The sequence below is a fragment of the Erithacus rubecula genome (assembly GCF_903797595.1).
Source record: "Erithacus rubecula genome assembly, chromosome: 10".
NCBI classification, from domain to species: Eukaryota; Metazoa; Chordata; class Aves; order Passeriformes; family Muscicapidae; genus Erithacus; species Erithacus rubecula.
Genome location: NC_136662.1, coordinates 10,355,755 through 10,427,843, shown reverse-complemented (window position 1 = coordinate 10,427,843; position 72,089 = coordinate 10,355,755). Strand labels below are relative to the sequence as shown.

General features: G+C 39.6%; 2 long non-coding RNA genes across 3 annotated transcripts; both read left to right on the top strand.

The window, feature by feature from the left end:
* The first annotated feature begins 9,725 nt into the window (after nucleotides 1–9,725).
* On the top strand, nucleotides 9,726–17,420 carry LOC306805504. Of its 2 annotated transcripts, none has more exons than XR_013775230.1 (5): nucleotides 9,726–10,074; nucleotides 11,036–11,106; nucleotides 13,485–13,597; nucleotides 16,164–16,242; nucleotides 17,176–17,420. It is a non-coding gene; the product is annotated as an uncharacterized lncRNA (long non-coding RNA). The 2 variants fall into 2 exon arrangements; XR_013775231.1 differs by having other exon boundaries at nucleotides 13,485–13,601.
* A 20,827-nt stretch (nucleotides 17,421–38,247) lies between these two features.
* Nucleotides 38,248–51,324, top strand: LOC306805907. Its single transcript, XR_013775329.1, has 3 exons — nucleotides 38,248–38,504; nucleotides 39,167–39,225; nucleotides 51,202–51,324. It is a non-coding gene; the product is annotated as an uncharacterized lncRNA (long non-coding RNA).
* Nucleotides 51,325–72,089: the final 20,765 nt, after the last annotated feature.

Genomic DNA, 72,089 nt, shown 5'->3' with positions numbered 1-72,089 from the left:
GGCCTTTTAGGGTGAATCTGGTCCCTCCCCTGCACTCTGTAGAGGCACTGATAACTTTAAGTGAGGCTTGCAGTGAGTTTGTACATTGGCAAATGACTTGAGCTGTCTGTGCCTTGGCTCTGATTGCATCCTCTGGCTGTTATTCACAGTGGCTGCTTCTTGTTTTCCCCCATTTTATTGTTTAAAATGAACTCTGGCTTTGAATACTGTAGCTTGATTTTTTTTTGTTGTTTTTGGTGTCACTCTTGCAAGGTTTTTTTTGAGGAATGAGGTGGATATGGTGTCTCCAGAGCACTCAGTAGCTGTTGTGTGCTGTTGATGAATTTCAGCCTCATTTGGTGGCATGGGATGTGTGGGGTCCTTCCCACCCATATATCCACTCGTGTCCCTGGGGTACCCCCACCTGCCTTGCTGATGTCTGTACTGGCAGAGCTAATCTTAGCACTCTCTTTCTTGATTGCACTTTAATGCAGTTAGTTAGGATTTCAAAGTTATTTTTGTTTTTTCTCAAATATCAGCTGTCAGCACACATAGGTCTCATGAAACAGGTGCAGTTTTTGAACTGATTTAAATGAAGAAGGAAGAGACATTTGGTAAATATTAATTGGCAGGCACTGTGAGTCAGGAGAGCAGACAAAACGGGACAAACTATGAATTTGAAAGTGCCCAACAAATGGAATTTTTGGGGACCTTTTTAGTTAGATGATGTAGATGTTTGATTCTGTGGAGCTCTTCACAAGGCTGTGCCCCTGACTCATTAATGGATAAGGGCATTTGCTAACTGATTGTGTGGCACCTCTCAGTCATGTTTTTCATCAGTGTTCTATTTTTGGATTCCTTCTGTCTTCTAATATTTCAAAGAAGCAAAAATGGTAACACAGAAAATAAACGTGGAGATTTTTTTGTCCAGCTGTATAAGTTGCACAAAGCTTACCTTGAAGCATTGAACATGAGGTGAATGCAGGAGTTCCAGCCCATTTTAAATGCCATCTTAGTTTTATGGCAACTGTATTACGAGTTTCTAATCTAAAGACCTACCTTACAGGAAATATTTGTATATAAAACTTCATGGATGGTGATAAAGTAAGGAAAATGTTCCTTTATTCTCTGATGACGCTGAAATCTTTAAAAAATATTATCTCCTACATAAAAAATATGGAAAAATGTTATTTATACTAGCTGGTGCATTTCTGCATATTATTCAGTGTGTTTTTTGTTTATTACTGACTGAAAGGAGAACTTTGACATTGGAAAGAATTAATTGTCTTCAGACAGCAAGGAGGCTATGGATTGCATCAGCCTCTCTTCCCCTTGTGACTTTTCTTCATTTGTGAACAAAATCCTCAGGTATTTGTGTGCTCAGAGTTTTCCATGGAGCACTTGAGCACAATGTGCCTGCTTGGAGGAATGGCACACTTTTAACAAGTGTCCTTGAGGCAGAGAACAACAGCAAGGCACATTGCCATGCATCATCCTTTATTTATGCACGTGGAGTGCAAGGTAACCCACGCTGGGGTCTGCTGGGGGAGAAGGCACAGCGGTGTCACAGAGCTCTGGAAGTTCAATAAAAGCACTGAAGGACGTGCAGCTTCTCTGTATCTGCTCTGCATAATGGCAGCTCTGGTTTTTACAGTGCTTGGACGCTTGGTTGTCCTGGGATTTAGTGAAGGACATGCAAAACCAGTGCATTTGCTGTGCATACTTCATGCTGATAGTTTGGAAATGGAGCAAGGCAGAGAGAAATGTAGCTTTTGGGATCATTAAAAATCCATTTTCATTAAAAGCTCTGTATTGCAGTGACATACTTACTTATACATTCATCCCCTGTCTGCCTATGTCTTACAGATAGAGTGAAAAAAGAGGCTTTTTGTAACAATTTTAAAGCCTAAATGAAAGAAAAGCATTCTATTTACCTTGAATTACTTACATGCTGCACTTGTTTGGTTTTTTTTCACGCTGTGTTGAATGGCAACTACTCTGCATTCTTTCTTTACCTCCAGTTCCTTTTGTTCCATCCATCATTTGTTTTTATCTATATCTTCCGACTATCTATTTCCTCTTTGTGCTTAGAGTTGGTTGCAAATTATATTTGTGAGGCAGGGAACTTACAATCTGACTGCCTTGATATTATTTTATGCAACCATGACTACCGTAAAAATTGGCTTTACTGCCTGTTTTGTGTTATTGATTCGAGCCCATTTCAGAATTAACTTGTTTGGAATGATCTGGCAATGTTATGTGCCCTAGGTTCTCTCAGGAAAAATTCATCTCTCATAACTAAATTCAATAAAATGTTCAAATATATCAAAACGCAGTTATAGTTTGAATTTAGATGAAAACCTTATGGAGTCAATCAGATATACAAGGCATGTGCAAGTTTTAGTTCTAGACTTACAAGTACTATGTTGCAGAGAAAAAGTATTCAGAGACCAGCTTTTTCCTAGAGATCTGTCCCTTATGTAGGCTTTATGAAATTCCTAATCACATCATTCATGTTTCTATCCTGAATTGGTTGGACATAATTTTGACATTTTGACTGTAGAACTGTATCTGTAATTTGAGATTATTGCCTAAATTCTTTTAGGGATTTAATGTTTCAGGTCTTGGTTTTACATTTGTCCTCACGGTTAGCTAGAAGTGTTTGTGTGCTGATAGTCAGTGCAAAGTGATCTGCAAAAATAAATCTCCCCTCCTTAATGGCTTGACTGGTCAAATTTGAACTTTCTCTTACAAATGGAGAAAATTAGATGCTGGTATAAGCAGGAAAATTTTGAACATGATTTTATTGCAATGTTAAAATATCCAGGTGTTAGAAACTGTTCACTGACATCAGATACTAGCCCTGACTATCTTTAACTGACTCATGAAACCAGTTAAAAAATAAAAAAGCTCGTCTCCAATCAGAGTTATTTTTCAGGTACACAAAAATGGGAAGTAAACTTCTAATGACCTAATAATTTTAGCTTTTGTGTGTTGCTGTTATCAAGCCTGCCTGGGTCAGAACTGCAGCTCCTGAGCTGCAGATTTCAGGTTTGCTGCTGACAGAAGCCCAGGAGCTGCAGGCACCTGCAGCCCTGCCCAAGGTGTCCCAGAGCAAACTGCTCTCTGGGGACAGGTTGGCTTTCCTTTGGCTAGAGGAAAAAAAACTGTATGGCAGCTGCCCTTTGAAATGTTTTGGTAGTCCTGGATCTGGAATACAAATTCTTCCTTTGTTTCCCTTCACAGTTTTTTTCCTGACTGGTGCATCTCAGTTTTTTACTTACCTTGCTCTTGTCTTTCAGAGTACAGAGCCTTTCTTGAGGGTGTCTTTTAAATGTGTGGAGAGGGAAAAACCTGCCCAGGTGAGTAAACAACAGATGCAAGTCTATCCTGAGAGGAGTGCAGTATGGATAAAGAACTATTAAAATTCCTCCCACATTCTTGTTTCCATCTACTTATGAGATATATACGTGTGCCTTGTTAGCAATGATGTTATAATGCAAAAGCTAAAGTTTTCATATCAGAGGAAACATATACTGTTAAATGAGCTGAGAACATTCTCCCAAGGGTTAGCATTTCTCCTGGATGTGTGAAATCCTACTGAAACAAATGGCCCTATTATTTTAATTGGATCTTTTGGTATTAGAACATTTTTCTTTGTACTGTAGCAAAGAACCTCCTTTTACATTTTTTCCTGAAAATAGGAAATGAACAAACGCAGTCGATGGATTTAAACATTTATGACTTCAGCAGTAGATTATATCAGTACAAATAGATGCAGATACACATATATGAATTAAATTCATATTTTATTATGCAGTCCTCCATTCTCTCTGAAAATCTAGAAACAGGGTTTGCATTTTTAAAATAAGTATAATTAAAATTTTGCCTTGTCCTTTTGATTGCTACCTTGTTTACAATGTTAATCATGACAGAGGCACTTAAAAAATCCAAACCAACCAAAAACTACAAAAAAAGTTACCGTTTTAAAGCAAAATAGGAAATTTTTTTAAAAAGGATTGTATCTGTTTAATAAGTTACTATTTGGGATGTGACACTCCTTACAGTTGTGAATAGATTCAGTTCTTGAGCTACTCTGTGCTTACTTTGCTTCTGTGAGTGAGGGATTATGCAATACAATAGGTTAAACTTCTACAGAAACACTCTAATTTTTGTAGAAGATCAGAGAAGGAAGGGAGGAACTCTGTTTATCATGTTGTGATTGAAAGCACAATACAGTAGAAATTTTCTGTGAACATAGCCTTGAAAACTAATTTGTTGTATGTTTTTTTTCCCTCTGTTTTCTGCAGCTGTTCAATTACAAACTGTTACTGCTGGTCAGAAAACCAAATATCTATTCTCTAGGGTAGCTACATTGTGCTCCAATGTTTGAAGATTTGGTTTCTGTTATAATTAGACTAAAATATTGATTTGTTTTTTAAAAGGAATTCTCCCACGCCTCCATCTGAATACAAGTTGAACATGCTGATGTATGTTTGCAACGTGTTTGATGTATCCATATAGTAAAAATATAAACCTGAAAACAAAAGTAATTGCATGTATGGAGGCAAAACCATTTTTAATCATACAGAAAAGATCAAGGAATGATTTTTTTAAGAGCAAAATGAAAAAGTCATTAGTTAGTATTAATTACATTTTCCCATATACTTTTTACCAAGTCTATACATATGTCCTTTATAAGAATAAATAGGCTTTGAGAGGAAAAACACTTGCAAACTGACTAGTAACCAAAAGGTGGGTAAACTTCCCTTTTAAAAGTTGCCAGTTTTTGCTGTGGATCCCTTCACTGAGGGGAGTCCTGGGGGCTGTGTGGGACCAGGGCTCTCAGCTCAGTGCCTTGGGCTGGGGCAGCCTCTCCCATGCACAGCTTGCACAGGGTTGGTGGCTCCAGCTGCTGTCTCACACACCTGGACAGAGTTCCATGGTCATCTGTTACCTCAGAGAAGAAACTACAGCTGCAGTGGCAAGCATGGAGTTGTCTCAGCTTGGTGGTTCTCCTGCAGCAGAAATGATGGATTTTGTTTTTCGTCCCTTCACACAGAATGATCTGTTATTTTGAGCAAATTACTGAGATAACTTGCTACTTACAAAGTAGGTCAGAGCTGCTGGAGTGTAAATGGCAGTAGGTTTTTGGGGATGAGTGCTGCTTTCCCTGTGCTTCCCCCTGGCAGGCTGTGCCAGGCTCCTGGAGGGTGCTGCAGGGCTCTGGGGGCACAGCAGCTGAGCCTTGGCACAGCCCCCGGGCAAACTGCACCCTGCAGCTCTTTCTGTGACACCACATGTGTTAGAAAATAAATATTTGCTCCACTCCCACAATTGTCCTTATGCTAAGAATTAATTGATGGTAGTGTTTGTTCCCCTCCTGCTTGAGAGCATTTTAGAAATAGCCTAGTAGAGTTTATGGGCCTGGTCAGCATTGGAGGCACGGGGCTGGCTGTGCCCTGCCATGGGCTGGGAGCAGGGGCTGATCACACCTCTGCTTTTGGCTACCAGGCAGGTCCTGCTCTGCCCTGCACAGCAGCTGTGCTGATGGGTCTGGGGGCACTATGGCCATTGGGCAGGATGGGGCTGTGGGATGGGCACAGCTTTAGCCAACATCCTCTGCCCACCCCATCTCTCAGATGTCCTCCAGATTCCACTGCCACCCCAACCAGCACAAAAATTCATTCCCAAGTGTGGATATGCACTGTGGTAGTCATGGAACTGTGAGTACAGTACTCTTGGCTGTATGTATGCAATTTTGGGCTATTGCAAAATAGATAATAATGGATAATTGTGTAAAACATGATTATTTCTTAATAGTAACTGCTCATTTCAATATTTAAGGCTATAAATTCTGATTTTAATAAAATCAGTTACTTAAAAAATACTTGCAATTCAATCGGTGTTACAAACATTCAGATTTATAAATATTTTTGGAATGTATTTATTTAGTTTTTGTAATAGAGGAAAGTTTTCTTGTAGCAGGAAATTTTTGGCTGCTTGCTACTGGTTTTCTTTTTAAGGTGTAAGCTGGTGTGAGTAAAGACTTGTAGAAAGCAGGCCAGAAGTTCTGCCATGGCAGCATCAGCAACTGTGGGAACTACTGTCATCCAGCATATTATTAGTTCAGCTGTAATTTCTTGTCCTATCTATTCTGCTAGCAGGATTTTGCCTGAAGCCAAAATGTGTTTTTTTTTCTGCTCTGTTTGAATTGTGTTATGCTGTTCTTACCAGTATGGCATCAGTGTGCCATAAACACCATGACCAGCAGCTGTTATTTGTTCATAAGAAGTGAAGCTGATGTTTGTCACCAATGTAAATCAGGGACCAAACACAATTACCAGCACAAGACCTTTTGACAGAGCAGGTGTTACTGCACCCCATCCAAAGCAGGGATTACTGAAGGATTTGAGTCCTTGTTTAACCATGGTTCATCTTTCAGCACTATGAAAAGCCTCTTGTCTGTTAATTCAGAGTGACACAGTACAAGAACAGCTCTAGAACAAAAGTTCAAGCCTAGAGGACCAGGAATAGTTGCACTGACTCTTGCTGCTGGATGGGCAGTGGTATTTTGTCTCTAGTTCAAGGGAAAGAAAACACAGAGAGAATTAGTGACAATAGAAAATTAGGCCCATTTTAAAGAACTTGGGCTTTACACTCCATGTGTGTTTATGTTGAATAGATGATTTATGTAAAGATCAAATTAAAAGGTTTTTTTCTCCCTTCCTCCTCCCTCCTTTTTTTTTTTTTTATTTTTTTATTTTTTCCAATTTTTATAGCTTGAAAGCACATTTAATGCTGAGGAAGAATTGAGGAGTTCTTACTGCAGGACTTTTTGTGGAAATGCTGTAGATCTTGTAAAAGAGAGAGGAATTTGTCAGGAGAAGAATAGCTCTCTTTGGTGTCCCACTGTTCATACTGTGCAAACTTTCTGAAGATGGTCTGAGGCATTCTTGTAATTTGATGTACACAATGAGCTGATTGAATACCTACCAGCTGAAGAAGGCAAATGAAAAGGGCAAAGATCTGTTTGATAGTTATTAATTTGCTTAATGTCACTGTTCTGCCTTTAAATTTGTTCCTAAAGAAATTTTCAATTACATTGGCATTGCTCAAGTAGTAGGTTTAGAGAAGTATTTGAATTCATGAACTGCCTAAAGTGCATCTTTTGCTCTTGTTTTTGCATATTGTATGTTTTATATAGGCTGAGCTGTAACTAACTTAACAACTGTGCTTGATCTGGGAGGCTTTTTCATATAAAGGTTAGAACAAGCCTGAAGAACACTACACAATTAGACTGGTAGATCAATATGTTGATATAATATAGTGAGATGACACAATGTTAATCTAGTTAGAACCCAAATGTGGCTTTTAACCACCTAATGGCTCTATCAGCAAAGGAGGTTTTTGTTTAATAATTAGTCAGCACAAATTCATTGTTTTCTGACTGTTTATGGCCAAGGAGTTCAGAGGCTGAGAAAGGCACAGGGTGGTGAGATATCCACCCTGGCAGCAGGACATCTGAGACCCACCTTACCAAAAACTGAAATGCAGGGAGAGGGAGCACTGCAGATTCATAGAATCTTCATCTCAAAATCTGGAGATTTATAAGCTAATTTTTTTCAAAATTTTGTTAAATATTGGACTGGATGAATTGATGAACTTTACATAAATATTTTAAAAAGAAATTGTTGAAACTTCTGCAGCAAATTCACAAGACACATTTGCCTTGTCTCTTTTACAGTGTTGCAGAGGTCAATTGTCCTGTTAGGGAATATCTGGTCTATATGTTTTCCTTTCATAGGAAAGGCTCTTCATTTGGCTTCTGATTTTTTAGTTCTGTCTGCTTGTTCATTGAATTTTGTTATTACTTTCATTTTTTTTCATCTAGTATCTGGATAGGCAACATTGTGAAGGAAGAAAACCAAAGAAAATGAAGTTGCTTAGGTGTATGTGTAAGGTGACCTAGAGTGGCAAATTTTGGAAACAAAAGAGAGCTTTACCCTTGCCTTAAAAGGGAGCAGGATGGAATTCTGAGCACAGCATTTTGACTAAGCTGAGCTGGTTGTGGTTCTCAACTGCTGAGGAAAAATGGGATCTCTGCTCTTCCAGGACTTCTCTGCACCCAGGGCTGACCCAGCAGCAACTTTCTATGTCCATGGGTGCAAAAATTCAGCAGATGATACAGATGCAGCTGAGAGGACTGTGAGGCTTGAGCAAGGCAGTTGTGCAGCAGATCCTGCTCTTTCTGCTCCACCTGGGATGCCATGGTCTGTCAAAGCACAGCAGCACTGCAGGGGAGGCAGATTCACTTTTATGTGGAAATAGATAAATCCTTACTTGCTTATTTTTTCTTTTTCTTTGCAGAGTTATGTGTTTAACTTAGCAGGGCTATGTGTTTAAGCTGTGTAGCCCATTTAGTTTTCCTTACTGCAAGTGCACACTAGCAAATTATTAAAGTCGCACCTCTCAGAGAAAGATTAGAAGAAACAAAGTAAACCCTTAAAAGCAAAACATTATTGACAATGGAATTTGAAATATGCATTAGATCTGCTTCTTTATAAATGAGTAAAGCAAATGTGAGTTTTGTGACTTCTTTTGGATCTACACTTTTTTTTTTGGTTTATTTTCCTTTTAACATACAAAATAATAGGTTCCTACTTTCAAATGGGAGCCTCTAAACAGTGGTACATTTAGAAGTGCCCAAGCTTACTCCAGAACATGGAATTTCTGTTCACTTTAGCTGATTCAAATTTCTGAATGCAGGATTCTCAGGCTTATACTTTAAATTTCCACTTAAAATCAAGCCCTCTGTGAAATAATCTTTTCATGCCTAGCATTTGTGCTTAAAAGCACATCCTAATCTGTCACAGATGTAATTAAGACAATAATTTCAGTTTAATGAGCCAGACATTCTCTCCCCCCACCCCCCCAGCAAAGCAGAAGGGTATTATCAACAGGTTTATATCTTATGATATGCATATGACTTGTTTTTAACTTGAAAGTGCCTACTTACAAAAATCCTGCATCTTATTCAGCAGCAATTTTATTCCATTGTGGAATGTCATTTTCCTTTTTCTTCCTTGTTTTGAACCCTTCCCCCTCTTCTTTCTTTTCTTTGTTCTACACCGTTTTTATATTTTGTACAGATTTCCCTCCCCTCTGACATTTTTATCATTCTGAGGCATAAAATAGGGTCTCTCTTCTCTGGCAGCTGCGACCCCATCCCCTGCTGTACCAAATTGACACTTCTGCAAGCAGCAGCTCTACTCAGTCACTCAAAGGCTGCTGCTTTCACAAGTGTTGATTTAGTGCAGCAGGGGATGATGTGCCAGCTGTAAAACTCAGACAATGATAATAATAATAATAATGCTTGTGAAAAGTCTTATAATAAGAGGGAAAAATCAAAGGGTGTGGGGAGAAAAGGTAGGAGGGGTCCAGGTGGAGGGAGGAAGGGGAGCAGTGGTCCCTGTGGGGTGGTGGGGTACTCAGCTGCCCAAGGGCAGTGGGATGAGTAGGAGAGTGGACCATGAGCTAATTCTTCTCCTCTTCCCCACTCTCTCTCCTTACAAGAAACTGCTGTGACTGGGAATGAAGGTGTTTTGTGTTTCTGTCAAAATGTGGAGTTATTTTGGGATAAAGTCCTGGTGCAAGTGGGTGAAGGACTTAAAATATGAGTGGGGGGCACCTATGCTGTAGAGTCACTTAATATTTGTAAATGCAAATTTTGGATGGCAATTTGATATTTTTATTTTTAAGGTGCATATTGAATATCCATGGATATAGAGAAGGGATTTTGTTTTATATATACAAATAGTGTATTGTTATTTAAAGCACATAAATGGAAACTTCCTTCTAAATCAGCCCTGATTTACCCTCAGTAATGTTCTTAGAGGAAATAGATTACAACTACTTTGTGTCTTGAGTGTTTAATAAGTTGTTAGCAAGACAAAGTTGAAAAATTATTGCAGGTTATGTTTACTGACCACTTCTTTCTTTATCTTCATTCTCAGCCACTAATTCAGCAATTCATTATTTCCATGGCTATATTTAACTAGTCATCAGTGACCTTGGAGCAGCAAATGAAACACAGTATGTGCTAAATGTTGATATTGGTAATGATATGCCAATAAGAATGAGCAGTTTCAGATGGACATGTAGAACATGTCAGTGAAGACTTGAAAGGTGTTCATATACATGTGTACCACATAGTACTGTTTGCTTAAATCTAGTTACTCATAGCATTTCCCAGATCTTTGTAGAGAGCATAAAATTTGTCAAAGGCTCTTGGGAAGCCTGTTTCTTTTAAATTCATTTCAGATATGAGTTTGTGTTTCTTTAAAGTGATGGGAAATAAGGACATACTTAAAACTAAGCATGTATTTGAAAGCTGGTGGATTGAGTTTATATTTGTCAGGTCTTGGGTAAAACCTTCCATTGTCTGAAAAGCATCTCCTTTTTAGTATTTAGAGAGATGCTTTATAATAGGCTTTCACAGTGATCACCTTTGCAATCTTGTTGTTCATCACATTAATTGAAGAAGCTCCTTTCTGATAACCTTTGGCTGTTCAAGATACGTTCCTAAAGCATCAAAGACTGAGGAAACTTAGAAAAGATATAACAGGTCATTCTGCCTGATTATTTTTTTTGCCAGTGTAGAATTATTTCATTGAGAACATATTTTTTTTTTTTTTTTTTTTTAAGTGCTTTGTCAACTTTAGTTTTTAAAATCCCTAGTGAAAGCTTCCATATCTCTCCTTGGGAGAGTATTTCACAGGCTAATACATCTTGCTGTCAGGAAGACTTTCCCAATACTCTGTTGAGCTTAAGCTTTTTCTTTCCATTATTTCTAGTTATGTCCTTTTTCCTTAATAGCTCTTACACATGTTAAATATTTATAGACTTTTTTTTCCCTTAAGAAAATTTCTTTTATTTATCAATATATTTTTGATTTTGAAAAACCCACTAAGACCTTCTAGGGCAAGAACTGCATTTACCTTCAAACCAGAGCCAGATGCTCACCACAGCATTTTCTTCATGTTCTCATTCTCAGGGTGCAAAGAACACAGGAAATTCCAGCTATGAGAAATCTGATAAGCAGGCTGTTTTTATCAGTGATTTGAGGTAAGTCCCTTTGCTTTCTTTCTAATTCTCAGTGCATAGCTCCTCTGGCTGTTGTGAGTGAGGATCCCCAGCTGCTTCTTGGTGGTTAATTTCTCACCTCTTGCTGCTGTGCTTGACAGAGAGCCTGCATACTGCTTAGTCGTTGTACTTCTGCAGCTTGCACACAATTCACTTCATTTTTGCCAGCTGTGACTGTTGAGGTCAGAAATCAGAATACTCCCCAAGAAACAGAAGGCAAGATAAAGGAGGGTGATGCTCTCCTTAAGTTTCAGGCCTTATTTGGAAGTTCTGGGTTGAATTTTAGCTCCTTATTCTGGAGAAATTGAAATATGTTCATACAGGGAAATACAGAGAGCTATAAAAAGTTTTCAGGGGGCTTACTAGTATGTGCCAGTCCCATGTTTGCAGAGTTCAGGGTTGCAGGAAGGGGTCCAGCCTGTGCTAGCTCAGAGCACAGCAAGTCAGTGATTCCTGGCTCTGAGAGACAGACTCTGCTTCTCTGCACATCCTTTCCCTCTGCAAGGAAGCAGCTGCAGTCTCCTGCTCTGTGCTGGTGGATACTGGTACTATATAGACCAAAAACTGCAGGCAGCTGGAAAAATTAGCTTTCTTTTTAATGCAACTTTTTTTGTTATTATTAGTTATGAGTGTTCTGGCTTGTAGGAAAGGGGGAAAAGCCAAAATGGCTTTTGGCTGTCATTTCTAGTTTGTTTTCTAAGGAAATGCTGTTTTTGTCTCAAACTTCACTAATTACTTTTGAACACAAGGAATGTTTACATAGCTGAGCTCTGTAGTGGTAGAGATCCCAATCCACAGTGGTGTTGTGTGGTGGCTTTGAAATCACCAGGGGCACTTTTGGGTGTCCTGGCTGACAAGGGTGGTGTGACCTCAGGGCATCATCACTGGGTAGCACTGGAGCAGCCCAGGAAGGTTTTGAGGAGACAATGTGGGGAAGGAGGGCATGGATGGGGAGTTGGTCACTTATGAGTGAGTCACAAAGTATTGGTTTTCTGCTCAAAGTACTTGAGCCTTTCCTGAGGAGTTTTCAGGCTGTTAGAGACTCAGTGCTTGTCTAATTGTTCACCCAGAATCAATAGTTAAACTTGTATTGATTTCTGCTGACTTCACGTGCTTAGGATTCCAGCTGTACTGTGGAACTTGAGATCTCAGTGTTTCATAGAGGCTTACCTGCCACAGCTAACACTTTCCCTGAAAAGTGTGCAGGGTGGCAACACCACTCCAGGTGCCCCTGTGGCCTTTGTAGGTGCTGCTCCTGCCAGGCTGCTGTTTGTCCATCCATTTTACAGAGAAATGTGCCTGGTGTGCTCATTCCCACTTATTCCCAGGTCTGCAACTCAGAATGGCCCCTTGCTGCTTTCCTCCTCATTTTGACTATTCCAAGGCATTTTTACTGGATATTTTAGCTGAGTTTTGCCTAAGATTATTTGCCAAAGAGAATTTTCTATTTTATTATTTTTTATGTGTCTGATTTCTAGGTGCTGCTATGTATATTTTCTTCTTTACTTATACTTGCAATATTTTCTAAACTCACATCTTTGACAGCTCTTGACAGCAAGACCTACTGCCTAATACATGTTAGTGCCTTTATTGCTATATTTAATTGTTAAGAGATTACCTTGAAATGTATTTCTGAAACAGGTATTAAGAGCAATGTTTATTGTTAAGTTTCCCTTAACTCCTTTTCATTGAGAAAAGGAGTAAAAAAAGAGTAATGCTATTGCCCTTCTGCTGACTACACTCCTTGACTGATTCACAGGGTATTTGCTCTTAACATGTTGTGGGAGTTAAAAAAAAAGTGTCAAACTTTTTTTTGGCACCCAGCTACAGTAGATCCTGTTAGAAGAAACATATGGCCTCACACTAACAGTGTTAGAGCACTGCTGAAGTACTGCATGCACGACATTGACAAATTTTCCCTAGGCTTTTTGTTTTCTGTGCTATTAAGCATTCAAAGTCCACTATTTCATTACCACTGATGATACAGAGAGCCTTATTGACATTCTATCCATCTGTTCATAACATGCATTATTAAATGTGAAGCAACTAGTAGGTAGGGGTGCACTTGCCAGCTGTACAATGAATTCTCAGTAGTTTGGTGCCCTCTATAAATTTTCTAGTATTCTGCCAGTTTCTCAGCATAACTTGCAATGGGGATTTTTTTTTTTTTAATGTTTCACATTGTACAGAGAAAAGTTGCTTCAAAAGAATTCTTTATTTTTTTATCCCTAATGTGAAAACTTTAGATACAGTTTCAAAAAGCCCAAGAGTCTTTTAACATACAAAGACTGTTTCTAATATCAGATCTCACTAACCACAGTTTCTGCTTTTTTTTTTCCTTTTTTTTTTTTTTTTTCTAGGAGCAAATCTGCTGCATTACCTATGAACAGGACAATGGGGCCCCAATGAGTCACCCTATTCATATATTTTTGGAACCCAGAGGAATTGGTTTGACTATTTACAGATTATAACAGTTGGTAGTTGAATGTTTTATTTTCATTCCCAGTTGGTACAATATGTTCACAGCTGATGCTAATGGCTTGCCCATTTGATATCACATATGGTCCACTATTTGGGTCTCCTAAAGCTTTCTTTTGTGGTCAAACTGCTTTAAAACTTGTGTATGTTTAGGTTTGTTCTGTCTGCTGAAAAGGTAAATATGAAACTCTGAAACTGGGCATCTTTAGAGTGACTCAGCAGTTCTGTTGATAAAGATTCAAATAATTTGAGCCTAAATGTCCCATAAAGAATATTTTTGGATAAATTTGGATAAAAGCAAATGTCTTATAACATAATGTGAAATTCTGAAAGAAATGTCCTTTCCTCTTTCTTTGTCTTTAAAGCTGTGATTGGAGTTACCTTCCAGTGTATGGATACCACTGAGCATCATCAGGACTGCTTTTGCTGTTCAGTTGTATTCGGAAACCAATTTATATATAATTTGTGTTGCTTAAAAAATAACTTGTATTTTTTTTATTTGAATATTACAGTTCTGATAGCATTTTGTGAAAAGATCTAAGGAATCAAATTATTTTTTCCTTTGGTCTCTAGAATAAGAGCGTAGGAAAAGTAAACTAAAGGAATATGGGTACAGAAATTAAAATTACAAACCTGTGCAAAGTCGTTCTCCTATGATACAAAGTGTTTATACCGACTCTGAAACACAACTGATAAAGCCACAATCTCATAAAAAGATTATTTCCAAAACTATTGCATTACCCTCTGAGAGCTAAAATTCTCATTTATTTGTAGGAGTAGATCATAATAGCTCTAATTCCCTGAGAAGTGGGCATTGTATGATAATTAAGCAGGGTAGTACATTAATTGTCCTCCACTTCACCTCTAGATGTTTAACTCCTTATCTAGTCAACCAGCAAACAATAATGCTCACTTATTTGTGCCTTCAAGTTCAAATAGTTTCTTTAACTAGGTAATTTATTTGAAATAAAGCAGAATAAGCATAGTCAGGTGAAAGGAGCATTGAAATTGTGTTAGATCACCATTATTTAATACCATTAGGTGGTAGGATGCAGGTTTTATGGTTGTATTTTTCAGCCATGCAACTTTAGCTGAATAAGAGCAATGTGCTTTTGCATGCAGGAATATTTTTCTAAGGAATGGGACAGATTTAGCAGTTTTTGCCACATGGTTTCTGCATTCTGGTGGCCTCTCTCTCACTGCTGCCTGTTAGGAGAGAAGGTATGTGTGCCTTGGAAGAGTTGCCTGTGCCTGGGACATCTGACTCTTGGTATATAAATGAGGCACCTGGTGGCAGGACAGAGGCTCTGGCTGGGTTAGTTTTGTTTCAGGGGAAATAGTGCATGTTGCTGATTTTGAATCAGCCCCTGGAAGGAGATTGAAATGGATCTGAAATATGAGGCTTTTTCAAGTGAATAAAGTCAATATTCGACCTGGAGTACTAGGGAAAGAAAAAAATACCCAACTAAACCAAATGTTTTTGCAAATGAAACTAATAGATGAGAGGTAAAATTTTGCCCTGTACTATAAGCAATTTCAGTGATTTAGAAAATTACAATAAAGCTTTGAGCATGCTAAGAAGTTCTCTTGAAATGTCTTTAAAAAAAGAACTAAGGAAATAAAATTATTAATGATTGATCTCAGGAATGATGATGTGGTAAAAATTATTTTCTAGAAAGGACTTGGTCAAAATTTGGTGAAATTTTGGGTACTCTGACTGTACCCAAGAGAACTAAAGAAGTTAGTGATGTTGTCTCTCCCAACTTATTAGGTAGAAATGGAAGATTATGCAAGAGGAATTTGGATTTAGTGGACACAAGTTATATTCAGGAAAGGATGTATTTCTCATAAGTAGCAGAGCTAAGTGTTAGGAATTAGAAACAATACTGTTGAAAATTTATTTTTGGGGTCTTATATATAAATTACAATCCTATAAGACGCCAGGAGCAGTAACTTGATTGAGGATATCTGTTAAAACCACAGTGTTACAAAGTGGTCATAACTTGGGTATCCTGTGACACAGGATGTCATGCAGCAGATTCCCAGGAGTCCACGCCCATTGCAGCTGACTATGGAAGAGCAGCAGGGTACTGCAGAGACAGCTCATGGTGCAGGTGGTGTGTCTTGTGCCCTCTCCAACACCGTGCCACCATCTCCAGAGGCAACCACAGCATGTCCCTGTGCTGGACATCTTGTCCTTCCCTCTGCTGTGCTGACTCTGGCCCCACTGTGGCCTCAGGGCATTTGCTGCAAAGCTGCAAAAGACTCATGTCAAGATGGGTTTTGCAGTGCATTGTCCATGCCAAGGGGATCCTCTTGGAAAAAAATATTACATGGATTCTAATCTTGAACTAACAAGATAATTTGGTACATGGAGAATTGCGTACTTCCTGGAGGATTTTTTCCTCATTTGTTAGCCCAGTGATGAAGCTGTAGGTCAGACCCTTCAAAGAGCCACCAAAATACAGACCAATATTCTCTGCCCAAAAAATTGTTCTCTTCCCAAAGCAGTAAGATCTTTGTAGCTCTCCACTAAATATACTTTCTTCTTGTTTTGACAGAGGAAGAGCCTGAGGCTGGAGCTTGCTGAGAACACCATGTGGAAATGGTTTGCTCAGCTGCCATTGCTCAGCAGGGAAGGTGAGGGGTGGGATGGACTTGATGAAGGCAGCTTCATCTTGAAGAATATTTGATTAGAAAAATACCATCAAATTGTAACTCACCAGCTCTATGTATATTTTAGGGAGTCCTCTCTACTGAATGGGATTAAATTACGTATAGTGTTAACCCAGAGCCTTCTGCAACAATGTAAATGAGTTGTTAACATGGCACTTCATTGCAATAATAATTCAAAGCTACTAGCAGGCTTGATGGGTCTGCAATAAATGTTTTATTATTTTGGAAAAATATACTCTACAAGTACCAATGTGCCATGCTCATTCATGCTGTAAATCAACAAAGATCAGCAGACTGAATAGGGAAAATGAAAAGCTTATTTAGGAACTGACACAAGCTTTCAGATGAGCAGGAATGGCTGAAGTTAACTGCATTCATTTTTCTTTACTTGTCACAGTTGCTACTTGAATTTCACTGCTAAAGATTGTGGGTAGTTTTGCTTTATGAAATTATATCTATGAAAACAGTATTTGCATTTATATAGGCTTAGTTATAATAAAGTTAAACCTAGCACACACCCTTGCCTCTACAAACAAACAAATCAACCAGCAAACCAGAAACCCCTATGTTAAAATAATATTTATCTGCCAATTTTCCTAGATCTGAACAGGATTCTGGTAAATGGTTCCCACAAGCTGCTTTAAAGGCCCAAAGCCTGTGCCCATGTGAAATGCAGGAATGCAGAGCTTTGGCCATCCCTTCAACTTCAGCCCTCCTGTAAGGCTGCCTCTCTCCTCACAAGGGTAAACTAAGGCTTTTCTTTAAAAATTGTCTTGATGTGGGATGAGTTAAAGCACAGAGTGGGTGACAGGGGTGAGACACTAGGAATGAATATGGTAGAAAATACCATCTTGTCATGTTCCCTAGCACATGAAGACCCGTTCTTGAATTTTGCAGCATGGAAAATGCAGATCCTGAATGCTAAACACTGGCTTGTCCAGAGAATGGTACATGCTTGAACATGCAGTAAAACCCCTTGCAAACTCTCTATGTTGATGTCCTTAGAGAGATGTGGCTTCTTTGGCTGATCCAGGGGAAGGAAAAGCCAGGACAAGAAGACAAGTGAGTTAAGATAACTCATCCCATGCCTCTATGTAGGCTTGAAAAGAACAAGGTGTTTTAAGCCAGCTTCAGAAATTATTCCCCTGCCAGACTTATGCCCTAGGAAGAATGAAAAGAACATGAAAATACTTTTTAAAGGATTTGCTTGATGATGTCACAGCCCTGGTCATAGGTGTTGCTTTGTGTAGGGCAATTAATCTGGACCTGCCCAAGGAGGATGGCAGCAGGGGCTGAGCATTTGAGGAGAATGCTGCAGGATCAGGCTGGCAGGATTGTGCATAAACCCCTGACTGCAACACTGTCCTGAGAAAGCAGCTCATGGATGGAGGAAGCAGCAGGCAAAAAAGCCAGCTAGCAGGTTTCTGTTTAGGTTTGTGCCTGCTGGTGTGTGTATACTCAGATGTGCATTTATATGAACATGAACATTTATGTGTACATCTATATACAATGAAGCAATTTTTGTTTCTCTGTAGGAATTTGCATATTTGTTCCTCTTTGTCAGGTGCTTGTGTCTGCCAGTGAATGGATGCTTTCCTTGGTCGTGGAGTTACTTATCCAGCTACAAAATTCACTGACTTTCTCAAATATCCATTCTCACTAGGTCAGTTTTCATAACTTAAAATTCCATGATTTTGTTGTGGTGCCCAATGTGCCTACAGGAGAGGAGCCTCATCTTTTAGCCAGCAAAACTGGCTCTGTGCTGAGAAGGCAGCTGACAGTAGAGCTGGGAAATGATGGAAATACACCAGCTTTGCTGCAGGGGTTGTTCCACTGACTCGGATCTGATGGCATCTTTGGTGTCACCATCCCATGGCTAGGAGCAACATCCCTGAGGCAGATGCTCTGCACTCCAGTGAGTGGTGGTGAGTTTGGTTTTTAAGGTCCTGCTGCTGATGGGGTGCTGCTGCTCCTGTGGCTGGACAAAGCTGAGGCCAGGCCTTCACATCTTGCTGAAGAGGCTTCAGGACTCTTACCCTGATTTTTTAACTTTCATTGTTAAGAATATACACAATGTGCAAGAAACCCTTGGAAGTGGTATGTTACCCTCCCCTATTTATTTTGTCAGCGACAAAATTGTAATTACTTTGCCCCCTTTGGGAATAATGAGTGGTTTGTTTGTGAGAATAGTATATGCAAAAAAAAAAAAAAATTGTAGACCTGTCTTGGACTTATTTCAGATAATTATCTGAAGCTTTATCACTTAAAAAAAGGCAAACATAAGCCAAAAACTCTAAAAAACTCACTGAGATAATGCATAGTGAAAGGTTTTGAGTTTGCTTCACTGAGAAGTTTTGCTTCTTGAACCAGCCATTTATATGCCTAGGAAAAGTCCAATTAAGATGACTGAATTGTAAGTGTCATAAAATAGAGAAGGCAGGAGACATTTAATTATAGCTGGGCTGCTAGGCACCAATAGAACAAAAGAAAAAATGTTCACCTAAAGCACAAAGTACTGCCTAACACATTTGCTGCAATAAAGAGACAATATATGGTCTAAACACACTCTTCTAAATAGTTCAAAAATCTGCATCTTCTGATTTCCATGAAGCTGTTTTTCTGATTATCTCATAGTTTAAGAAAAAGTAATAACATTTTAATATTGAGACCTTCAACTTTGGTCACAGGTTGAAGCAGCAGCATCATGCATTAAGACAAAAGTGTTGCCTGAGAAAATGGATTTGTGACCCAGAAGAATGTATAATTGATGTGTGTGGTTGCCTGAATGGTAGAATAACAATAGTATCCATTAGAGATGAGAGCTGGAACTAGTCAGGCAGTGAGGCAGGATCTATTTTATAGGTCATCTGGGCTCCATTCAGATCTACAGGTTGCTATTTCTTCTCCATACTTGAAAGCATTTAATAGATTATTACAAAAGGAAAAGGATGGTATGCAATAATGGTTTAAATTGAAGCTCAGTATATATATCACCACTGTGTGACTTCTAAATGAATGCTTCATTTTTAAATCCTCCCATGACATACTTGAAAGTTTGCCAGAGCATCAACGAATTAAAACAATGAATTGACCAGCAGCAAGAGTGAAAGACCCTGAATAGAGCAGCAGAAACAGTTGTTCTCTTCTGTGGCATAGACAATAACAAATAAGAACTCCCAAAGAAAATTTGTTCCAAAGTTGTTGTCTATCCTCTTCAATGCAGATGAACTGTTTTTGGTCTCTCTTGTTTCATAATGTTAAAACATGAAAAAAATACAGCATTTTGGAAAGCGGTTTAACTGTCAAACAATCAAAACCAAAAATGTGTAATAGTGAAGTCAAATTCAGATTCTCTTCTTGCCTGGGAAATGCTTCTTTCATATCAAATTTGATACAAGTTAAAGGGTGGAGAATCTTTTGTGCTTTGTTTCACACGAACATAAAAGTTTTATTCCTGCTTTTAATGGGTAGTATTTTACAAATGTAATGGAACATAATTTTAGCAGGTTTCCCTAAGGGGAAGTCATGGCATGATTCCATAGGCAGTCCCATCTCATTTAGCATAATGCTTACAATATACATGCAAATATCCTTACGTAACTCAGGTTAGAAGTAGATTGAATAGCATTTAGATAATCATAGAGCACTGCAGATGCTGAAGAAAGTTTTGCAGGTGAAATATGCATTGAATGACTGGTCCCTTGCAGCCACATGTGCCTCCAAGTAATGTTTTCCTGTGAGGTGGAAGGTTCAGACAGAATGTGGACAATTTGCCACTTCAGGATGAACATTTAGCTTGTCCCTGTTGATAGCATATCCCAGTGGGCAGTGGCAGTGCTGGATCAAGGGGATGGGGACCCTTGCAGTGTTCCCAGCAGCAGGGACAGCCTGGAAAGAGACCCCTCCTCCCATGGGAAGAGCTCCTGCACTGTTCCTCAGGGTCATGGGCTGCAGAGAGGCTCCGTGGGCATGGAAGGAGGTTCAAGCCACTTCAGGCAGAAGCACAGGGTAACAGAGCTGGGAGTGTAAGGAGGACATTGTGCTCTCAAAACTCCTTGCACAAGGAATTTTTCAGCTAGAGATTAAATAAATATTTCAGTTGTGAATAAAAATTATTTAACACAATGTACTGTATGCTGTACTTCTAGCTCTTTTGGTATAAAAAGCAAGTAAAAATCTGTGTTATAAGCTAGTATGAAGGGTCTTACATTTATGGGAGTTGTAGGGGTGCTCTTTGTGGGGTGGCTTGTGCATTGATGAAACAGATCTGTAAGAAAAGTAATCTCTTTCTTCTTACAGAGGATGATTGAACAAATTTAAAACATTTTACTAGCACATGTGAGATGGGCATATTCTCTATTCCATGAACAATAGGTAGTCTTTTGCTTTTTGGTTTGTTTTTTTTTTTTGGTTTTTTTTTTTTTTTTTTTTAACTGCCAGACTCTCTTCTCAGATCTGACTCTTATTTTATCTGATGTAGATCACCACAGGGAAATTACCCCAAGTTTTCATTTGAGTGGTGCAACAGCTTAGTGTACATAAACCTACTCTTGATGCTGTTTTTTTTGGAGATGCAAAGGAGAGACAATTGTAACCTGCTTGGAGTCAAAACAAAAGCAATTTCTAGAGCCCTCCTGCAGACCACTGGCAGCAGAGCTACTGTTTCTGCACCAGGTGTGCAGGGGTGTTGCTGTGGCTGGAATGTGGATTGCAGGTGTGAGACCAGCAGTGCCTCTGGCAGTTACTGCCTCTTTGGGTAGGCAGATTCCTTTTCATTCTTTTTGGGGAAGGTCAAGAATTAACAAAGACATAATCAAAAATGAAGCTCGACATCTCTCTTTGCTAGATTTCTTTTTTCCCTCTGTCAATGTTAATATCTGAGATCCATAGGGAATAGCAATAGATAAGTTAGTACAAAATCCTTATTGCAGGTATATGCCTGTATGTGCTGTGGAGAAAACTGGATAAAGACAATATATGGAGAATTAGTTGTACTTTTTTTGTTTTGTAGTTAGACCTCTCTGTTCACTGGCACATTTGATGCCAAACTACCTTTTAGCAATGAAGAGGAATCTTTGTTTATTGTAGTTTTGCTTAATTTTGTTTGCCACATCTCAATTACCTGCTAATACTCAGAAATGTGAATTGCATCAATTTAATTTTAGTCAAGTGTAGAGTTTATCATTCAGATAAACTAACATCAGAGTCAGTATCAGACTGAGGAAGTGTTTGCTCTTCCTTGGTCATTAGTTAGCATTTCGTCTGTGAGTGTGGGATGGATAAATTTCAGAGTGCATCTGATTTAACCTCTAAAAATGTATCTTGTCATGACTTAACTGCAGACAGCAGGCAAGTACCACTTAGTACCTAAGTACTAAGTGGGATGGGACCAAGCATAAGGAAAAAGATAAACCTCATGGGTTGAGATAAGAACTTAGTAATTGAAATAAAGTTAAAAAAATACTATTAGGAAAAAGAGAGGAGTCTATAGAAATGCAAGTGATGCACAACAGAACTGCTCAGCACTGTCTGAGCAATGTCCAGCCCACCCCCAAGCAGCAATCAGCTCCCCCAGTTCATTTCCTGAGCATGACATTCTGTGGTGTGGAATATCCCTCTGGCCAGCTGGGGTCAGCTGTACTGCCTGCGCTCCCTCCCAGCCTCTCGTGCACCTGTTTGCTGGCAGAGCTTGGGAAACTGGAAAAGCTTCATTTAGAGTAAGCACTACTTAGCAACAACTAAACCATCAGTGTGTCACCAGCAGTATTCTCATACTAAATCCAAAGCACTGCGCTGTACATGCTTGGAAGAAAATTAACTCTCTCCCAGCTGAAATCAGGGCACCTCAGGTCAGTGACATGGGTACTCCAGTGCTGTGCCAGCCTAGCTCAGGCAGCAGAACAAAAATGCCTTCCATCCCAAATTTGTCCCATGAGAATGCCTTGTTTGTTTGTCTTTTCATGCTTAAGAAGACATTTCCAGACTGTAGTACTGAATTCAAGTTTTGCTTCTTTGTTTGCTTTTCAAGATTAGCAACATCTTGAGATGAGCACTGCAGTCAGTGATCCTGTCAGGGGTCCCAGGTTCTGCACCTGCTGCTGGCATTTTCCTCTGCAGTATAAAATGGTGCCTCTGGTTTTGCTGTTTGCAAAACAACTTTAGCTGTTTTATTTTGGACATTTGTAAACCAAGTAAACTGGTAATGTGCTTTAATGTCAGCAGAAATTCAGTAAAGGAGCCTTTTGGTTAAGCAAGGCTTGTTCCATTCTTGAGAAAATTCAGGTAAATTAAGGATATATATGAAGTAAGTGCACCAAGCTACAGTGCTTTAAGCTTCTCTGTGGATGATCTAATTCAAAAGGAAAATGGCTGTAGTTCATGGTAGCTTAATCCTCTTTACTGTAAAGTCAGACTACTTTACCTCTCAGTGAGAATATCCACAGAGGGATTTAATGCATTTTGACTTACATGCATTATCATCATGGGTTTAGTTGGTTTTTCTTAACTTCCCTGGATGATCTTTTGTAGAAAAACCTCAGACACAGATATCTAGTGCTAGCTTATTTAAAGCATAGTCATGTAGTCTTGTCCTTAATCTGATATGGGTTTTTGTGTAACCATGTTAAGCGATAAGTGAGAAATGCTTTGTTAAGGGGTTCATATACATTCTTATCCCAAAGGATAACAAAGGTAGTTATTTGTGACTGCACTACCCAGAAATAATTGAAAAGCCTCAGTGCTTGGCATCTGCTTGCACGCTGGGCACTGCAATGCCAGTGACTCCTCACAAAAAATTACAAATTCTAGAATCTGAAGCCGAGGCTCAGCAAAATAATTCAGCTGATTACTGTTATCTCAGTTTGCTCTCTGTGCTGTTTTGCAGGCCAGAGATGAAAAGGATACAATACTTTGGAAGAACTTTGCCTCACAGGGTTGTAAAATCAGCTGGAAACACCTCTCATCTTGGGTGGAGAGATTCAATCCTATACCTGATGGGAAGGAAGGGAGGTGAAAGCACGGACCTTTCCCCAGTCCTTGAAGCAGCTTTCTTTGAGAGAATGACATTTTTCATGCCAGACAGCTGACAAGGCTCAACCGTACAAGACAGAGCTGGAGATGTGCAGTGCTGTATGGTGTCATCAGAACTAAAGATTAATAAAGTCCTCAAACAGATTTCACCCCAAAGTGAACAGAACACACCAGGGATATCCCATGGCACTGAGACTCCTTGTTCCAGCTCAACTGATTCTACTGTTCCTGTTGTCATCACATGGCAAGAGATGCAGAAAGCACTAGGAAAAGTACACCACAAGAGGAGTAAGGAATTCTTTGCAGATTTTCAAAAAACCTTTTTCTTCTGCAGCCTTGTTTGAGTAGTTTATAGTGATTTTGGCTTGAAGCTGAGGGCACTAACAAAGCTGTTATATAAAAACATTATTGGTATTTGAGGAATTAAGGCAGTGTTTGAGGAGTTCAAGTTTGCTGTGTCTTATTTTTTATTTTAGCAGTGTTTGTGTACCATGCTTTTGTGAGTTAATCCATAACAACTCAAGTCAGTTAAGTCTATGGCATTAGTGAAACTGTGAACCACATAAAAGACTAAATTGCTTATTCTCTTTCTGTAATTGTCACTACAATAAAAGCTGCCTTTACTGTAAATTTATTTCAGAATTAACCCCTGCAGAGCTCCCAGGTTCATAAGGGAGAAGTGTGATGAGGGGTGTGTAGAAGCTGACTGACTGGAATCAGGGGTGCTCAAAGGGCTGTAGGCAGCAGAGGGCAAAACTTGCAGCCATGCACCCCAGGTCCCAAATGAATTGCAATGTAATGAGCAAGGGTCAGCTGGGTGCCTCAGCACAGCAGCTTTGGCAACCCTGCCCTGCTTGCATCCTTTCCAATGGCACTGCTGAACATGCCAGGGAGTGATGGGAAGGGCACAGAGAGGATAGACAGTTGTGACTGCAAGCAAGAAGAAAAAAGGGAATCAATTTTTTTGGGTATATTCTCTATGGCCACTGTTTTGAATGATATTATAAATATTGTGGAATGGGAGGGCAGGTGGGTCAGTCCCCTTACACCTGTCTGTGGGCAGAAGTTTCAGCCAGAAGAGAATGGAAGGATTTGATGGATGTGCAGTATTTCCAGTGGGATAGATATGCCTCCATCTTGGTAGTTATGCCATCCTTATATCAATCCCAAATATAAACAATTCTCCTTTTACAGAAATGCCAGCAATGTGTGATTAAGCATAATAATAAATAATTAAGTATAATAATTCACTGTGCGCCAAATGTGGGTAATGGAATACATTGCAAAAGTTAAAAAGAGCACCTGCCAGAGGTACACAGGTATTTAATTTGTTTTACAAACCAAGTTTTGCTTTTAGAATGTAATAAAAATGCCATATCATTGTCATCTGAGGGACTGTCTTTGCTATGGGGATTGAACATGCTTCTTTGTGGTACTCACTTTGTGAAACAATCCAAATACTACCACTGATGATGAATGCTTGTCCTGCTTCTGGGTTCCTAAATTATTTGTCCTGTTTTATTGTTTATTTTTTATTTTCTTCCTACTAGAACAGAATATTAGAACAGAATTTTGAAAGCATGGAAAATAGCAGATTTTTAAAACATCTTAAATATAATTTTGTCTGGATAAAGGTTTGAAATGAGTAACATGCTGTTTTAAAAAAGGTTGCTAATTATCTGAATTTCACTGTGGTTTAATTAGCAGCATCTTTGGTAGAACGTGGGAGGTGGTGCTTATCACCTGCCAAGGAAAACGTTGTCTTTTGAGGAGGGTAAGTTATGTCAACCAAAATACAGTCTGATTTTATATCTCCAGTGCCATTCCCTTTTAAGTCTTGGTGGGCAAAGGTTGAGCTTTAGGTGATTAAGAGAGTGGGGAACAGAAGTATTAGGGCTGTGACTATCTGGGCAGGTCTGAGAGCCATCAGGATCCTGGGTGCTTGCTGTGAGAGGAGATGGCTCTCACTGGGCATTGCAGCTCCTCAACTCTGAGAAGAAATTAAACCACGTGGCAGTGTCAGTATTTCTGTTAAATCCCACTCTGTGTTGATGTTATGCCTTCTTTGCTGTCCCTGTTAGGTGTTTAAATAAATGGAGCCTGTAATTCTCTTTGAATGCATCTGATAGCTAAAGGAGCTGGTACAGGGAATGGTCATTTGCTATGGACAGCTCTGCCCATAGCAGCTGCATGCATGGAAATGCTGGAATTGCCTTAATGGAAATCACTAAGATCAGCAGAAAGGTGGTACTTAATGTCCACTAGATCAAACAAAAAAAGGTTGAATCCTTACCTTAGGTTAGACTTGGTAAAGTTTTTGTAATCCAATATAATAATTTTCTTGCTTGCTCTGTGAGTTTCCAAGCATTTTTGTTCTTCTTTCAGAGGGTGAGATGCAGGAAGCTGGTAGCCAGGATGGGTGCAGTTATGGAATAGTTAATATTTTAGTGATTATTTCACTTTCACAAAGGTGTTCTGGGTGCCCTCTGTTTAGAAATGGCAAGAAGTGTATACAATTTCTGCTTTGTAATGTAGTAGAGCAAAATGAGACATTCATATTCCGTTAACAGGATTATAGACTAAAAGTTATTATAGTATCCACAATAATTCTGAATGTGTTAGGTAAAGGAGAAAAGTTAATCTGCAGGTCATGGTTAAATTATTTTAAATTGAGTCAATCCATGAAAGCTAAGAAAAGAAGAAGACAAAAAAAGGCTTTCTGTTAATTGTTTAGTTTTTTTTTTTTTTCCTTTTTTGTGATAAACACACAATTCTAATCTGTGTAGTGGTACTGTTTAGTCTTTCTGTAGTCCAGTTTATTTTTCCATGGCATGGACATCCTCACATGATACCACTACTCTGGTAGGCATTATTCAATGCACCCAGGTGCATCTGTGGAAATGGTGTGAGTGAGATTCAATGAGCCCCATACAACAAAATTAATTCCTTCAGGCATTCAAGAAGGTACAGAAACATCATTATCACAGGCTGAATATTGTTTTTCAGAAAAAAACATCTTTTATGACATTCTGATTTTCAAGGCATATTTAAAAAACAAACTGAAACTAAAACCTGCAAATGAAATTTCCCTACTCTAGGAAATACTAAAAAGCAAGGACCATGTAATTTTGTAATTTTCATTCCCTTCCTCTTGGCTTTTCACTCATGTCCAGCTATCTCTGTTTCTCTCATTGCTGTCCCATGGGAGTGAGTGACTCTGGCACAGCTCCCTGTGCTGTGGCCATTTGCTGCTCCAGAGGTGCTAATTGTCCTTTCTTCTCATAATGTCTAATTGATCATATAATAACTTCAACACAGCTTTCCAACATGCTTTTGCTACAGATTGAAACCTGTTTCAGACCTGAAGAATGGCTGCTTTGCTTGTGTATTTCCCCCCCAACTCTAATAGTCAGGCTCATAAAAGATATTACTTCTCTCCATAAACCTTGACTGTCTAGCCTGCATTTGTGATCCTTGGGGGCAGCAAACAGGAAAACAACTTCTTGAAGCCTGGAGTTTCCTTATAGCAAAAAATTGTAGCCATTGAATTATAGTTTTAAACATTAAACTACTTCCTTGACCCCATTGCACTGAATTTGAACATGCATTGGTCTTAATAATGAAACAGAAGGACATCCAAGATTTTTTCCAGCCTGATGCTGGTCTGAGTGATCCAGAAGATGCAAAAATCCCATCAGGGAAGTGCTTTTGGTCATATTTTAGTGGGGGACTGTGAGGGACACAAGAGTACTGTTCAGATATGGGATCCCCAGCTCCATATGGGGCAGGACTCCCATTATGGCAGTGCCAGCAGTGTCCCAGAGATGTCAAAAGGCTGGCAGGGTGGATGGGGACAATCTGTGCAGTGCTGGTGCTCAGCCCTTGCCCTGGTGTGTCACCTGCAGGGAGATGGGACCAGAGAGGAATGGAGCAGGGCCATGTCCATGGCTGTCCCCACAGTCACCACTGACGAGAATTGTGGCTTTGCCTTTTTACACACATTTTTGCATTTGGCAGTAGTGTGGGGCACAGAGCACCTGCTGCATTTCTGTTCATGGGCATGATTTGCTTGTGGGAAGTTGACTGTGGTATTCTTTGAACAGCTCTTAGCCTTTGTGTGGAAATACCTGGAGGAGTGGGCTTCCCCTTACTATTTCTAGGCTATTCTAGCTTTGCCAGGTGAAAAATCCCTAAGCGGTTTCTTAAATCAGACAATAAAATATGATGCAGCAAGCTAAGAGTGGATCTGAGCCCATGCTAGGGCAACCTTCTGGGTTATTCAAAAGCAGTTAAACTTTATCATACTGAAACTGGTAGTTTGGAATGTGCTTAATCCATCCATATTTTTTTGAGAGTGACTTTATCAATTGGTTGCCTTTAACTTCTGACAAGAGATATTGATATAAGAGATTGGTAAAGTTTATGACTCATGAAGGTATTTGCTTCACTCACTTGTAATTTCTAGTGCAAATGTGTAGTCAGCCTGCACTCAACTGAGAAAGAAATGGCAGTGTACAAAGCAAGTAGAGCAGATTAATTAAATTGGCTGTTCTTGTTAACTCTTTCTGCTACTATAAAAGCTAGCAAGATTATGTAAATTAAAAGGTGACGAGATAGCGAAGTGTGATTTCTCATTGCTGTAATATGTTGTTGTGGGATAGTCTAGACTGATACTTATTTAATCCAAAACATAATTAAACATTTATATAAATAAGCGTTCATTATGTTAAGAAGCATTAAAACGTGGTTATAAACACTCTTTAAGTAACTGGCCAGCCACACGACATTGTTTTGACTGTTACTCTTCATTAGGCAGTTTTCTTTGTAGGTTTTCTAGCAGTGCTGTTGGAGTGTGTGGTGGTGTGTGATGCCAGGTGGTGAGCAGAGAGCCCCAAGCCATGCAGCACAGTCCCCACCTGCCCGTACAAGGGCAATCCTGGCACCTAGCTCTGCCCATGCTGGTTCACATCTCCCTGTTATTTGTGGTGCTGTGTAAAATTAACGGGTATGTTCTTACTTCCCCAAATTTGCTGATTCACATTTTTCATAGAAATGTTTCATATCACTAAAAGCTGACGAGAAAAGATGATTTAAGGCACTGGGGAAACCTTGTCCTTGCTCCTGCAGTGTGAATGTGTTCAGCTCATGCTGGTCTCACTGAACTGCAGGGTGGAACGCAGGTATGGAGAGGCTGAACTTCACACCTATTGATACCAGGGAAATAAATGAAAATGTAAAATAAAGTCATTGGTACAAGATGACTTCTTGTTCAAGCTGGGAAGTTTTACTCTGTCAGCCCATTGCTACAGAGCCCTGAGCTATTTAGCATTCATGGGGTTCCTCTGGGCTACCAGTCAGCTGTGGGTCAATGCTAAAAGTTAGCATTTTCCAGACTTCTTTCCCCTTCCAGGGTCTGCAGAGCAGCTCCCTGGCCCAGTTCTGCATGCTGGGCCATGAGCAGTGCTGGGTGTGGGTGCAGCTGGCAGGGCAGGGAGGCACAGCCAGGGCACTGCTGCAGCCCGGACTGGGTGCAGGGCCCTGCATTGGTGTGCTCTGTTTTTTCTGGGCTGCTGCAGTTTCCATTCCTGCTCTGAATGGGATGCAGGGCCCTGCACTGGGTGTGCTCTGTTTTTTCTGGGCTGCTGCAGTTTCCATTCCTGCTCTGAATGGGATGCAGGGCCCTGCATTGGTGTGCTCTGTTTTTCCTGGGCTGCTGCAGTTTCCATTCCTGCTCTGAATGGGATGCAGGGCCCTGCATCGGGTGTGCTCTGTTTTTCCTGGGCTGCTGCAGTTTCCATTCCTGCTCTGAGGCAGTTTTCCTCTTGGCACTGAACCCTGCTGCCCTGCCCTGCCCATCCAGGGGCTGTAACAAGGTCCTGGTTCCCTCAGTGCATTGTTGATGGCTTTGCCTCCTTGAGTGGTATGTTAGCAATGTGTCTAAATGTTAGGATGGGTCTAAAACTCAGAAATCAGGGTTTTTAAAACACAGGTGTTTTGCCATTGCCCGGGTAGAGGCCAATGTAGTGCAGGCACTGCCACACACAGGTGTGTGCTTCTGGGACATGGAGACTTTTTTGCCTGCCTGGTGTCTGGCCTGACAATGTGAAACACGGGAGGGCTGTCCCGTGAGGGAAAACCTTATCCGGGGGAAGCCTTGCTGCGGGATCAGAGCGCTGCCAGGGCTGGTGGATGGCGGATGGTAGGGACAGCCACAGAGCCAGGGGCCAGCAGGCACGAAATGGCAACTGCCATCAGTACATCAGAGTTTGGTTGGCAGCACCAGGCAGAGCAAGTCAGTGTTTCAGTGGTGATGGGCAAACAGCAGTGCCTGAGACAAAGGGAGGAGCGGGAGCGTGCGAGGCGGTGAGGGGCAGGCAGCAGCAGAGAGCAGCATGGAGCCGCGCCGGGCCTGCTGTGGCACAGCCATTCCAGCGGGGCCGCTCTGTGTGGCTGCTCTCGGGGCACACGGGCACGTTCTGTCCCTTGGCAGGGAGCGTGGGGACCCCTGGCTGGCCCTGCTCTGTGCATGGCGGCGTTTGAGCCCCGTGGCCATCACTCGCCACCGGCACCGGGGCAGGGCGCAGGTGCCTCACCCCTCCCATGGTGCCTGCCTTTAGAGGGCCGTGCTGCTGATCTACTCTGCTGGGTTTTAACCTAACAGAAGGAAAGCCTTCAAGTGCTGCTAAGAGGAATAAAATTATAGTTGTAGTTTAGGGAGCAAAAATGATCTCTTTTGGCATTGTGCTGTTACTGCAAATTGTGTGCGTGTGATTTATCCTAATTAAAAAAAATATGACAGACATAAGCCACGGAAATGTCTGTAAATGACACAATCTGGTCCTGTCTTTGTTTATCACTGTCATAATGCATTGCTGGCCTCCTAAAATTATTAGCCTTTGTGACTTGCTAATAGCTGCGGACTGTTTCTTGGGAAGTGGAATGTTGTGCAATAGCAAAGTAGAATGTGACTGTTTCAATGTGGGATCAGCATTTCACTTGGTTATGCTAGATCCTTCTTTATTACTTTTTAAGAAATATTTATGTATTTTCTGTCTGTTTGTTTAGTGGGCAGAATTTTTCAAGCTTGTAGTTGAAATACAGAAATCTGGAGGGGGGGTTCAGAATTTTTCCTTCATTGGAGGGAATTAAATGGTTTGCCATTACATAAGACTGCTCTATCAAATTAATTTCCCCACGTGTGTTGAGTGAGTTTTCAGATCAAACCAGATCTCTGAAGGGATATATGGTGCTGCATTAAAGAAAGATGCTGTGATATTCTGTATCAAAAAGGTTAAACTCATCGGATTCTATGTAAACACTCATTTTACCCCAGCTAACCTGTAAAGATTTCATTTTGCTTCATTTATCTTCTTCCTTACCCTATGCTAAACCATTCCCAGCTTCGAGGAAAGAATCATGTCTCCATTCATTTCCTATCTTGCTGAATTGCCTTCGCATTTCCTATCATCTGCACATAATCCTATTCTCTCCATTATTGTCTTAATACCAAGTACAGCACAAGATAATGGATAGGCACTGTAATAACAGTGTGGCCTGTAGGAGCCCCTCGAGGGAAATATCTTTGACGCTGGTAGAATATTAATGCATCCCAGGTCCCTGATCTTCCTCTTTCACTTCATCTCCTGTTTTCTAAACTACATAATGACTTTCATATACATGACAAAAGCATTAGAACAGAAAAAGACCCATTGATGAGCAGCAGGGCTGTGTGATATTAAGAAGCACTATTCTCAGTTCTTTGTATAGTTTTTGACCACCATCAGAGACAGTGTATGCAGGTAATTTCTGATTTGAATAGATACAGGCATAAAGAAGCATTATTGTACTCTGTTAATCCAAATGCCCATCACAGACACTGCGTGAAAATAAATTAAAATGTAATTCTTCAATAATGCATCTGTCTACAGGATGATTTTCAGCAGATTAAAAACAAACAACTTGATATCACTTAGAAAGGCTAGTGGATTGTTTTTGAGAAGCTTAATCATCAGCAGATTATGAATGGAACAGTAAATCAAAGCAGGGTATGTTAAACAATGTAGATTGTGTTGTACCGGCAATTTACTGTACATAATTTTTTAATAAAAAGGGAAAAATTGATTTTTGTGAGCGTAAACATGGAATCCTGTGAGAATTTAGCTGCTGTTATTGAAAAGGGGAATGTAAAAAATGCTATTCTTGTCTTGTAGGAGCAATAACCTTTCATTCCTCCTACAAAACCCCAGAAGTTTGCTCCCTTTAGGGCTGCCTTTAGCATAACTTCTTTTCTCATTTTTCTTTCCTTTGGTGACATACTCTGTATTTTACAAATATGATATGTATTTCTGATTCACGGTTCATCTCCCCCACCCAAGGGGGCGAGGGGGGTTAATCCCCAAACTTTCCTTATGCCCTGAAAGGAGCTCTCCAAATTCACACTGTGAATTTGCTTTTGCTTTTAAATGGAGATCTGCCAGCAGACATCCCTTGCTGCTTGCCTTCGAGGTCTGGCTTTCACTGCTCCTAGTGTTGGGTTTCAGATGAAACCTCAGGCTGGGGGCTCTGCAGCAGCCCCATCTCCCCCTGCCTGCTGCCAGTAGCAGCAGTAGGAACAGAGCAGCTTCTGACCATCAATCATTGCAGATAATATCTGAGGAAAAAGGGGAAATTATTTCAAATCAAGGGAACTGAGTTAGGAGCAGGAGCCAAGCAGCAGTCTGGTACTGGCAGTGTGCTGGAGAGGAGAAGCACTCAAGTCTGGAAGAATCAAGGATGAGAGCTAATATATAAAAGTCCCAATGGAACGAGGTCTTGAAATTAAAAAAAAAAAAAGCAAAATTACTTGAAAATTAGTTACATATTAAATGAAAGATCAGGAAAACTTGCACAAAATGCAGATACCCTGTCCTTAAGAAGGTGGCTTTTTTTTCTCTTGTTAACTGCTAAGTAAATGCTAAGAAGCATCTTCTAACTTCAGTGCTCAATCCTGACCCAGCCTTGCAAGGGGCCCTGGGGATTCCAAGGAAATGTCAGGGTGAGTGACTGAAGCCATACTAAAAGAAATCTGTCCCAAGAGGAAAAGGGGAGACAGCCTGTCTATTCCTGGGCCTACTGTTGTTTTATGCTCTAATTTTATTTTCAGCTAATTCATTTGATTGATTTCACTGCTTTTAATGTTATTTCTTCTGTTTTGAACTCATGTGGACTGTGAAATAGTCTAATATTGAATTATGCTGCTTCTGCATTTTAAACTGTTCTCAGCAGGGTGGAAAAATACACGTGGATCTAAAAGACATTGCAGTGTACATCAGAAACCTGAAGCTGTCCCTTTGGAACCTGGTAGAAACTATGTTAGCAAGTTCTGTTACTATCATTATAAACGCAGTGCCTTTTCTTTCACATGTGTTTACTTGCCAAGAGAAAAATGACATCCTGTGTGACACTGGTAGTGTGGTATCCCAGTTTACGAGACTGTAAACAAGAAGAGGTGAGAAAGAACTCAGTTCATTTCTGTCAGTGTTCACTTAAAAATCGTTATAGTCTAAATTTAAGTCTGGAATGAAAACATTAGGTTGTTTCGTTTTGCCTTCAAAATGAGTCTGGTGAATGGCTTTTGTTACTCTTCCATAGCTGTCCCAAAAAGAGGAGAGAAACAAAGTACTTTAAGATCATCTTGTAAAAACAATACCTCTCAAAATCCTTTGCAGCCTTGTCACCAGCATTTGGGGGACCTGCATTTGGGGCACTGTCTGGAGGCCCTGGGAAGGTCCTTGTTAGCCTGATAAAGCACAGTCTGTTTTATGTGCAGAGACCTTTTACAGCTTTCCTTGTATTTATTGACTTCACTGCCTGTAACACCTTTTGGTGTTTGGTGTAATATAGTAAAGTAGGAATTATTACTTACATCATGAATACAGGCTAGATCCCTAGCAAAGGCTGGAGACCTGGTGCTTTTGGTTTTGCGTAGGCTTAGAGCAGGAGGCAAGCAGGTTTCCATTTTCAGGGAAAAATAAATCCAAGCCTGAGAAAAAACAATGGCTTGTTGGTTTTGATTTTGGTTTGGCTCCTTTTTTCCCCCTCAGTCTTGGAAATCCAAGGACACTACGGTCCCAGTCCTCAAAAGAGCTGTATCTGTACCTTCGTAAGTAAAGAAGGAATTTGATGGTTCGGATTGTTCTGTATAAAATATAAAAATTGATGTATTTGTTTTCAGCCTTGGTTGTAGGTGAAGCCAGGACAGGCAGGACAGGAGTCTGCAGCAGCCAAGGATTTGTCTGGGTCATGAGAGCTGTTTCAGAGTGAATGAATGGTCTTCCCTGGGACTTTGAATTTGGGTGCTTGTGACTCCAGAGATGGTTAAATTCTGTTTAAAGAATTTACTTTTCTCATGTTTGTTGGTTCTGACTTACTAAATGCTGAAAATTATTGCAAGGTTTTTTTTCTTAATTATAATCACCTTCAGGTTTTTGACTAGGAAAAGTGGTGTCCTTTGTAGGGCTGAAGTGCAATTTTGATGTCTTTCATATACTAGCTTTATCTCATTATCTCTAGCATATGGCAAAATTATCTTTTAAACTGACTTCTAAGAATTAAGTGCAATTTTATAATTCAAAACCAGCTTTATTAAACAAGAAAAACTGTGTTTATGACCCATTTTGATGTATTTTGTAATATTCAGAATAATTAAGTTGAAATTTGAAGTTTAATTTAACTATTATACCTTGGTTTACAGCTTGTTATGCCTCTTCTTTTAAAATGTATATTACTAGCAAGAAATCTAAACGAATTATCATACACCTTTTTCTCTGTTCTCTCTTTATATTTTTGCTCTTAGAGAATAAGATTCCCTCCATTAGAGTGTCTTTTCATATTTTAAGACATACTGCATGTACTCTATGTCAAATACACTTGAAAGGATTTTTTTTTTTGGACTGATAGTAGTTAATGTTGTTTCTCATCTTAATCCAGGCATCACTAATTTTCTGTTTGCAAGTAAACACGATAATGAATGAGAATCCTCCTAGCATTGTAATTGATGTTGCTCTTTTGTATCCTGGGTTTCAAATCTGTGTGCAATTGTCAGTGCCCTATAGAAATGTTAATTATCTTGAATAATCTTATTGGCCTTCATCAGGCTGGAGCAGTCCTAAGCAGTGAGAAGGTAGTGTTCTTGATAGTTAGAAAGAAATACAGCATTAAAATGACACAAAATATCAGACTGGTACAGTTGTATCCAGGATAGGGAATGGTATAGGACTGGGGAAGGGAACATAGCTTTGGGCTTATTCCTGTTGTTTGAAGTAGAGTGAGAAGGTGCTGCAGTATCTCCCGTGGCATTCGTTAATAGCAGTCAGATTTTAGAGATGGTGATTGCTAGTAAGAGTAAGGTGTCTGCAGTGCAGCTGAGTCAGTGTTCAGACAGTTAAACTGGAATGTGTTGGTGCACCAGGCTCTGCTACCTGTAGAACACGTGTTGGTGAGTGGGGTATGCAGTTAAGTATGGTGTAGGTTCCTTATGAAAATGTGAATCAACAGTCAAATTGTAAGTTTCGAAGTCAATGTGAAAAATTAACATTGTCATAGTAGTAAAAAATCATACATATTTGCAGAGGGATAGAGGTGCTAGAAAGCCTGTTACCTCAATATGGAGGCCTCTGAGGCTCCTTGATGTGGAGGGGGCACTCAATGAATTCTGAGTAAAATAAACTTTGTATGTTGTAATTGTCTGAAATCACACAGAATGGGATGTGCTTACTTGAACTTTGAATCAACATTTGTGAAACTTTGAACCAGTGTGTTATAACATGGACAGCTGATCTCATGTGCTAAGAAAATTTAATGCTACGGAGCACAAAAATGGCTCTGTTTTGAAATTACTCATAAATGTAATTTTTTATTTTTCAGTTGATACAATATTAGAATGCTTTGCTCATGTCATATTCAAATTTGGACTGCAAAGTCATGGATTTTTGTAGGAAGACCTTATGTAATTAAATTTAGAAAGCTGTTGAATAGTTTGTAATTAATGATTACTTTGTGGATTATGAGCCGTGCTTAGCAACTACCATTTTCACTCTGTTATTTGTTGAATCTAGGTTGCATAGTTTAGTTTCCTTAGTTTGCAATCACTTTGCTGTGGTGTCTTCTGTGATCATCCAATTTTCTTTCTAGAGATGGTGTCTTAAACGGGGAAAGTGGAGGCAGAGCCATTTCTGGTGAATTCAAGCAGAGTGAAACTTTGCTGTGTAGCAGTGCTGGGCACATTTCTACAACTTCAGCAGGTACCTGCCATTATCAGGGGCTCTACCTCAGTGCGCTCATTTCTCATGTTGCTCTCTCAGCATCGTTTCCAAAAAATGTGGCACTACTGGAAGCTGCCTCTCAGACACTTATGAAGGGATATTAATTACTGTGGTGCCTTCTAATTTCAAAACTGGAATACTATAGTTTTCTTCTAATGGATTTCCAGACTCTACCAGGTGTGTAGATTAAAGAGAATTAAAAAAAAACTTACCAAGAAATCTTTCATGGGCACCAAATTTTGCACTCACATTAAGCCTATTCTTAAATACTCCGCTGACTCCCTCCTGATACAGTTCCTTTTTTTTTTTTTTTTTCCCCAAGAACATGATTGATCTCATTAAAAGGCATTAATGTGTTTTTAATATCATCATCAAATTGATTCTGTTGATATTATTAATATCTTTGTAACACAATACAGAGAAAAAAACCCTGTAATTTGGCCTTTTCAAATTTTCAGTGCAGCTAAACTGACATGCTGAATTATACCAACCCTCATGCTGTCAAGAGATGCCCTGGAAAAGCTCTTAGCCCTGATTATCCATTGGAACAATGGCTGTGTCTCTTACTTTAGACAGCTGCAAGCGGGGTGACTCTGAAGAAGCAGGACATTTTGTGCTGCATTCTCTTCTCAGGAACATGAACTCTTCTCTGCTTGCTTAAAGCCCTGCTGTTTACAAGCCTGAGATCTTCTTGTAAACATGCTCTTCTGCACTGTGAAGGCTTCAGCCTGCAGCACTGTCCTATTCACAGGCACCAGTCCCAAATCCCTGCCTCTTTCAGCACTCGGTGCCCTGCTGTTCGCTCCTCTGAAATTCTTTCATGTCAAAGCTGTGGTGTCTGACTGAAGCCGTGTTCTGCTGCCCTCTTGCAGAGAATGCTTCATGAGAGCATATAGTTTTTCCTGGGTAACATTTTCTTTTCTCAGAAATTCAGAGTATAAATATTCCCTTAGACCACTCTTCCTAAATCAATGATGTCTTGTCGATGGGAGTTAAGTTTTCATAAAAATACCACTGTCAGGCAAGATTTTGTGCAGCAGCTACTAACTAGATGGGGGGGAAATTGAAATTGCGAATATTTTTTTATCTACAGATCCCTGATGACTAAATTGCACACCTGTAACTGAGGGCACTTCTTGTAACAGTGCTTTTAACTGGGAAAGTTACTGAATATAGGGAAAAAACAAATCCCCAAACCCTATAATCATAGGAGAAACTGAGCATAGATTTGGAAAAGGGGATATGTAAAATGCCTAATAAAAAAAAAAAAATCCAGTGTTGAAGTTTCAAAACTCAGATGAACATTGTGGAGATAAATCATTCCCAGAGGCAAATGCTGCAAGAAAATTATTCTTGTCATTTTCTATTCACTTCCACTACCTTGATTTGAAAATCGACTCTTCTAAAATAGATACATTTCAAGCTGTATCTGCAGTGTGCTGCTATGTGTAGTGTATTGCACTAGGACAGGCTGGGCTCCACTCTCTTCTGGGTGGAAGATGTGCCATTCCTGGCACTGTTTTAAATTGCTCTGTCCACCTAATGGAAGTGATTGAGAGTAGATGTTGTTCCTGTCTCTTAGTGACCCACTCATTGTCTTCTGTTGTGATTCTTTAATTTCTAGAATGTATTTTGGGCATTGCTGTTACACCGCCATCTGGTAGCTCTTGAATTTATGGAATCTGCCAGGGGGACATGTGCTGACATTCAAAAAGAGAGTAAAAGACTGTTAACCAAAATATTCTCTCCTTTGTTTAATAGTTGATAGCTGGCTTGTACTTGTCACACCAGAAAGTTGTCCTTTAGAAATAAAAAATCAAATTAAAAAGATGTCCTGAAACCTTCTGTAATTTATCAAGCTGTGTTCCAGCTGCTGGTTGACCCGCTTTCATATGGATGTTCTTACCACTAAACACAAAGTAGTCTTCATGTTAGTAAAACATCTGTGCTACAAATTGGTGGTGCAAACCCCTGAAATGTGCATAAGCAAAGCTACATGTATTACCTACTTGCCTTTCTGGGAAGGTTTTAAAGACATCCCATTAGAGTTTCCATCAGGTGGAGCTCTGCAGTTGGTGCTTCCAGCCCCTGCCAGGTTGCAGTGTCTCCCCACATGCAGCTGCCACAGCAGGTCTGCTCTCCTTCCCTTTTGACAGTAGCCCCGAGTCCACCACAAAAGATTTACTTTTAGTATTTGATTAGCAAACTGTGAGTTTTGTTTAACCATGCAGAAGGCACTAAAGGAAACTATTTTGCCTAATTGGACATATGCATTATTTAATTTTCTGCTTCTCGTTAGTAGTGTAGTGAGCAAAACCATATAGAAAGCCTCTAAAGCCAAACCCTGCACTGACACCAAAATTAATTTGCCCGAGTTCTCTGGAACTAATGGAAACATGAGGAGAGCCTTTCCCCCAGCAATCTTTTCTTTTGCTATGTCTTATAGATACTACAAAACAGTTATGAAATGTTTCAGTAATAAATTATTTTCCAGATGCAATTTGGTTACTTGTGCTTTCATATGATTCCTAGAACAAAAATTCTAAACTTTTATGGGTTAAATAAAGCTGACTTAAGGCTACCAGTACTAAGGCTAACAGAAAATGCATGTCAAACTTTTATTAGATAGAGGTATTATTCAGAAATGTTTTGTGGTAACCTGCATGCATATGTGTACTGCAGAAGTTACAGTGATTCTAATGCTACTGAGGATTTAATACCAACTCTAAATCATTGGGCTTAATAATATGATCTTATTGTTAATTCTTTCCTTAGTGGTTCCAGCAGAAAGACACTTGGCTAAAATGAGCTGTGGTCTAAAGGGCATTTGGGAGGCAGCAGGACAATGGCACATGCAGAGCCATTTCCCTTTCAGAAAGGATGTAACTCCTCTGGGTAAGCAAGAGTTTGCCTATGATGTGACCATGCTGATTTGTGGTTGAGTGCTGAAGAAAATCACAGCTTTCTGCTGCAAATAGCAATCAACAGATCCCTGCTGGGCACATGGCAGAGGTGCATTTTGCCACCCCGTGCTTGCAGCACAGTGCAGTCACTGAAGCTGCGCTTACAGCATCAGTGGGAACGCAGTGATTTGAATGACCTGGTGCAATAGACTCTGGCTCTGAGGAGGAGTGTCCAGAGGCAGAAATGCTGCACCCTTGAGCTGCTGCACCCACTGGCTGTAGGGAAACAAGGTGGGGAATTACCCTTCTCCATGATTTCCTGCAGTACAGTGAGGCTCAGCGTGGCACATCCAGGTTGGGATGGGATATCACTGGTACAGAGTTGCATGGAGTGCACACCACTGGGCGCTGAGTTAACCTGTCTGCTGAAGATGCTGCTGTCATTTCAAGATGTTGTTGAGGGCATAGAAAATATTAGTGAAGAAGTGCTAAAAGTAGACATCATGTAAGTGAATTGTAATGCATTGAAGGAAAAATGTGATAAACTACTCATAGCCTGTGACACTTCAATATTTGGAGAAAATGATAAGCTTCTGATAAAATAATAGCAAAAAAAGAAGAAAACAAAAGTCTAATCTGATTCCATCTCTCTAGTTCACAGGAGTGTAAATGCTGGTACAGGAGCAAGAAGCAGAGGGTGAAGGAGGATTGAGGTGGGAAGGATTGTGATTATACCAAGAAAAGGGGATATGATCAAGTAACACAAGATTGAAGAAGAAAGAGAACTTTATATAAACTTAAAGGGAAAGAATTTGGTATGCTGCAAAACAAGAGAAGAATAAAAAATTGGTGGTCTATAGTATTCCTCCTGGAAATAAATAAATATAGAGTATAAATGGGGGAAAAAAAATAAAAAAAGAAGGCATTAATCTTTCCAGTGTGGCTACAGGAAAACTTTTGCTAAGGGATGAGCTGACAGAATAATAATGAAGAGTGTTGCTATAAATTATTGTAAAACAAAGAGAATTGTTTTTAAGGGGAATTTCACTAACATGAGATTATAAGGCAGTTTAGAGCAGAATTCATTTTTGAATCATCTTTGCAGGTTAATGTGAGCGTGTTGAAGGCAAAACAGGCAATAATGGTGTAGTGGTTAGATGTGAACCACCACCAATATCCAAGTTAAAAGCTAGCAGAAATACTAGGGTAAGTAGAGGACCATTAACTTTCATCTCACTCATTTTCAGTCTTTGAAAGGAAGGTGAAAAGGCAGGAGGAGAAAGCAGTACTGCAGAAAACAGCAGAAAAATAACTTGATGAAAATTATACCAGATCTGTAGAACTGGAAAGACCTAAAGAGACTATTCCTAATCAGTATCACCTCTGACATAAAACAATGGAAAAGACAGAGAAATTATTAATCATCTGAGATGGAGACAAAAGTGAGGGAAAATAGAGAAAATGTTTAGCATAAATATTAAGCCAAGTTCTCAATGGTATGGTTTGCCCATGAAATTGTGTTTGTGCTCTCTGATGTGCCATGTTTTGGTAGAAGGCAAAATTCACTTTGATTGCATTTTGAGAAAAGATTGTATCATAGCAATACACTGGGGTTCTCCATCATCCTGTGCTCAAACTCTGCTCAAAGCCAGAATATGCAGGATAATGTTTCTCCTTACAGGGTAGGGCCTAAAGCTTTCCAGCAAAGAGCAGGATAATTTCTGGGAGATGCAGTTGAATATGCCATACTAAATACAGCTGTAGTTTGATACAAAGTTTGGGGATGCTCCTCCTGCTGTTATAGGCTTTGTGAAGTGTGATGTACCTGGTGGAAGCTGCAAGACTTCTACTGAAATACATTGGAAAGCCACAGTGCTGTGTTAGACAAAAAGGTTAGAAAATAGGCTTAAAAATAGACAAAATAGAAAAAGAAAAATATACTTTCAGTGTCTTCAATTGAAACCTTTCCTGTGTTCAGACCATTCAATCAATTTAATCCATATAATGAATCAGTGCACATAGTACACAGAATGAAAGAGGTATCTAAGAGTAAAAAAATAATTCTGTTAGCTAATACCAGCAGATATTAACCTGCATCACATGACTTTCTGTAGGCTGATGTAAAGCCGTGTGTTTAGGATCAAGGAACAATGACCTGTCCTGGAGGAATTGGTCCTTTTCCCACAATAAAACCAGTGAAGAAGTAGGGAAAATATTGGGGACTGTTAGTAGCGTTATTTTGTGTTCCTCTCTTATTTATTGCATATTGGGGATGGAAATTCCCATGCCACATTTTTGTCGTGGTTGTGTGAAAGGAAGCAGGCAGGAGGCTTTCACTCCATGGAGTGTCAGTCTCTGCAGTGCCTTTGTAGGAGCTCTGCTTTATGTTGCAGTGTAGGAACTTGCCAGGAGAGGGGGAAAAATGGGGAAAAAGGAAGTTTGGATAATAAAACAGGCTTGTCCCTTGAGTGGGAAGCATGGGTGATGTATCAGTGCCTGTACCAGGCTTTGGCTGCAGTGCTGTACATCCTCAGTTGCCTATTAAAGATTAAGAAAATACTCCAAAAGCCTAAACTGCCAGTCTGCATTTATTTCTGTGAGCATGGGCTTGTGCCATGGGTTCAGATTATGCTCTTGTTTACACAACCACAGGCTTCTTGGAGCATCTGCCTTTTGCTCACACCATGATTAAATTGTACAGGGCAAACATGTGTTTCTCAAATCTCCCTGCAGCCCTTCGGATATGACTGTTTTAAGTTTGACAAGAGGAGGAGAGGGTACACATGAAAGTGTGCAGTTCTGAGTTTGTTCTTTTTGGTGCTTTCATATTGCAAAGATCAATAATTTACCTCCTGTCAAGTGAAATCAAGAGATTAGTTGCATTAATTTTTGAATGCTTTATTAGTGTCTGTAAATTGATCTTACCTTGCTGAAGTCATGTTTGTAGTCTTGCTGTACTGTGGTGGCAGGGGAACTAAACTGAGCTGTGCTGGCTGAATGTACAGCTTAAAAAGCACTATATGTGAATAAACATAGCTGTTATAACAGGAGGCAGGGAATCGTCAACAAACTGGTGGTTTGATGGGCTTGGGCACTGTTTTGGTTTCAGATTTTTCCTCCAAGGTAATGTTTCATTATTGTTTGTTGTTTTCTTCTCAAGTACATCCTCTGCTCTTGGTTTAGCTCATCATGTATACGTACAGCACAGAGCTTCAGGCTGATTTCCAGTGCTCTCAAAATGGCCAGTCAGCCCTTACTTACCCAGCCTTCTGTGATTGCCAGTGTTTCATGCATATGACAGGGGTGCAGAAATTCTGTGCTAATATTCTGGGTGGGAGGGAGGAGGGGGAGGATGGCATGTTTTCAGCTGAACTCAAAGCAAGTGGTGCTGCTCGTCCTGAGCAGTGCAGTGGTGCCCGAGTGGGTGAGGTGCTGTGTGTCTCTGACCCTGCAGGCACTCACTGGGGTCTCAGCCAACTTCTGCTCCTGCCTTGCTGCCCACCATGGCCTCAAGTGCCTGTGACTCCTCCCAGCTGGCCACACGGTTCTCTGTTCTGTGCCTGAATGGTTTGGCTCATCCGGTGGGCTGCTGGTGCTGAGGAGCACCTGCTGTAGGAGGGGAGTGATGCCTGCCCAGCAGTGTCTTTGGGTGGAGCAGAGGTTCTTCACACAGGCATTTTTGCTCCCTTATCCCTCAGCAAATACTATCCCTGGTAGATATTATACTGCCACCTAGAACACTGTTTACTTGCAGCATTCTGATACATGCTGGTGGTAATCACACCCAGCAGGCAGCATCTCCCTCTGAGCTGAGGCACCAAATGCCTGATGCAGCACTGCTCCCCTCAACAGCTCAGGAGCTGCCCTTGGCCCATGGTGCTTCTCTCTGTGCTGCTGTAACACATGTAATCTCTGATCACATCTCTCATTTGTGCATTGATTTTAAACTAATGATGTGTTTCTGTGTGCATACCTGGGAAAAAAAAAAGGAAATGCTAGAACTCCTCCTTCATTTTGGACTGTATAGCTCAGAGCTGCTGTGGAGGTACTGCATATAGCACTGCTGCTGTGCCTGGGTTTTTATGAAGTCCTTGGAAAGATTTAATTAAAGCTGTTTTCTAGATTTCATCTTCTGCAGGAAAGGTCTTTTAAAGATTCTACCCATGGGGTATTGTTTATCCAATTTAAGGTATTGAAATGCAGAATATTATTCTGGTGTATTTATTCTGTGGAAATCTAGACTTAATTTTTTTTTTTTTTGCTAAACAGCTTGCTGTTATGTGGAGGAGATGCAGTCCATGTTCTGCAGCTGCTATGAGAGGTGAGATTGAAATGAGTTTGATTCTCTGCTGCATTTTATCTGAAGCCTGCAGGTAACTTGGCCTCATTGTGTCTGAACACCATAAGTATTTATTGTTTTTCTATTAAAACATTTCCATAGATATTACTGTCATTTATATTGTTCTGTATTTATTTAAAATATGTTTTCCTCCTTGAGATTTTCTCCAGTTCTGGTCATAGTGCTTCTGCTGTTTGTCCACACAAGCTATTCACTCAGTCTCTGGTACTTGCTGGCAGAGCTTGTTTTAGAATTGAATATTGTGATGTTTCTAGGTGTTCCCACAAGGGCACCATGGAGGCATACCTCTTGCACTGCCATTGCACCAGCACTCAGATTCCCCAAGTTTCTCAGTGTGCAGATCACAGCTGAAAATTCAATGTGAAGTTACCTGTGCTGGTGCTGTAATGAAAACTCTCCCGTGCTGGAAATCCCATTTTCAGACTCAGTTGCCCGCAGCTCTTTCCCCCACACATTATCCTGGTTTTGCAGCCTCCTCTGCTTCAGAGAATTTCTCACCACATACTCAACTGATGTTTCTTACTCAAAATTGAGCCACAGTAAATATCTGACATGATTTATTCTGTTCACTCACAAAATATGACTGGCCCTTTTCCTCAGATCCCAATCGATGCCTTCTCCTTTTAATTTCCTTTACTTTCTACCTTACACTTATTTATTTCTGCAGCCATATTCCCAGGTCATTCCCTAGCCCTATTCAAAGGAGTCTGCACCTCTCCTGTGCAGAATGTCTCCAAAGTCAGAAGCTCTTTCTTTGGGTAAAATGCAGCCCTTATGTCTTTGCAGACCTTCTCCCATGCCAGAAGCACTCCTCTCTCAGACACTTGTCCTGGTCTAGCCTGCTCCCATCTCCATGAGACTCTTCTTATTCTTGCCTAGCCCCAGCCCTTGGTGGAGTCTGTCAGCCCTGAATCTACTTCCAGCCTTCCAGGCAGGTGAACAGGTCCCAGGGGATGCAGCAGGGCCATGACCAGCTCTTCCCACCCTGCAGGGAAGTGGCCAGAGAAACTCCTGGTATGTATCTAATTTTAAACTTGTAAGCTTTTGATTTACATGCACAAAACCATTCCAGCTCCTGCCCTTATGATATAATTTCCCCCTGTTTGTTATCCTTTTCCTGTATGGTGCCAGTTCTGTATTGTTATTCATTTTATGTATCCTTTATCATATTTGTCAGTAAGTCTCCAGCAGACACAAAGCAGCAGGCTCTGTTTGCAGCAGTACAGCTACCAGAGCTTGGCAAAATAGCAGTGCAAAATCATTTGCATTAGAGCTAATAAAGACAGCTGGAATGGGCCCCAAAATATGTTCAATAAACCAATAAGAGTGACTGCTGTTTATACTCCTATTTTAGTAAAACTAACTGGTTTTCATTCAATGTTTATAGTACTGTAATTGTGTAGTGTAGTATTTTCCTGCAATTTAAAACTAATATAATGGTCAATGCCTGCCTTTAAATGCCGACAGTTTGCTAACAATTTCTGGTCTCATGCCTTGTGCATTTTATTTCCTCCATATGAAGGGAGGGTGAATGTCTCTCCGCATACTTTGCTGTAACTCCTGGTAAATGCTGTTTCTTTTATTGTGGCCATTATAACCATCACTTTGGGGAATAAAAGCACATTGTGGTTTTTTAACCTCAATTCCTATATTCAAAATTTTCCAGAAATCTTCTGGAGAAGTAGAGAGATCATAATTTAGGAAAAAAAATATGTGAATTAACGAGTTAATAGAATTCTTTGAAATTTTAGATGCTAACATACTGATGTGGCTTCCCTCTGCATTCCCCCATAGCAAGTTTAGCTTATCTATCCCATGGAAATGATTTATTTAAAATAGAAGTGTCAGACCTTGAGACAATATTATCCTACCAAATCTAAATGTCTTGGAAATACGTGCTTATTCTGAAACATGCACATATTGGCTTCCATAAAAGAACATGCCTATTTTTGAGCTTGCTTGATGCATGCCAGCAATTTTTTATAAAGAGGATAACTGATAGACATTCTTAATAATAATGACAAATAAATAACATGCCTTTCTCACAATGCTTGACAATGCAAAGATGCTGTGCAGGATTATATAGAAAAAAGTAACAGGCAGAATTTTCCTTTACCCTCTACCATACATGAAACAATAAATCAGTCCATACTAAATTCATTTAGCCATATTTTACATCTTCTAGAACTGGAATTGTGTAACCTACAAAACAATTTATATTTTATCTGTACCATCTAATTAATTAAATGGCCCCAGAGTACCAGACTCACAAATCTCGTTAATAGCTGAATACGGAAATAAAGACTGTTCAGCCCTACTAGAATAATATTTGCATATCTCCACCTGCGATGGGTAATAAGTACCTGCCACAAATCAGAATTATGAATTTTGCACGCCTAACAAAACCGCAGGGGAAATTATACCTCAGACATTCCATAATAATTGCAGCTAAGCTGTTTAGTGCCATCCACTTATTCTGCCTGAAATGTTTAAAGCAGCAACAGTTGTAAATGAATTCAGGCACACATTCAAGAGAAAATGTTTTAAAAAGTTTTTCTGTCTTGCCATATGTAATTATCTTTATAGAAATGTTCATCTACAAGTTATAACATGCTCACATTTAAAATTGCAAATTAAAAAGTAAGCTCCTCCAATTAAAGTACATTTTATAAGACCATCCTTGTAAGTTTACTATGATTATACAGGAAACAATTTGGACCATGTTTATCCCATTGATCTCCTAGAACTGGTGATCTGTTCTATAAACAACTGCAGCAAGGGGTTTGATTTTTCAGTACTTCTTTCCCCAATAACAAGTGATTCCTGAGGGAGAGTTAACTGTTAAGGCTTGGACAGAAATCTACTGTAGTGTAGATAGTCTTTCATAGGCTGGGGAATTGGGACATTAAAGTAGGCAACATGAGTTTCCTCTGGTTTGTTTATTTTTGTGACAGGAGTGGAAACTTTGTATGTTGTGTAGCTGGAGGAAGAGTGAGATGCTGGGAGGGTCTCATCTTCTGGTTGGGAGTGTAAAGGAATAATAATGCCTGAGTTTACACTTTATATAATGACAGGTCTTCGAGAGACCCCAAGAGCTCTTTTTAAGCACAGGTCCTGCTCAGTCAGCTGCACTAGGACGGCTCTAGGAACTGGATCATGAACTGCTTGCTTCACGAGCACGGGTTGGTCTGTGAATGTGGTATGAACCCACACACTGGGTGTGTATCTGCTGCTTGAGCATTGTGTTCCCACTTTATCCACCCGTGCTAAGAGCTGTGTTTTGAGGCTAGAGCAGCACACAGTGCATGTTCCTCCTCTGTCTCTGGATGATGACATGGAAACATGGGACAGCCCTTGTCCCTGTGGCATCCCTGGTCCCAGCCTGCCACTCTGCAGGGGCTGGCAGAGGACACATATTGGTTATTACAAACATGAAGCATTAGGCAGCAAACTGGCAGTGACAGCCCTGCTGCCTCTCATGGTACGTATGCATGAATTGTTATAGACTTGAGAGAATGCAACAGACCAACAAAAATAACTCCTCCTTCACTCTGGCTTCCCTTGAACACTTGGTGTTTTATGAAGAGCTAGACTTTCCCTTCCTGGAGCAGAGGTGTGCAGAGCCAAAACTGCAATGTCAACTGTATTTGTGATCACTGAAATCATCTTATAATTTTAAAGCTAGTCTTCTGGATTTGGAGTGTTTTCTCTTAGTAATGCACAACACAGGCAAGTCTGCATATGTACATTTAAGCTGCAGGTGAGGGTACACTGGGGGAAAGTGTGGCATAGGGGAACCCCATTTCCATCAGATAAGAAGGGCAGAGACAGCCCAGAAGAAAGTATTTGATGGAAGGTGCAGATCAGGGTATCCGTGGGGAAACCATATCCTGGAAGGGGGCTGGCAGTTTGGGCAAGCATTCAAATGCATATGCTTGTAGACAAGGAAACTCACCTCAGGGCTGAGCTTATGTTACTTTCAATCCAGTCACTGTGGCCTTACAACATGCAAATATAACCTCACCATAATTCCTGCTGTCCCTCTAGAAGGAGAGCAGGAGAAGCCAGAAGAGGACTGCTCCTGGAGAGGCAGTGGTGCCCTCTGCCAAGTCCTGTGAGTGACATGGAGCCCCCAGGGAACAGGCCATGGAGTACTGCAGCTCCTGTGCCTGTAAACTTCCACATGGGCTGGAAGGGGAGCAGTCATTTTGCCAGTGTTTTAGTAAAGGATTAAAAAATAATTAGGATTTTTATATGTTCAAAAGGAAAGGGCACAGTGCAGCAAGTCACAAGAAGGTGAAGTCAGGTTGATTGGCTCTGCCTAGAATGACAGCAGTGAGTGTGAAGGTTTACTAAAATAGCTGATAGCCTATTACCATGATGAAGTACAGCTTAACACTTCTCTTTATATTTTAAAGGACTAACAGATGAAGTCCCTATGGTTTTTTTTTCCTATTACATAAAATGGCTATAGAAGCTGAACTAAAATCCCTCACTAACTTATACATTAGCCCAGGGCAATAAAGATGGTTTTATCGGAGGCAGATTTCATGAAAAGTTGTTCAGTTTTATCTCTGAGTACTGTACTATGCTGAAGGCATTTAAGTGTCCTGTTGGGATACTCTGTCCTGGAAAGCAGTTACTCTCAAAAGGACAGCAAGGTCATTGGAAAAGCTGTATTTTCTGCTGGAGGATCCTGCCCTTTCCTCTCTGTTCAGCTGCCACTTTTTTGTCTTGACTGTGAACAGAATCCAAGCCACACTGTCAGCTGCAATCCCTGCTTGCACTGTGATGGATGCAGATCCAGCACCAGACAAACACAGTTGAAAGGGAGGCCGTGGTCCTCTGGCCTGCTTCCTCCAGCTTTGCCAAGTCCTCCTTCTTCTCTTCCTTCCAGCTGTAAAGGATCCTGTGTCTCTGCAGCAAGGTTTCATGTTTTCTCTTAATTTCATACCTGCTACCTGGGCTGTTTCCCAAACCAGCAGACTGGTTCCCTGCCATAGGTTTCTCCTTTTCCTGTCTTTTGTAGAAGCAGTTAAAACTTGTAACTCAACTCCCATCTTCTTAGTTTGATTTTTACAGAACCCTTTTCTCTAATCTTGGCAAATGCAGCAGTATTTCAACCATCCCTTCCCCAACAGCTCTTGCTGTCTAGGCTGCCTCCCTCTGCCCATCTCTCCTGGTTAATTCCTTTGATTTCAAGATAACATAACCCACTTGTCATCTTTCACTCATCACTTGGTATCTGACTACATCTGTCTCTTGGCTCTCACTGTCATTACAGGATGGTTACACTTTCTATCAAGACCTTCATGCCTTTTTACTCTAATTCCTGAACTTTCTCTCCCTTCAGCTGGCAGTGGCACCTCATAATTATTCATAAACCTGGCTTCTAGCTGTGATTCTGTGCTGCACATTTGTTTCTGTGGATTCTGTGTTTGGTCTGCTGGCAGTTCAGGGATCCTCTCTCTCCGGTGTTCCCTGCTCCCCCACAGATGCTCCATCCTTCTTTTAGATATAGTTTTCCAGTTCCATTCTTATAGAAGCTCAATACATGCAAAAGGTGTGAGGGTATCCCCTCTCTAGAGGTAAAGACTTTATAGTCTTCACTAGTAGCTAATGGCATCAGAAAGTGCTAATTTACTGGTATGTACATGCTGCAGTGTATGGTCTTAGCAGCAGTGCTGCTTAGGCTTAGTCCCCTTCCAGTTGTATTCATATCAGCTGGCCCCTGTCTGGAAGGCAGATGAGGAGCTGGTGTTAGTGGTTTTTTTCCATAAACTATTATGCAGAGAATAATCTCTGATTGATGAGGTCGTGCCCCACTACCTTACAAAGAAACACGTGTCTTTAAACATAAGGCTACACTTGGCAATCGGTCAGCAGCTTCTCATTGATTATGATTGGCAGGGATTTTTATTATGCTCATTTTTGGTTTTGTTTCCTTCATTTATCTAAATCTAGGAAATATTTCTATTTAATCTTTCCATCTATAAAAAGTACAGATTTCATCTTATAAGATGCTTTAAGTATGTATAATAAAAAGATGGTTTTCCCTTTACCTTGCACATTCCATTCATATTGTAATTTTTTGTTCAAGCTTAAGCAGTCCATGTTTCATTAAAAAACCCCACACTATTCATATTTCTTTCATCTCTTATAAGATGGTGAAAGCAATGTTGCTTTGATGAAATTTGGCAGGTAAGAGGATCTAGTTGAATCATCTCAAACCCCTGGAGTTTTGGGCCTCCAGCTATTATAGTAGAGCAGCTATGAGTATTCAGAAATTGGTCCTTTGTTTGCACTGCATTTCCAAGCCATCTGTAGCACACAAAAGCCACAGTTCTCTTTATAGTTAAGAATGAATATTTAAAAGTTCAGTTTCAGATTTTATTTGTAGCACTTCACATCTTTCTATCCCATCTGTCTTGTCTCTCAGAGCAGTTACATTCAGCTGTACTGGGCAATGTCAGACTTGGTCCTAGAACCACAGGTGAACACTGGTTCCTTTCCACTTGGCATCAGAGTGTGTAGTGTGTGATCAGGATCTGCACTGAGCACATCTGTGTTTATTTATTCCCATGCACTAAGTTTTTATTTGATTATTAACAAGTAGCTGCAAATATCAGGTTGCCCATTCTGAAACTTTCCTCCATGTTCCTGTAGAGCAGCAGAAAAACCTGCAGGAGAGCTGCTGGCCCTGGATGGTGCAGGCTGGCACCGTGCTGTGGCTGGCAGCACTCACCCCACAACAGGGGAAGCTGTCCTTGGTCCTGTATGCTGAGCCTTCACCTCCACAGTGTGGCTGGGAAGTGACAGGAGCCCTAGGGAAAAGGGAAGGCATGAGGATCCATCACAGGGAGAGGGGCTCGTGTCATCTGGTGTGGAGGAGGCTGTAGGGAAAGGGGTTGCAACTGCTCACTTCAGATGGTGTCAGCAAAAGCTTTTGTATGCATTCATATATATGTATATGTATTTTCCATGGAAAATTTAGCAAGAAGCAACAGAGCTTCTCTAAACTGCAGGAAAATAACTCATCATAATAATTTACCCTGTTAGGACATTGTCATCTAGTTGTATCAAGTTCAGTATTTTGTATCTAAACCTTAGCTGCATCTGACAACAATATGCAATATTTTTCTTTTCTGTGATTAACTAGATATCTGAAATCACCTCTTTTGAGTCAGAAAAGAGAAGCAACATATCTTTCAGAAAAAAAAAAAAAAAACAAAACAAACCTAGAATAATTTACCTCCTGTTAAGTCTTTATTCAGTTTTATTAAATTGATTATCCCTTGTTTTTATTTTGTGCCCTGTCCTGGGCATGGATGGGACACCCTGGTGGAATGTTTGTTAGACTCTTGAGGTGTAAATTAATCATTGTCCTTAATGGAGCTCTCAGTTTCATATTTTTTAAATAAAGAAGTATATACATTTATACATGAATATATATATGTATATCTGTATATGTATATATGTGTGTATCACCATCCCTTTCTAGAAAAAATGAGTGAAATATGAATATTCACACATTTGACTATGAAAAACTTTTCTATCTCAACAAGACCTTAAGCATAGCAATCATGTTGCAATTCACCAAGAAAAATCTGGCCACTTCATGTGGAATAAAATTAAAGTAAATGAATGAAAACTACAGTACCCTGAACTGAAGTCCTGAGATTAACTAAAATACAGGAGCTTGTAAAGCCAGCAGTTGAAGCCAGCTCTTCAGTGTGTATTATATATTGCCATCTCATTAGATAAACTTAAAAGGGACAGAAATATTCAGATTATTATGCTGTCATTGTTTAATAAAATTGAAAAGAATTGTTTTAAAACAAGCAATTCTGAAATATTTGGTAGTAATTCAGAGTAGATTCTTATTTAGATAGATCTTTAAAGAAAGCTGTATGCAAGTCTGGCAGGCATGTGTTTTTATTGTTTTTCACTCTGGTCTTCCATGAGGCTGGACACTTGCTTTTCCAAAGATGAGCACCTTACATAATAGTTTAACTAAATTTCTCACTGTTCTGTGAAGGGTTTTATAATTTCCAAGAAAAAACAGAGCAATGAAGAAAGTATTTTTTTTTCCTGAATTGAATAAATCATGGGGAATAAACTGTTGTTTCTGGTAGCAGTGCCTTCAGCATGGAGGTCTGAGTCACAGGAGAGCCTCATGGCTGCATTCCCATGAAGATAAGGGATGCATTTCCAGAGGTGAGCCTTTTCCTAATCAAAGGCAGCCTTACCTTCTGGCTTTGCATTTTTTTGTAAGTTCCAATTTTTCTTCTGCCTAGGCATTAAAGTAACAAACTTCTCTTTTTCACAGATCTCTGTCATCTCCTGCTAGTGCTCCCTGGAGAATAGATGGTGAAAAAGTGAACTGTTTTCTGGTTGCATATCACATCCAATTCTTGAGTCCATGCACTGCCCACACAACCATTGCTGTTGCTTCAAAACAAACAGCCCTAAGTAAGTATGAGAATTTCACTTCAAATGTTGTTTTGGTTATTTATTATTTGGGGAATTTTTATCTGTAATCACTTTATGAGAGACTGATGCATTCTTAGAACTTCTTAGGGCTGGGAAAGGACTGTGCCAGAGGTAGGAAAGGCACAATAAAGGCATTTATTGTACATTGTACAATAAATATAATAATTTAAATTGTACAATAAATAAATATATCTATTGTACAAGAGCTCCACCTTACTCTATTTTAGAATGGAAATGGGGAATAAGCTTTAATCTTCAGATTGCAAAATCTAAACTATAAAGAATTTAAAGAAAAGGTGAAAAAGGAAGAATAGTTTAGCTGTTAGTTTCTTTTGCTTTGGGAAATGAGTAGAGCAAAAGAAAGAATTTATAGAGGATGAGAATGAAAGCTCTTCTGGCTGGATAGCCTGAATTAGTTTGTTAAAGACAGAGCTTGCAGAGTGTTGTTTATTAACAAGAGCTGGCCACTTTTAGCTAGACATCAGGTTTTTTGCAAAACTCTTCAAGCAAGGGAAGTAGTCAAAAGAAAGAAAAAGTGTCACTATTTTCCTTGTAATAAAATCTCCAAGTAGAAAAAATAATGGAGCCTCAGACCATCTTGTGAAGGAAATACTTAAACCCAAACATAACAAAAAAAGTCTTTTTCTGGGGAGCTCTGTACCCTTTAGTCTCCAGCTGACCTACCTCACCCTACTGGAAAGGCCTGAGCTCCCCAGTGGGCAGTCAGGACTCTGGAAGCATCTGGCAGCCTTTGGTCTGACTAATACTTAAAAGTCTCTAGGGCTGCCTATAGTCTCAGGATTTTTTTTTTTTCATTTATTCTTTTATGAAGCCTTTGTTCCTTCCGCAGAGTTGTGTGGCTGATCTATTGTAAATCTTTGTTCTGTATGGTGTTTTAAATCCTTTTGCTTAGTGTGTGTAAAAAGCTGCAAATTTTCTCTGCCTTGCCTCTCTTTATCCTCAGCACTGAGGTTCCTTCCACAGCAGTAAGTCAGCAGGATGGAATGACTGCTCTCCCTATCTGCTGCCTGCCCATTTGTGCAGGTGTCCAGATCTGTTCAGCTTTTTCTGCTCTGTAGTGCACTTAAATATCAAGGTGGGTCAGGTTCTGGTCCAGGATTTCTTAAAATGGGAACCTGGACTTAGATACCAAAGTGGATTAAGAAATACTGAAGTTTGACTTCTCAAAAGAGCTTCTTCATAGTTTAACTTTCACAAGACATTATTTTTCAGGCATCTCAAGCATTGATTTAGGCACCTAGTTTTAGACACCCAGGTATCTGGATCTGGCCCTGATGCTGTGTGTAGTCTGTCTAAGCAGAAAGATGTTGGAATGGGGTTTATCTCCTCCAATCCTTTTCCTGCTCCCCTCTCCTGCCTTGCACACCAGGAATATGCAGGCAATAGTAGAGTTTGGCACAGAGTTCATGCTGTCTGATAGCATAATCCAGCTGCTTCAGTGTAAATCAGAGAAGATTTAAAAAATGTGCAGGTGCCAAGTGCTGTCAGAACAAGCAATTAAAATACAGGAACTATAAGATCCTAAGAGAACATCTAACCTGCATTTTTCAAGTAATTTTATCTGTTTTGTCCTCCTCTTCAAAAAAGCAGGACCTGTGCTCTGTGCCTGGCCTGAGAAGGCCAGCACATCTCCAAAGGTTTTCTGAAATGCTGTTGTATAATTTTTCTTTTTACATGAACTAGTGTAGCCTAAGGACCAGTGTCTTTAGGATAGCTAATATCTGAGATATTCAACAAAGTTTTTCATTGTCAAATATATTGCCTTTAATGTCGTTCAATATCAAGCTGTGTGACCAGTTAGGGTGAGAGGAGAAAGACAGTTGTCTTTAAATTCTAAACCCTAAGAGGAAGCTGCTTTTCCTGGGCAGTGATCAGCACACTGGTGCTTTGAGGATGAGGAGGGCTATGGAGAAGGAGGCAGAACATATTTCTGCCATGCCAGCAGCCTGGGCTTTCTCCCATAGAAGAGGGGGGTGTCCCTACCACAGCTGGAGGAATCTATTCCTGGAAAAGAGGATGGGCAGGATTGTGAGTCCTGCTGGGCCATGGCTACAGAATAGGGCTGAGCTCAAATGCTGTTTTTTCAGCACTTTGTAAGGCTGGCACATACTCAGTCTGAGTGTGCAATTGCACTTCCACACTTGGTGTGGTCTGTGCTAAAGGCTGAAAGAGGAAAAGCCAAAATAGTGAGAGCAAGGATAAAAGTCCTCACTCCAGAGTACTGGTGTATTTGGATTTTTACCTGCTGTAATTTGTGAATGGCCAGGTCAGGTCAGAAATGTCCTTTTGTGCAGCACGGCTGGAGCAGCAGCCTGAGTCCTACTCTGTCTGGTGCTGCCAGCCTACCTCTTATCCTTGTCCTCCATTAGGAAGTTCTGTAAGTCATCTCAAAATCAAGAGGACAAAAAGGTACATTTGAAGTCGCAGCATTAAGGTTCAAAATATTTAGAAGATATTTTAAAATTTTTGGGTTTTATTCAATTTTTCATTTCATAGTGTTATCAGCAGTTGGTGCCCTGTAGCTGATATTTAAATGAATATTCATGTAAATTTTGTAAAAGACAAAATGTGATACAATAGGAGGTTCATTGGTAGTGATTATGGTTAATACTGAAAACAAGAATATTCACCTCAAACCACATGTGTGATTTCCATCGATCACTTTATGAAATTGCAGAGAAGGAGAATATTCAAATATTTACTTGTTTTTGTAAACCCAAAGAGATTTTTAAACCACATGTTCACTGTACTTCCAGAATTCCACCAGGCTGCATGTATGCACTTCTTAGTCCTTAAAACTAGTGAGATGTCATTAAAAACTTCATTGACACAGCCACTGTCTACGTTAGCTAGACCTTCAACATTACTAATTCAGCTCTTCCTGCATTTGCATGCAGCACCTCAACTACAAGGCTTTAATGCTGTTCTCTGTTTTGTTCTGCTGTCAGGTATTCAGCTGTGGTGTCTTCTTCACTGAAGAATTTCTACATTACAGCTCTGAACACAATCTGTTTTGTATGCTCATGAACTAGCTCTAGGACTCAACCCCCCCCCCTATTTTATATTCTGCACTGGTTAATTTTTCATTTCTCTGGCACCTTGGTAAAAAGTAGTCAACACAGTTAACAATATACGTTGTGCAACAATAAATATTTTATTGGCTATATAATCTGCACAATTCACGAGTTTGATTTTTCGCTGGGAATTTGAATAAATCTATAATTTTGAATATTTGGTGAAAACTCATTTCTTATAGTATATTACACTATAATCACTGTAAAATGTATGATCTGGATTTTAATGGGAGCTGTAGACATTACCTTTACTTTTTTCCTTCACATTGCTAAACTCCAATAAAGCTATTTTATAGGCAGAGTAGTTTGGAGCAAGACATACAGAGGTTTCACCCTGGGAAGAGTATATAATTCATATACTAGTAAATTACAGAGTATTCCTTACAAAAGATAGCATTAAGGAGTGTCTTTTTTCAAATGTGTCTAAATACTTATATATCTACTTAATATATGAACTTTTTGTACAGTTGTTGGTTTTGTTGTCTTATTTATGCTGTTGGTGCAAACAGATTTCTTCTTGTGTCTAGCTTGCAGTATCTATCCTTGTCTTAAACCCATTGTAATTATGGAAAAAATTCTGTTCCTTTCTACCCCAGCAATTCCCTTCTATATGTACAAGTTTGTATTTCAGTTCATGGTTTCATATACAGGAATGTAGAGATGAAGATTGTTTGGTTTCTGTCTGTATGATTAGATCAGGCTTTCATTGTTGCACACACCTAGAAACTGTATTTGATCCAGGAGACAAAAAGATAAATTGCTCTGTATGCAGGGTATATTGAACTCCTATCACTATATTGTGATATATTAATTCTTTTTTTAATGCATTCATCCTAACTGTGTGCCTATGAGATAGAGAGTCTAAGTCATAGTTATCTCAAATATGGGGGATTAAGCCACAAAAAAACCACTAAGCAACTTGACTGAGGCTGCACAGTGTGTTTGTAGCAAAACAGAGTGATCACAGCTCTGAGTGGTGATGTTTAATATGGGATCACTCCCTCTCTCTTCCAAGGCTTTTGCCTCAGAAGTTATGCTTTCATTCTGCTTGAATAAAACTCCATTTGATATAAACCAGTAGTTCTAAATGAAAGCATTGTAGTCTGCAAACCAAGTAAGGGATTTAAAATACCTTTTTACTGGGAATGTAATTCCCCATCATTTTCCCCTGTGACTTTTGTCTTTTTGGAACTATTGGCCAAGTCTCTTGATGAGGCACAGCAGCCCTGGTGTCTATTTGAATATAAACAAGATTATGACAAGAAGATGGAGCAGCTGATTATTGTGAAGGGGTTTTAAGCAGACAGGGAGAAAAATATTTTTATGTCCTCCAAAAGATGAGTGGAAAAAGGAGAAAATGAACAATGGCTATCAGAGCAAAGTTACCCAGCATAGCTGGCTGCATTTAGGATAGTGAATACTTTCCAGAGAAGAGAAATGAAAGCTCAGGTGCTCAAACAGTCTGAAATGAGATTGGCAAATGTGTTCAGAAAACAATCTGTGATTAAAGAGTGTCTGTTCTGATTATAATATTTGTTACTGTGGAAGAAACTCATATTTGGTAATGCATTTTTTTCCAAAACTGGTAACCTAAATATTGATGAATATTTGCAAAATCGTGCAATAGGTGCATGGATTAGCTCAAAGTTTAGAATTCCTTAAGGTAACAGGAATGATCAGTGTTTCTCTCAGATGAAGATAAATGTGTTTGGTATTGACAAAATAGTTGTCTTTATTCTTGTAATAGAGGACTTTAATGCTGCTTCTTTTAAATGTCACCAACTTCCCAATATCTCTCTTTTCCACCTTATCTGCTCTCAAAAACTGAGGATGAAATAACCTTGCTGAACATAAATAGTTGCTGAAGTTTCATTAAACTTATATTGGCTTTTTTTGTGTGCACTTAATGACTAGAAGATCTTTGCAACCACTTTAAAAGTGATTATTGTTTGACAGTCCCCTCCATGAGGCTTGCTGTCTTGCCACTGAACTGGATGGGGTGTGCACAGGACGTTATCTTGTGTTTTAGCTGGGAACAGTAAGCCACTGATAGAGGAAATCAACCATCTTCCTACACTAAGCAGAGCAATTTCTTTGCTTTTAGACCTATGGATCTTTGTGTGAAACTCCTTCTGCATTTTCTTCTTCCTTTACTATCTGGCTTTTCCATCTCTAATCATCCTTTCCCAGTTCTTCCTATTCCTTGTTAAAGATATAACTGTCAGTGAGCTGCCCCTTGCTTATCATCAGCAAACCCACCTTTCAGCAAACCTACCTTTCTGGCGTGTCTGAATGCAGGAAGATTTAGCCTTGTCATCCCTTATGAGAGTCCCATCATTGACTGTAACCCCATGGTTGACTGCTGTGTTATGCAGAACTAGGCAGCCTGCAAGGATGTCAGATGTGGTATTGAGTCTGTGCTTTGACAATTGGAAAAGACACCGAGAATGAGATTTCACAATCCCAGAAGACCTTTGAGTGATCAATGAATTCTGAGTAAGTGAACTAGTAAGTGAACTTCTGCTGGTATAAGGGCAAAATCAAATTAGATCCATCAGCTGTTTCTGTCCTGGATAGCCACTGTCACCTAGAAATTATACAATAAAAAAGTAACTAAATCTGATGTATGAGACAGAGGATCAATGATGTGTTAGAATAAATGCAATGTAGCAGTAAATCAAGCGCCTAAAATACAAACCATAATCTAAAAATGTTGCCAAGGAAAAGACATTTTCTACTTTCAAAATTCATGAAAATTAGGACTGAACAGACTGGGAATAAATCCTGTTCAAAGTTCACTTAGTAAACTAGTGGTGTTATGAGACTGAGCTTTGATGCCCTTGTACAATACAGGCTCATCACATTACAAGTTGGCATTCTGATGTGAAAACGCTTGTCTCATTATTAATAATTGACAGAGCACATGATGTTATTCACTACAGGAGCCTATTAACTGAGCATTGGCAGCAGGATATAGTTGCAGGGAATAGCCTTAAATGTAAAATAAAGAGTATTAACTAATCCTTGTAGTTTCCATTCAGCTCTAAGGACAGTGGTGACCTGCCATGATGGGAGTAGATTGCTGTGGTCAGTCTGGAGAGCACCTTCTCAAAGGCTGTGCCATACCCTGAGGCTCCTCAAGTATCCAACATTCTGCATTTAAGGAGGGAATTGATGTTGAAGTGGGGACACTGACTACAACCAGTATTTATTTAATTTCTGTGAAGTGTTGCAGAGAACAACATCCCCTAAAGAGCAAAAGTACTTGTGCCTTGGCCATCTGCCTGTGTTCTACAATGGTCACCTCCCTCTCTGCCTGACATGTTAGTGAATGTTGGTCATTGAAAGAGGCAGCTGAGTAGGATCTGGTGATAACTGTGGCTTTAGAAAGTTGAAGTCATAATTCAACATTCAGATCTGAATTAGCAGCTTCACATTATGAGTTATTATGCAGAGAGGTAAGAGCTAGAAAATTATTTTTTTGGTTTGTTTATTTTGTTTTCTTCCCCTAGGAGAAAGAAATTGCATTCACAACTTATAGCTCTAAGGTCCTTAATTGCTTTACAATCTGCAATTGTTCTTGGTTCTTCAGGGACAAGAAAGCCTAAAATATCCTGTTTTATCATTAAAATAATCAGATTTATAGAACCAGTATTTTGTAATCAGTATAGTCTGTTCTCTCAAGTGGCAGGCAATATTGATGGCATGTCTGCAGAAGGTGAGTTAGACAAACCAAGCTGCTGAGCAATAGCAAGGGTACTGATATTGGTGAAACAGAGTGTTCTGTGCTGGAAGGGAGCTTGGAAAGGGGTGTATCTTTTCACCTGGGGAGAGGGAGGGGAATCTTGTTTTTCTCATTATTTATAAACTGCTAACTTTGTGTCAGTTAAATTACAAGATGAAGCTTTTTCCTAATAGTAAAGCAGCAAGAGACTTGTAGATATACAGAGTTACAGCACCTCTTGCATCTTATTATGATATAGTAAATGGTCCCTAGATACTAAAGTATAATCAGACCAAATCTATTCTTCACTTCTGTTCTTAATTAGCAAAAAAAAAAGAAATAATTTTGCTGTCATTGCAGCATAATAACAACCAGGGCAAGGCAATGACCAACTAGCCTTGCCCTAAATCCTGTAGCAATAAATGTTCAAATGAAAAAAATCCCCCTTTCCAACTTTGATTAATTGACTTGAGATGAATGATTTGGCCGTCAAATTCTGTCAGTGCCGTGCAATGAAAATAAAATCAGTGGAAGTGCCTCATGTCTGAAGCCACTCCTGGTATCTAGCCTTAAACATTAGCACTGAAGCTCCAACTCTAGCCTGCTCCCCACCCCCATTCATTAGCTTTCTAAATCCTCCTGTCTTTGTGGAATCACTGCAGCAAGTTGAAAATGATATATGTAATGAAAACCCTGTCTGCCTAGTGCAGAGAGGGTGGAGGAGAAGCCTTTGCTTAGCAGCGGCTGCTGTGCTGATTCCAGCAACGATTAGTGCAGACTTTGTTAGAGAATCTCACCAAGAGCAGAATATTAAGGCACAAAGGGGAAACTCACTGTTTGTAAAGATTTGTGTCTGCCTGGCTGGTTTTGTTTCCTTTTTGAGTGCTATGACCAAATGCATGAAGAGATTTCAGTGGGAAGGGAATGCAGATATCTTTGGGGCTTTGTTGTAATTTGGGGCTATTTTCAATACTATGCTATAAATACAACATTATCTTTTGAGTAGGGGTACCTGATGAGCAAGAAACCATTCAGTTTCTGCTTCAAGTGCAGGCAGGGGGAATGGCACTGCATCATAGTGCAGTCCAGTTCAACCCAGTAAATGATCGGTATGGGGAAATACCAACAGATAAGTTTTTCTGAGTTTTCATGAACTGTGTACATACAACATACATTGTATATTTGGTATTTAAAAAAACTATTTCATACTATTCTACAAATATTTGATTTTTCAGAAGGATTGGATTTCACAGTGCTGATCTAAGTCAATGACAGTGTGGGTGTTTGGCATCTCTGATGCCAAGCTATAATTGTACCTGATAAGTCAGGGTAAGAAACCTGGATGTTTAATTATCCGATGCATAACAGGGGACTCAAACACATTCTGCCTCATAATGTGAAACAAAATCTGTCTCATAACTACACAACAGTGGCTATGTTCTTGGTGGAAATGTGAATTTGTTATGGTCCAGATGTAGCATAGCCTAGCAGGCCAGCAATGCAGCTTTAGGGCTTCCAGTTCTACAGCCATCCCTTTGGTTTCAATGAATCTACATGCAAGCTGTTGTGGTTTGGGCACAGAAGGTTTGGAGATATTTGCATTCACACATACACAACCACATTTTTCCTTCAGGTGTCTGGACAAAATTTCATCTGTTTCTTAAGCTTTTTGGTGTCATGGACTGTAGGATACAACTTGGAGCCAGATGCTGTTCTTGACTGCTGGACTTTATAGTCAGATTGTGTTGTGAAAGATGCTTTTTAATTGAGTTGGTATTTATCCCACACACAGAATATAATCCAACTGTTGTTTGAATCCTGGTATACCTTGAGGTGCCTGCAGAGATAAAAGCTTGTTTAATACCCAACATGCTGGAAACTTGTATTATGAAAAAGTCCTTCTTGCCCTGAAGAGTTTTATAATTTTCAACTAATGTGATGTGAAAAACAGGAGGAAGGAAAATGGATAGCATGGAGAAGTGAAATGAGGTGCCCAAGTTCTGTCAGCTGGTTTCCAGCTTGTAATCCAGTCCCTGAGCAATGAATCACACTGCTTACCAAAGGCCAATTTGTGAAGGAATGAGCTCCTACTGGGAAGCAACAGGCTAGTACATGCCTATTGACTTCCCTGCCAGATCCTCCGTGTCTTGGCTCAGTACTACCCAGCACAGTGTCCAAAAATGTTCACAGCATAGCTCAGAGGTAGCAACAGACTTGGAAAAAGCCACAGATGACCCTTTTCTGTGTGTGTGTATGCATTCTGGATGCATGCATAAAACTCCTCAGGATGGCAGAATATTACAAACAGTTACAACTACATTTGATTAATGTCTTGTCTCAAAATCCACTTTGAAAAAAAGCCTCGGGTATTAAAATGATGCACATGTAGTGCTAATCAAAATGATGCATATTTTTAGGATACAAGAACTCTGGGCTAACACTGCTTAGTCTAGAAGTGCTTGCTTTTTCTTGTAGTCAGAGACACACATTTACTTCTGCAGTCTTAGCATCAGATTTCCTGAACCCGTTGGGTTTCCATTGGGATTGCTCAGACATGGTCAGGTGTTACTGAAGATTGGGTAGCTTCTTCTTTTGAATTGAGAAAATATGGAGATACTCTTTTTTCCAAGTTCTGTGTCTTTTGAGCTATTGTGCTGCTTGAGATTCATTTGAAAATATTAATTCTTGTTAAGTTTGCTTTCTTTTCATTGTATTTCCTTCACTGCATATATTACTGATTTTTTTTTATTTTTATTGAAAACATCAAAAATGTGTTTATGCCAAATGCTCTCATGTTATAAATTCTGTGTTCTGTGGACTGTAGGATGTGCTGCTCTGTTGTCTTTTACCTTTGTCCTCTGAAAATTTTATTTAAAAATAGCCAGAGAGACACAGATGACAGCCTAACAAAAGGTCCACACTGTATTGTGCTGTGTCCCCTCCTCCACCCCTGAGCCCCTTGTTCTAGCAAAACTCCTTTGCTTTCTGCTTTGATTTGCACCAATCTACCTTCAGAATTTTTCAAACATTGCAGTGCATTAAACACTACAGCAGATGGTGCTTTTTGACGATGCCTTTCTACATGAAGCAACATTTTGTAGTGTATGCTGCATTATCAAAAAATCAAACATGTAATTATGCAAATATGTATGCCTTTATAATAATCAAGTTTTATTGTAAATGGTTGATGCACATCAATTTGATCCTGTAGTGCTGCTTTAAGTGCAGTTTAAGTGGCTTTTCAGTGTACCCAGAGGCAACACAAATGCATCTCTGGAATATTAATAAAATCCTGAATCTTTGAGACACCAACTGGTACAGCACTGCTTATACTGATTGAAACTAAATGCTAATCCTTTCCTTTATTTAAAAAAAGGTCCCCTTTGTTATTTAAAACACTGATATTAGTGCGATATAAAGGGCCATTTTATTTTAAATTGTATTGTAATGTAGTTGTTAAAATAATGTCTAATCATACTATATTCAGATTCCACAATGTAAATTTGATGAGACAAGAATCCAATCATTTTACAGCCATGAAAACAGAGACGTATGTTAATATGTCCAGTTGTTCTAATTCTGTAAATTTATTAAGGAAATATCTGGTTTTAGATTTAAATCCTGAAGGCTTCCAAGTAACTGATTTCTGAATGCCTGCTTGGAGATGGTTTTGCTTGTGAAATTTAATAAGCTAGATACTTGTGGGGAAAAAAAATCAGCAAGGATTTTGACATCCATAATGAAGTGTAAACTTTATTACTGATCCGATCCTGCCTTTTTTACATTGGTTAACTTCGTTGGTCTAATGACAGCCATCTCTCTGAATGCACACATACACATTCTGCTGTGTTTGAATCAGCAGACAGGCTGTGGATACAGATAAACCAAGACTGTAAATTATGTTTTGCCTGTTTGTTCCTCCTGTTCTGAAAGCAGGGCACGAAAGGAGCAGATTGCATTGTTCACAGGGAGAAGGCAGTAGCTATACCATGTCCCCCTTACCAGTTCCAATAGATTAGATGCTTATTTTTTGGGTTTGCTATAAACAGAGGCTCTGTTAACCTGAAGGCAGATTGAGAAGGCAAAAAATTGAATATGCTTCCATCCTTGTGCTGCCTGGACTTTGCTCAAAACTAATTTCCTGTAAACTTAATTAAGCTTTATAGGTTGAGCTTTCACTCTAAAATTTTTGCCTTCCTTTTGGATCTCTGTTTCCAATTTACCTTCCTCACCATCTCTCTGCCCTGTTATTTTTGTTTCATGCAGTTGGTTATTGTCTCACTGCCCTTTGTCCTTCCTCTGTCTCTTTCAATGGTATTTTTTTAGTTCCTTTCTGTGCTTGTTTGTTACCTCCCTTCATTTTTTCTCCTCACAGATTTTGCCTTCTCTGTCAGCCTTCTGCTCCTCAGATTTTTTTCCAAATGTTTCTTTCAGTTTCCCCATTTGGTTCCTCAGTCCTTCCCCAAATGTGTATTTCCTAGCTCCCATTCTGCTTTCCACATTCCCCTTCCAGGTTTTACTCTGTCTGATTTCTGTGTTTATCTTTGTTATTTTGTCCCTGCTTTTCTCAATTCAGATTGGTTTAAAATATTGCAGGAAAAGCTGCTCTTGAGAAATTTCATCCAGATTGCTCTAAGAGCAGCTGCTGTTCTGGCACTTCCAATACTGAATCAAACCTGAGCCCAGGGGATAGGAGGTCCTTAAAGGATCAAAGCACAGCTTCAGAATAGTACCCAAAATATTGGCAAGCAGAACAGGAATATCAACCCACAGCTGAGAGTAGCTGAAACCCCTTCCCACAGTTTTGACTTGATCTGGTGTTTTTAAGGCTGGTGCTTGGTTTTGTTAATTTTTTTTTTCTTCTTCTGAAATAAGGATTATTTTCTCTCCTTATTTAGCATTTTCATGACTCTAAAGCAGGGAAGAGACATCATGCATCTTGAGAAGGCCCTAGGGCCCCTAAAATTTTCAGTTGGTTTTTGCTTCTTTGTTTAATAATAAACTCATTTAAATACTAAGTTTTGAAAAGCTATCACAAGAAAATTCTGAGTCAGGAAACATTCTGCTCTTACTGAGACAGCAGGTTACTTAAATAATCAGAGATGCTGAAAACAACTGAAAGATCTTTCTGAACTAAAAAAAGCTCTTCAAGAACTTCAAATTAATAGAAACATTTCCATAAAATCATGAAATAGAAATAAATAAAGAAAAAACTGGCAAAGTTAATGAGTACTGTCTTCAGGATTTGTGAATAAATTCTTATGTATGCAAATGTGAAAGTAAAATTTATTAGCAACACAATGAAAATTGCTGACTTCCCATTTTTTTCAGCTGTAAACACTGAACTTGGTTTCTTTTTAATACTATAATTTTGTCTCATTATCTTAAATTACATTCATAGTAAAAGTACCCCTTTTAAAAAAAAGAACCCTTTAAATATAAATTCTGTATTTCTGTAGAAGTGAAAGAGCAAAGCTGCCTGAGTCAACTTATTTGATCATTCACAGAAAAAGCCACCCAGATTCCTGAAGTTCAGTGAGTAGTTTTTATCATTTTCATAAATCTGTTTGTATGTGAAAAATCTATAAGTACTATTATCTTTTGATTGCATTTAGTATTCAGAAACCAAACAATACCTTGTTCTGCTTCTGATTTTTATTTCAATTGCATGGCATTTCAAGCTTAATTTAAACACAATAATAACCAAGTCTATGTTTAATGTCTTGATTTCATTTGTAAAGCCACTCAGCCACACACTTCAGTAGGTTTTTTCTTAATAGTTATATGTCAGGGATGCTTTAGACATACTTTGCCTGCATTTTATGTGGGGTGCAGCCTTGAATGAAATATTATAATATTTGAATGCATTTTTGCACAAAAAATATACAAAAAAATTGTAGGAAATCTGAAAAAAATACCTTAATAGGTAAGGCAATATTATAGACTTTAAAAAGTATGAAATGATAGGCAATGTTCTGTCTTCAAAGAAAACATTGAAAATCATGGTCAATTAATTGAGTATTTCATAAGATGTTTGTCTTTCCAGGCTGCATCATTCATGTAAGAGTGAACAAACCATGAATAAAATACAGCTCAGTACTTGCCTGGTGTTTTGTTTTATATATGCAAACATCTGATTGCTGGTGTGGCTGTAGCATTCTGTAGAAATCCCCATGCAAGCACAGAAACTTAGTCCAGGCACAAGGGATTTCAGTTCTGGCTTTTATGCAATGGTCTATAGGCTCTCCATATCTCTTCATTTACTTTATCCTCTATTCTGACTACTCTGGTGATCTCTATTAGACTGCAATTATATCTTAGTTATGGAACAAAAGAGTGTGAATAAAGTTTTAGCATGGTTTGGCAGAGCTAAACCCCTAAAAAGCCTTAAAGTGCTTAGCAGCCACCTTTCTGTGCTTTGCTCAGTGCAAAGGCAGCTCAGCACTTCAGTGAGGGTGTCTGGTGCCTCCCCAGCAAATACTCAATGCTTCAGTTGCTGAATTCCTCATGAGACCTTCACAGGAGCACCCATTCTCATAATAATTTCTTCTGGCCAGTGAAGTGCTTTAACTCTGACCATTTATGATTCTATTTACTCTTTTGAGGGTAACTTTTCTGAATTCAAACCCTAAGATGTGTCAGTGCAGGTGTTTTTAAGAGAAGGTGGCTGTCTTAATGACTGCATTGAAAATAAATATATTATTATAATGCTCTTTAGAGGAAAAAGGGTAAAGAGAGAAACTGTTTATGTTTCATTTTTAAATGATCCTACTAAATCCCACTCTGCCATTTCACTGTTCTTTTAAATTTCTCCACAGAGAAATTTAAGTGTTAAAGTTAGCAGAGATTAAAATAAAGGAAAATATTCTTTTTCCATGGAGAAACTGAAGGGCAGGAATATATTATTTTGTACTGATTAATTTTATTCTAATTTTTTATACATTGCTTACAGGTGCAGGGAAAAAAAGATTTTTGTCAGTAAAATGCCCTCCATGGAATCATGAATAAAACCACATTTTCCTCAAGCAGCTTCTGCCAGGGGAAGCCCAGGTGCCCTTGTTGCAGCACAGTGTAAAGATTTGAGCCCTGGAGTCAGCCCCAGATGTGAAAGCTTTCCCTGCAAGGCAGACACAGGCTGAGCACACATCTCCTCTTAATTGCAGAGGCTCCAGCTTGGCTCAGCCACCTGCAGCTTGGCAGAAGGATTTCTCCTTTTCCTGGGCTTCAGAGGAGAGCCAGCAACCATCAGGTGGTGTGACAAAGGTGATGGCACTGTCTGGATTGGGAAAAAAGGCACAAAGAAAACATTTTGTGAGCATTCTAAGCGGGTTGTTGTTTTTTCCCCTCCTTTCCACATGAGGAGGTAATAGAGGACTGTTGTCTTCCTTTGGGTTTATGGGAGCAGTTGCAACCACTCCACACACCTCAAATTATAAGGAAATGAGTAGATCAAAGTTATAGGAACTAGTGAAATAGTCCTGAAATAACATCTTCTCCAGGCTTTGTTCAAGAATAGGACACTAATCCTGCAATTTCCTTGTAGGAGTAAACTTTTGAGACCTGTGAAGCTCTGCTGAGAGTTCTGGAACTTGCCATGACATGTCGCCCACATGAAGAAAACTAGCAGCTTTTCTTTAGCTGCAGTTAGGACAATGTTACTTGGGAATTGTTTAATTAAATAGTATTTTTAAAGAAAATCCTTGAAGTCAGACTCTCTCCCAAATGTATCCCAGAGATGCCAGCAGCCCTGTGGCCTGTGCTTGGCTAGTGGTGTAACCCAGGCACAGTCACTCTGTTCACAGATAGATGTCTCTGCCATGGGGAGCCTGGCTAGGAGGGACAGGTCTCTCTCACTTGTGGTGGAAAACTTCAAAAATCTGTCATCTCAATATACCTCTGGAAATACTGGAATTTCCTTTTGAACAGAATTCATGTTTTCAGACTAGTACTGTGTTTTAAATCTGTATTTTCTTCTGAAACTAAAATTCAGATTAAATTTCTAAACTTGTTTGTTGCTATATTCTTAAAGAAGAGTAGGTTAAATTTCAGAGACATTTCCACTGCTACTTTGCTCAAGAATGATTTATGCTTCTGAAAAGTCAGCTTAGAAGAGTTCTTTGGCAGACTCTTACTTCGCATCTTTGGATTTTAACTTTGAGAATGGCAGGAGAAGGGTTTTTGTCCTGTTTCCAAGCAAAATGAGATCTGTGTGTCTGAGCTGCTTTTTTTGCTTCTCTTTTTCAGTGCCTTCCGTCAAATAATTGCTGAGCCAGTTGATCAATTTCAGTCAAGTGGGACGGAAGGAGAGATCTGTGAGATGTGAAGTTTAGGAAGAAAATTGATTCTTCAGTATGTCCAAGGGTTCTGGATGAGTGCTTCTAGCAGGGAAAGTGATCCCAAAGCCAGGAGCCAGCTCACCAATCATCCCCTAGACCTTGCAGCAGCCTCAGCAGAGGCTGTTAGCTGTCCTGCCCCAGTGCAGGGGATCCTTTGGGAATTTGCACCTCAAGGGCACCAGAGGCTCCTCTGCCACCAATGGCACAGTGAGGTCTTTGTCAGGGGATTTACACTGAGATACTGCTCAGGAGCAACTTGCCTTGTCCTTGGTCTCTGCCATGTAATATACTTGACATGAGACCCAAAGAACACACCTATCTTGGAGTGGCTAGGTTAGCCACAAATGACAATTAAATGTTAAATAATTAAATTGTTTTGGCTATTAATTGTAAGTGAATGTTGGTTTTAATTGCACTTTAATAATGCCATGCCCTTTATAACCAAAATTAATGTTTTCTGTCTCTCTGTTTTTGAAGTACATGTCAGTTTAATTAAACTATTAATGGTAGACAGATTTTAAGTACTTTATATTCTTCATTAAATTGTATCTGCTCAACAAGCATAAACAAGAAAATAGACTCAGAAGCAGATTCATGTTCTGCCTGATAAATCATTCATCATCAGATAAGATGATGAGGCATGCTTGTTTTTCTGTAGGCTCACAATGATAAACAAATCCACTTTTGTATTGTAATATTTATTGAGTTCATAGAAAATAAACAAGACTGTTCACTTTTCATATCAGCAACAGGCCTGAAAGCTGCTGTTTGCATTTATGACTGGTCAGTCAAGCAATATCTTGATGCTCTAAGGGTCAGTCTTAGTTCATTTTGTCTAGAGTGCTTGTTAGCAGAACATTTCTCTGGTCTAAGATATAGTTCTTTCAGGGCCATTCAACTGCAGTAATGATGAATATTTCTACTGTTCCTGCTGTGTTACCCAATTGTGTGGGGAAAGAATTAAAATAGCTTCTGATTTGGCAGAAATTATATATTTATAATGCAAACGTTGAGTAAGTCTCAATCCATGCAGGACTGCAGGAAGGTTGATGGAAACAGTTTTGAAGATTGTGAAAGATAAATTATGGTAAGGTCATATCTTCTCTATTGGTAAAGTCTGCAAATTCTAATGGGCTGTTAATGGGGTAACAGGCAGAAATTAAGAAACACTGAAGCAACTGCTTGTGATACATTCCTGTGCATATTATACAGGCAGACAAAGATGTAACTGGTTATAATAGAGACAACAAACGTCCTTCCTTTGTGTGGCAGATCAATCAATAGCCAGGCATGTGATCTTGTTCACTATTATGTTAGTAATGAAACCTTCTTGTGATGTGACAACTGTGGAATAACATTTGGTCACAAAGCTGGTGTTAACAAGCACAACTGGCACTCTGGTAATTAGACTGATTCCTGGTCTACTTTCACAGATTGTCGATAAATGCAGTAAACAACAGGCTGCTTTCTCTCAGAAGAAGTTTTATGAAGTTGTCATCCATTTGACGGTATGTACTGTATTCTCCTTCATCTTTTATCAGATTCTGCCAAGGTGGGGATGTGCATATATTTCTCTGTAAAATAATGTTCACAATAGAAACTTTTCATGCATTGTTAAACAATCACCTAATTGACCTCAACCTTTTTTTTTTTTTTTCTCTGGGGAAGAGAGCTAATTTCTCAGTTACAGGAAGGCAGTTAGATGGAGATGTTCTTCCTCAAATTTTCAATGTTCTCCCCTCTGATACAGCTGTGCCTGCTGTGGACAGCCATTTATATTGTTTAAGGATAAATTGAAATCTTAAAAGCCATAGATTACCCTTGATTTAAAGGCCAAGAATATAGATCATATACAATTGTAGTATAATTTTTTACATTAAACAAAATAACTACATTCAGCCACGGATGTGCTGGCCAGCTTTTCCATCACCAATTTATGTCAAAACTCATTTGCTGTTTTGCTCTTTCCACAGACCTGCAGTAGTGGAAAGGTGAACTGCAGTTTGGTGTTTCCACACCCATGGCAGAGGAAGAAGGAATGAGAGCTCCTTGCCTAGGCCCTGTACCTCCTCTGAGCCCACAGCCTGCCTCTGCACATAGGAAAATGTGTGAGTGCTGTCACTGCCTCCTCCATTTCCAAAGCAGAAACATTGAGCCAACTGAGGTACCTCTGGGGACCTGTTCAGTTTATTTTGTATCGATTACGAGGCAAAGCTTAAGCTGGAGGCACTGTAAACCAGCAAGGGTTTCTGTGCTTGCTGTTATTTCACTGCCCAGCCCTAGGTGACACCTCCATCTTGGAAGAACCTTCATCCATTTCCTTGGTCCTCGTTTTGCTGGTTCTCAGATTCCAAGGCCAAGACCTATTTTATGAGGGTACCTGAGAAGGTGAGGTAAGCTGAGGGGAATCACCCCCCACCCCAAGCAGAAACCCATTTCCACACCAAACAGTCCTTCCTTGGTTGGGAAGGCACCACAGGAGAGCTAGATCTGACCTTCTCTTGAAAGCAGGGTCAGCCATGAGGCCACACCAAGTTAATCAGAGTTTTGTCTGGTCTGCTCTAGTGCACCTTCAAGAATAGAAATGATGCAGCCTGTCTGGGATGCTGCTTCACTGCTATTCTCCTACCCAAAAATCACACTTAAATTAAAATTATGTCTTTCCAATGGCTTCTCCAGTTTCAACATTATTTTGTTCGGTCTCAATGAACTCCATACAGATTTCTATGACTAAGCCTCATGCCTATTCATAAAAGCCTCAAATCTGCTGCTGATGGAGCACTGATATTGCATTGACCTGTCCATATGCAATGAATATTTTTTTTCCTGCAGGAAGTCAGAAAATGAAGCCTTAGATTCTAGAAGAGACTGTGTTCAAGCATCACTAGCTGGAGTAGGTAACAAGGACGTTTGTGTCATTTTAAAAAGAGGTGGTGGTCAAGAGCACGTTGAAAGCATCACATGTTTGGGGAAAGAGCCTCTGCACTTGGGAGGTAACTGGAGAAACAAGACAAGGAGATGCTTTACCATTCATACCATTTAAGCTCTGCTCTTTTGAAAAGGTTTTACCACACAGATTACTTTTTTCAAATGATGGCAATGCTGAGAGTGTCCAGCACATGGCCAGAAAAATCTTAGCCATGGCTGCACTATTCAGACCTTGTCTGTGCACTGCCTGTAGAAAAGGTTTTTGTCAGGAAAAAGCACAGTGTTCTCTCTTCTTAGGAGTATATTTCACATTTTAAAGCAATTTCTTCAGTAAGGTTGAATAAATTCTAGTTTACTAGATTTGATTTCTAAAGAAATGTAAGGAACAGAGTACAACTAAGTGACAGAGAAGATGCCTTGGCATTTTGTGTTTATTTGCCATCAGTTACTTCCATATTAAATTGTTCCATTTACAAGCTAGTATAATTTTTTTCCTAAGTGCCTGCTTCTCGGTCTAGTTGTGGAAAATGAAGCTCAGTTGTTTATGACCTGTGCTGTACTTCATCACTAACCTTCACCAAATGTACAAGTTCTGGAATGAGAATAAAGCTTCACCAGTGGTAGCACAGCATGAGGCAAAGTATAATGCATATTACTGTGGTGCACCTGTGCTGGCTTTCCCTTGCTTACTGGGATAAAAAGTGTGCTTTATTAGCAGGCAAATAGGGAAAGCTTAGGAGGCCAATCTTCTGTGCTTGGCATATGGGGCTCCCATTAACATTAGTGAGTAAAATGGATATATTTTTGACAAGAGAGTGGGGACTTAAGGGAACATATGAGTGCAGAAACAAGATGACACTTTCATAGTCACTTTTCTGACCAAAACTGAATGTTTTGAGTCTCTAAATGTAAAGATTGTATAATGTATTTTTGTTACTTAATAAGTGTCAAAAACCTAGAGAGGAAACCAGGTCTAGTCTTTACCTTTGAGAGAACAAAGTGCCAGCTTCTCCCCAGCTTGTGCCTAAGCCTGTCCTCAGTAAAACCCCTTTTTGACACATTTCCCACACTCATAACAGTTATCTTCTTGTTTTCATCTTCCCTGTGGAAATTATTAATCAAACATTCTTTAAGAAGGGCGCTTTGTCACTACCTAGATACCTCAGGTTTTTTTGCACCTTTTGAAGGCTGTAGATGCATACTGGAAGGTGGTGGGAGGAGGATGGAGATCACAGATTTTCCCCTGGTAATGCACAGAGGTGTTGTGGCTCTGTGATCTCCAGCAGCCTTTTGTGTCACAGCCCTGCAGAGCAGACTGGCTGCTGGATGCTCTGTGATGGCTGGAGAGAACAGATCAGCCTCTCCCTGAAATGACAAAGCTGATGTTTCCCCAATGTTTAGTTGAGGCAAAGACAATTCTCTGCATGTCCTTCTTCATGTGTGCAATGTATCTGTCTTCCCAATTTCTCACAGAGAGTTAGATCCTGATTTTTTAACTTGGCTGGATAAGGTAACTACCTAGAAGAAATGAGAGATCAGCTGAAGAGGTTCCTAAACTAGGTTTGCTGGGGAGCCTCAGGCTTATTCTGGCTTTTCTGGATGCAGCAGCAGCCAAGAACATTTATTCCCATTTTCACTTGGCAAATAATTTTTTCTTTTCTTCTTTTCTTTCAGCCATGGGCTTCATTGCAATTACTTTTTTCTGTCTTACCAAAATCCAATTACTGAAATGCTACTTTTTGGATGCCCTTAGCCAATACCCTGAGTGCCCATTTAGAACAGGTAGACACAGATATGATATATATGTATAATAGCTTTTTGGTTCAGTGGCAAAACTGAATCCAACCCAGATGAACCTTACAGTTCTGGTTAATCAATTTAATAAGTTTTTTTACAAAGTTAAAAAAAAAGTTGTTTATATTCTACATCCAAATGAAAAAAAAAAAAAAAAGCTTAAATATATGATGATTTCTTTCCCAGTCTTTTCAGTAGGTATGTTTTTCAATCATAACACATTCTGATTTCTTAGTGGTAAAGCTATTTTTAGGGAAAAAACTCACTTTGGAATCTCACTTTTAAAATAGTAAAAACTGTTTCAACATTAAAAAAAAACAAAAAACAAAAAACAAAAAAAAACCCCCTTTTATCTTTTCAGCCAAAGCTCTGTCCTGCACTGGGCACAGTGGCAGGCAGTGCATTCTCTGTGCCTCAGTGTGTGAGTGAAGGCAGCCTGGCAGGCTGGGGCTGCAGAGCCCTGCCCAGGGATGGAGGCTGGAGCCAGACACTGCCCTGGGCAGCACCAGGGCACTGCTCTGTCCTGCAGCAGTTCCTGCTGTGCTCCACACACTGCCTCTGTTGAGTTCTAATATTTTACAGGCTCACCTCAATGGGCTGCATTTGTATCCATGAAGCTCTTGTGATCACTACCTAGGCAGGCCATGATGAAAGAAGACCCAACCTTCCTGCTGCCCAGCTAAGTTTCGTGAACTTCTTGGTAAATTCATAGCCTGGTTGTTTTTTAATGTGTCTGCTGGGGAGATGGCTTCCTGACACATTCAAGATCTTTTATCACTTGGAAACATTGGGCCAATTTAGTTAACTTTTTAATTTATGTTGGATTTATAATTGTGGTCATGTGTCA